Source organism: Nuphar pumila, chromosome 10, assembly GCF_984573655.1.
Source record: "Nuphar pumila chromosome 10, dmNupPumi1.hap1.1, whole genome shotgun sequence".
In the NCBI taxonomy this organism is placed as follows: domain Eukaryota; kingdom Viridiplantae; phylum Streptophyta; class Magnoliopsida; order Nymphaeales; family Nymphaeaceae; genus Nuphar; species Nuphar pumila.
In genome coordinates, this window is record NC_143258.1 from 100,872,504 (window position 1) to 100,936,806 (window position 64,303).

At 36.9% G+C, this 64,303-nt stretch overlaps 2 protein-coding genes across 2 annotated transcripts; both read right to left on the bottom strand.

The window, feature by feature from the left end:
* Window positions 1-718: 718 nt before the first annotated feature.
* LOC149827602 (uncharacterized) lies at window positions 719-29,451 on the bottom strand. Its single transcript, XM_090019525.1, has 11 exons — window positions 29,258-29,451; window positions 27,347-27,991; window positions 26,340-26,517; window positions 25,935-26,163; window positions 25,091-25,230; window positions 24,525-24,814; window positions 23,744-23,956; window positions 23,163-23,639; window positions 21,357-22,013; window positions 1,717-2,238; window positions 719-1,386 (listed from the first exon to the last, which is right to left on the bottom strand). Exons 2-11 carry the CDS (start codon window positions 27,611-27,613, stop codon window positions 1,144-1,146), a joined length of 3,216 nt encoding a protein of 1,071 aa, XP_089875651.1. The 5' UTR covers window positions 27,614-27,991; window positions 29,258-29,451; the 3' UTR covers window positions 719-1,143.
* Window positions 29,452-48,747: 19,296 nt separating this feature from the next.
* Window positions 48,748-55,348, bottom strand: LOC149827603 (binding partner of ACD11 1-like). The gene is made up of 7 exons (XM_090019521.1): window positions 55,256-55,348; window positions 54,405-54,508; window positions 53,892-53,967; window positions 51,702-51,767; window positions 51,211-51,584; window positions 50,328-50,451; window positions 48,748-49,087 (listed from the first exon to the last, which is right to left on the bottom strand). The coding sequence occupies exons 1-7, from the start codon at window positions 55,262-55,264 to the stop codon at window positions 49,067-49,069; spliced, it is 774 nt and encodes a 257-aa protein (XP_089875647.1). The 5' UTR covers window positions 55,265-55,348; the 3' UTR covers window positions 48,748-49,066.
* Between the last annotated feature and the right edge of the window lie 8,955 nt (window positions 55,349-64,303).

Genomic DNA, 64,303 nt, shown 5'->3' on the forward strand with positions numbered 1-64,303 from the left:
ACAAATTAGTAGCTCACATATTTTCCCTTCTGCAATAAATACAAATTGTTCAATTCCATGGCCAATATACAGTCAGTAACCAACTACAGAGACTTGAAAATAAAACCCTCCTTTGGATACAAGCATGTCTTTCATATTTTGTCACAAAACCATGCATGCCAATTGGATGAGAATGAGATGAGAACCTGGACACACACACAGAGACCACCACCACCATCATCATCAGTCATCACCATCCATTAAAATGACAAATTAGTAGCTCACATATTTTCCCTTCTGCAATAAATACAAATTGTTCAATTCCATGGCCAATATACAGTCAGTAACCAACTACAGAGACTTGAAAATAAAACCCTCCTTTGCATACAAGCATGTCTTTCATATTTTGTCACAAAACCATGCATGCCAATTGGATGAGAATGAGATGAGAACCTGGACACACACACAGAGACCACCACCACCATCATCATCATAGTCATCACCATCCATTAAAATGACAAATTAGTAGCTCACATATTTTCCCTTCTGCATTAAATACAAATTGTTCAATTCCATGGCCAATATACAGTCAGTAACCAACTACAGAGACTTGAAAATAAAACCCTCCTTTGCATACAAGCATGTCTTTCATATTTTGTCACAAAACCATGCATGCCAATTGGATGAGAATGAGATGAGAACCTGGACACACACACAGAGACCACCACCACCATCATCATCATAGTCATCACCATCCATTAAAATGACAAATTAGTAGCTCACATACTTTCCCTTCGGCAATAAATACAAATTGTTCAATTGCATGGCCAATATACAGTCAGTAACCAAGTTCAGAGACTTGAAAATAAAACCCTCCTTTGCATACAAGCATGTCCTTCATATTTTGTCACAAAACCATGCATGCCAATTGGATGAGTGCATCTTGGGGGAGGGGGGGAATCAAGAGCATTGTTATTATCTCACAAATCAGATTAGACAACTGATGTGAGAATCAAGTTGATTATTCTAGACTGGATGGAAATAGGAAAACTAAACTGCATCAGAACAAAATGTGCTTTACAAGAGACTGTACAGGTGAATTTACATGAATTACATCATGTATGCTGGAAGTCAAAATAAATATATGGTTGTTGTAGCCCATCACTACTCAGGCTGTTGCTTCACAAGCTTGACACTACTGTAGTACCGTTTGAGGTCTTTGATAGCTGCCTCTTCAATCTGGATTGCACGGATGGAGGAAGGAGCGCCAGTCTCTGGTTTATACCAGCGGTTAGGGGTAGTTTCCTTTGGCGTGTGACAGAGCCCAGTTTCCGAAGGGGAGCCAACCAAAAATCCTTGGCTCTGCATTTTTGGGCTGTGAGACGTAAACTGCAACTGATGTTTCCCCTGCGCCAGAGACCAGGACCGCTCATGTCAACAAATGTTAACATCTATGGGACATCCATGACATGATGTATCATGAAACAAGCTATGTATGCAAAGATCCATGGATTGTATGAGTGTGTGCATGTGCATGTATGTGCACATGGAATTATTTATGCAGAGATCCATGACATGTTCAAGCATGTGCGTGTTTTCCAAACAGCCTCTACGCTACAGATTCCAACTTCTTAAGGCAATTCCTATGAAAATGTCCAATGCTTTTTCTAGAATAGCCATTTCTAACCAATACTAGATATCCTCATTAAAATTACTAGATGAAAGAAGATAGTTTACCTGTTGCAACTGGATGTCTCTGAGAGATGGCCTACAAAAAACTGGCGAAGTACCCGTCACAGCCCAAGGTGGTGTGCTCTTCTCATACTCTGATGCAGCAGGCGAAGGGGCAGATACGACAGCTATTGGACTTGAAGGTGACCCAGGAAAGAATGAACTTAGTTTAATTGGTCCACTGCCACCTCTTTCAGCAGAAGATCCCTTGCCAACATCCTTCACCTTAACACCTGGAGGGCTCAATGATATTTTCTGTTCCTCCTGAATATCACGGAGCGAAGCTAATTCCTTGCCCAACTTGACGCCACCCCATGCTGGGCCCTCCACCTTTGGTGTTGGAGGGGTAGCAACTTCTTGTGGGGTGTCGTCCAGGGCCCCACTCAAAAACATAGAGAGTGCTCCTTTCTTTCTCATCTTTCTAGTTGAGGCAGGCTTCATAGTAGTAGGCTGCTTATCTCCATTCAGAGGACAAGAAAGCTCTTCATAGGCTAAGTTGTTGCCAGTTTCCTTGTATTCCACATCAACCTGTAAAAACTATCTGTAGCTGATCAGGACAAAAAACAGTCCCTGAAATTTTAAAAGCAAGCATAATAGTATCAAGCCAGAAAATATTCACATTAAAATAACATTTAACTCGTACATGATGACATAAATCATGTTTTTTTTTTAAATAATGAAGGAAACCACCCCCGTGCAGGGCGGTTGGAGATGGATTCATGGCATCAACCGTCCCTTCACCAATTGCCCCTCATAGATGTAAAACCTCCAGGTATCCTCCCACATCCACCCACCCAATCCCAACCACAACACCCCCCCCCCCCCACACACACACACCACCCCAATGGAAAAACAATGGAATGCCCTTAAAAATCCAAAACAAGACACATGAACTTCAAGTTCAAAACATGAAGACGCGGAGCTTAGCAGGAAAAAAGGAGAAGGAAGGAAAATAGATTACATTTTGGAAATTAACCAACTTAGGCAGCAAATTTTGATAACAAAGATGCTAAAAGGAATAAATTTTACAAGAGGAGCATCTTTTCTAGATCGACATCTCATTAATAAGAGAAAGATTGACTGTCAATACTGTTAACGTACTTTGTTGTTATATATATATGAAATACTCTTCAGGGGTATTTTGGTCATTTCCTGTTTTGTAATAGGGACTGACTAGTATGGGCAGACTTGTAATTCTATTTTTTATATTAAGTAACTGTGGGGACAGCCAAACTAGCCATTGGGGCTAGTGCAATGGTTAGTTGGACTAGCCCCTCTGTCCTCATCTTTGGTCTTGTCTTTTTGTCTATATAAGGGGATCTTCCCCATTGTACTAGTTATGCTTTACTAAGCATATTTGTGATAATACAAGCATATATTTTATACTTTGTTGCTTTCCAAGTGTTTGTGTTTGTGCATCTCCTTTGTGATATCTTATTAGGCCCATAAGTGACCTTTTGTTTGTGCTTGTATATCTCCTTTGAGAGATTGTATTTGGCCCATAAGTGGTCATTTTGTATTTGTGCATTCTTGTAGCCCTTAAGGCAATCTATGTATTCTTTTTGTTTCATTACATGGTATCAAAGCTTGGGCTCTTAAAACTTGTAGACCCAAGATCTAGCTTGTGATTGAAGATTCAAGAACTCGTGTTGAAGCCTCTTGGTGGAATCTCCATCAACCTCTCTCTTCTATTCTTCTCTTTCTCTCTTTCTCTCCAATGGCCGACAAAGAGATTTTCACATTTGTTCCCATCAAATTTAATGGAAGCAACTATAACATGTGGGTCACAGCAGTTAAAAGGATCTTAATGGGCAAGGAATCGTAGCAATATGCTGATAGTCCGAAACCTCAACCTATTCTCAAAAAACTACAATAGGAGAAGTTGCAAAAGAAGAAACTTTAAAAGGAAATGAGAGAGAAAAGGCATTGATAGAAGGTGGGCCATGCATAGGTCCTCTCCCTTTTTATGGGTAGCATACATGATGAACCGCGCTCCAACATTCTTGAATTTGGAAAGGCGGATAAAGCATGGGAGTTTGTCAAACAAACTTGTACCTAAAAAGACGTTGCTTATAAATGGGATCTAAGAGATCGTATTCATAATTGCAAACAAGATGACAAGACGGTTAGAGAGTAATATAGTGCTCTCAAAAGGCTTTGGGATCAAATGGTCAAACTAGAGCTAAAATAGGAGACTCCTAATGATGCCCTCCAAAAAAAAGAAGCAAATTCTTGAGAAGCAACTTTTCTAATTTACGAGTCCTTAGACCCAAATTCGAACAAGTTCGGGTAAATATCATTCATAGGAAAAAATCTTGTCCCCTGCATGAGGCGTTTAAATAAAGGAGACAAGGTTAAAATCCATGTCTGAATCCAAAGAACCTAAAGATAATGTTTTGGCTGTATCTAGACCCATGACCAACACTTATACTTACAAACCACCACATTTTTTTATTATGAAAAACTTCGCAATGATGATGAGAGAAAAAAGATCATATCACAATTGTGAAGAACCGGGGCATATTAGACCCTATAGACTTAAATTCAAAGGAAGATAAGAAAAGAAGGTGACATCTGTAGGAGCTTCTCAAGATGACAAGCATGGAACCGATAGAGACCCCAAATCTGTCGAAACTATAATCTTGACTCAACTCGTGGAGGCTCTACAACTACTCAAAAACACCTCTTCATCTATTTTGGGAGCCGCGGCGTCTACTTCATCTACTCATGGTAAGGTTACTTGGCTTTTGAATTTCGGAGCTTCCTTCCATGTGACCCTAAATAAATCTTTACTTTCTCATTATGACACTAGTTCTACAATGAATCAAATGAGATTGTACACCAAAGATCCTCTGCCTACACATCCCAACAAAATAGTTTGGCCAAAAAAAAACATAGGTACATTATCAAAACCACTAGGACACTCCTAATTTCAAAACATGTTCTAAAAGAGTTTTGGGTCGAAGCTTCGTTAATTATTGTATATCTTATCAATTGAATTCCTTCCACTAAACTTCAAATATTTCTCCTCTTGAAAAACTCTTTGAAACTCCTCCCAATTATTCTAGACTAAGGAGTTTTGGATGTAAATGTTTTGTCCTTACCAACAAAAATGACAAACTTTATCCAAAAGTCATACTTTGCGTATTTCTTGGGTACGGAGAAAACCAAAAAAGCTTTAGATGTTATGATTTTGAAAGAAACAAACTCTATGTTTATAGAAATATTTAATTTTTAAAAAAGTAAAGTTTTTTTAACTGTGTATAACTGTTTAGTTATACACTGCCGGTCCCAAGCCCGGATAAAGGAGGAGGGTTGCGGTAGGCCGTGACAACCAGCATAAAAACTTAGTCATACCCTATGAATATGAACCAATTTGAGAATTTCGTTGGGGTGTTCCCTACTGAGCGACGCGTTGTACTCTATAGGCCCGAAGGCAGTGATAAATGGGCAAGGGTTGCTAAGTCGTCGCCCAGAAGCGACGCGTCACACCGGCGCCCGAGTGTGGTGTCAAATAGGCAAGGGTTCCCTCACTTTGTTGGATGGGTGGGGGTAAAGAAGTTAGTCCAAGACCATAAAATTAGGTTAGCCACTTGGAACATAGGGTCTTTAACTGGTAAGTTGGTAGAGTTAGTAAATGTTATGTGTAGGAGAAAGATGGATATTTTATGTCTACAAGAGACCAAATGGGTAAGTGAGAAAGCAAAAGTGATAAAACCTTGGCGATATAAGATTTGGTATACAGGAATAAATAGGAATAGGAATGGAGTAGGGATTGTTATGAGTCGTGAGTTTATAGATAATGTAGTTGAGGTCCGTAGGAAGGGTGATAGGATTTTACTTATTAAATTAGTATTAGTTACGGATATTATTAATATTATTAGTGTTTATGCATCTCAAGTAGGTTTAGATGATTCCATTAAGTGTCAATTTTGGGAAGATTTAGATGGAGTAGTACAAGGGATATCTTATGGAGAAAAGTTTTTCATCGGTGATGACCTTAATGGACATGTAGGCATTAGTAGGGATGGATTTGAGAATATCCATGGAGGCAATGGTATAGGAGAAAGAAATGAAAGTGGAGAAAGGATTTTAGATTTTGGTTTGTCCTATGATATGATCTTAGCAAACACTTGGTTTAGGAAGAGGGAGTCTCACCTAGTAGCATTTAAAAGTGGGGTTAATACGAGTCAGATAGATTTTTTCCTACTTAGAAAGAGAGATAGGAGTTGTTGCATCGATTGTAAGGTTATACTTAGAGAAAGTGTAGCTACACAACATAGAGTCTTAATTTTAGATCTTAGAATTAGACAATGCCGCAAAAAGGATAGACATAGAATAGATCCTATAATTAAGTGGTGGGCACTGAAAGGAGCTAAACAAGGAATGTTTGTAGAGCAGGTAGTTAAGGAAGTTGATTGGTGTCTCGAGGAGGATTCAGAATCAATGTGGAATAAGATAGCGGGTGGCATGAGAAATGTAGCTAAGAAGGTATTGGGTGAGTCTAAAGGCGGTGCACCGCTAGGTAAGGATACATCATAGTGGAACGAGGATGTCACATTAGCTATTAAGGTTAAAAGAGAGTATTATAGAAATCTAAGTAAGAGTCGTGATAATGAGAATTTGGAGAAGCATATGATAGCAAAGAAAGAAGCTAAAAAAAGTAGTTTGAAACGCGAGGGATAAGGTATATAAGGAGGTTTATGACAAGTTGGATACCAAAGAGGGCGAGAAGGATATTTATAGGCTTGCAAAGATGAGAGATAGGAAATCGAGGAATCTGGGTATGGTTAGATGTATCAAAGATTAAACGAAAAGGGTTTTAGTCAAAGATGAGGAGATTAAGGAGAGATGGAAAGATTATTTTGATAAGCTATTTAATGGAAGTCATGCTCAGGATCTTGAGACTTCTCCATTCCTTTTCATGAGATGAATCGTGACTTCATGCGCAAGATTCAAAAGAAAGAAATTGCAGAGGTTTTGAAGAAAATGAAATCAAGAAGGGCAGTTGGCCCAGATGGTATACCTATCGAGGCTTGGAAATGCTTGGGAGAGAAAGGTTTAGAATGGTTGACAAATCTTTTTAACAAGATTTGGCGGACAAATAAGATGCCTAATGACTGGAGGAAGAGTACTTTGGTGCCTCTATATAAGAATAAGGGTGATATACAAGATTGCACAAACTATCGTGGTATAAAACTTATGAGTCATACTATGAAACTTTGGGAGAGGGTGATTGAGTCTAGGTTGAGGAAGATTGTCATGATATCGGAGAATCAATTTGGTTTTATGCCTGGAAGATCAACTATGGAAGCTATACATCTTCTTAGACAACTTATTGAGAGATATAGAGAGAGGAACAAAGATTTGCATATGGTTTTTATTGATTTGGAGAAGGCATATGATAGAGTACCTAGGGACGTTCTCTGGTGGACAATGAAGAAGAAAGGTGTTTCTCTCAAGTACATTAGTATAATTAAAGATATATATGAAGGAGTAGTAACCAATGTCCGCACTTGTGGAGGGGTGACAACCAATTTTCCTATAACGGTTGGGTTACATCAAGGATCCGCTTTAAGCCCTTTCCTATTTGCTATAGTGATGGATGAGCTTACGAGATCAATTCAAGAAAATGTGTTGTGGTGTATGTTGTTTGTTGATGATATTGTTTTGATTGATGAGTCTAGAGCTGGGGTTAATGCTAAGTTAGAATTATGGAGACAGACATTGGAAGCAAGAGATTTTAAGTTGAGTAAGAATAAGACAGAATATATGGAATGTCGGTTTAGTAAGCAACGAAGTAGTGATGAGAGTGTAGTGAAGCTTGGTGAGCAAGAAATACCGGTGGATGATTGTTTCAAATATTTGGGATCTATCATTCAAAAGTATGGAGAAATTGATGGAGATGTAAATCATAGGATAAAGGTTGGGTGGATGAAATAGAAAAGTGCAACTGGAGTATTGTGCGATCGTAGGATGCCATTGCAGTTGAAGGGAAAGTTTTATAAGATGACTATTAGGCTCGCTTTACTATATGGTACAGAATGTTGGGCTGCCAAGAGGCATCATATTCAAGAAATGAGTGTAGCTGAGATGCGTATGCTTAGATGGATGTGTGGAAATACAATAAAAGATAAGATTCGGAACGAGGAGATACGTAAGAAGGTAGGTGTGGCACCCATTGAAAATAAGATGAGAGAGAATCGTTTACGGTTGTTTGGACATATTCAGCGAAGGCCTAATGATGCTCCAGTTAAAAGGATGGAGAAATGGAAAAATATATTAGTTAAAAGAGGTTGGGGTAGGCCTAGGAAGACATGGATGGAGATGATAGGAAAGGATATGAATGCTTTGAACCTCACCGAAGACATGGCATTGGATAGAAATGATTGGAGGAGAAGGATTCATGTGGAAGACCCAAAATGATTTTCTTTTTTGGTTCATATCGCCGACCCCAATTGTTTTGGAATGAAGGCGTAGTTGTTGTTGTTGTTGTTGTTGTAAAGTTTTGTTATCAAGGTGTGCCTAAGAAAAATACTGAATATTCATTTTTACTTAAACTATTGCCTAAGAGCAATAAGGATCGCATGATTAATGATGTTATTAATGAAGAAGCCCCACTAAATATCCAGGATGGTGAAAACCTTGACCAAACTGAGCCTTTAGTAATTCAATATAGTAGACATGGCAACGAGAGACAACCTAGTGCCTTAAAAAATTATTCTAACTTAGAAGGACAACAATTAGGTGAACGTATAAGATCTAAGAGTCTCAAGACCTCCTGATATATTTGTTTCTCTCCTCTCTATAGAGCCTGTCTAGTCAAAATCATGGACAGGAGCCATGAACGATAGATTAGAAGCACTTGGAAAATCCAAAACCTAGGAAATAAAATATTTACCTAAAAGAAAGAAAACCATAGGTTGTAGGTGGGTTTACAAAGTTAAAACCAAGAGTGATAGACTTTAGAAAGATACAAAACCAGGTTAATATAAAAAGGATATTCTCAATAATGCGGTACAAATTAAGATGAAACTTTTGCACATGTAGATAGGATTACCTCTGTTAGAACTCTTATAGTTGTGGTTGTCATAAAGGGTTGTTCTATATATCAAATGGATGTAAGAAATGCATTTTTAAATGAAGAATTAAAAGAAGAAGTTTATATGGATTCACCTCCTAGATATGAGATCCCTTCTAAAAAGGTACTTCATTTAAAGAAAGCTTTATATGGTTTAAAACAAACACTGAAGGCCTGATATGATAGATTTAGCTTTGTTATGCTTGCACTTGGATTTAAACCTTGTTATACTGACGCTGCTATGTTCATTAAGAAAACTCATGCATGAATAATCATTCTACTTCTTTATGTCGATGATATAATCATCCAAGGTGGAGAAAAATATGGAGTTAATTATATTAAATTTATTCTCAAGAAACATTTTGAAATAAATGATCTTAGATTTCTTAAATTTTTTCTAGGAATTAAAGTAGCTTATTCTCCTAAAGGATATTTGTTTATTCAAACCAAGTTTGCTAATGATATTATTGACAGGTCTGATATTAATGATGAGAAAATGGTGAATACTCTTAAAGTTATCAATGCCAAGACGAAGAAGGATGATGAGTCACCTTTGGAAGATATCGCGCTTTGACTTAACTATTATCCCACCTAAAATTGCGCATGTAGCTCATAATGCAAGCTAGTTCCAACATTCTCCCACCACAATTCACATGGGTGATGTGATAAGTATCATTCGATATTTATAGAATTCTACTTCTAAAGGTCTTTTAGTGTCTTACTCTTCCTCTCTTGAGTTAATTGCTTATTATGACTCTGATTGGGAGGAGATTCAAATGATAGACGCTCAATTACTAGTTTTTTTGTGTTTTTAGGTAATTCTCTAGTGTCTTGGAAATGTAAGAAGCAACATAAAGTATTGTTATCATCTACTGAAGCTCAGTATCGTGCAATGACTACCACAACATTAGAGATTGTTTAGCTATGAAGATTACTTGAAGATTTGGGAGTTCATTTGCAGACACCCTCCAGATTATGTTGTGACAATAAGAGTGTCATATGCATAACTGACAATCATACATTTCATGAAAAGACTAAACATATTGAAATGGACGGCCACTATGTACGTAAAGAATTTTTAAATAAGACTATTATCTTGCCCTACATCACCTCTGAATATCAACTAAACTGACTTCTTTACCAAGGTGCTTTCGTCACCTAAATTTCCCTTTCTCCTTGACAAACTTTCTTTGTTTACATCGTAAGTTTGAGGAGTGTTAACATACTTTGTTGTTATATATATATATATATATATGAAATACCCATCAGGGGTATTTCGATCATTTCTGATTTTTTATATTTTTATTTTATATTAAGTAGCCATTGATCTAGTCCCCCCAATGGCTAGTTGGACTAACCCCTTTGTCCTCTTCTTTCGTCTTCTTTTTCTTTAAACTTCTCTTTTTGTCTATGTAAGGAGACCTTCCCCATTGCAATAGTTATGTTTTACTAAGCATATTTGAAGCATATATTTTTTACTTTGTTGCTCTCCAAGTGTTTGTGTTTGCACATCTCCTTTGTATTAGGCTCATAAGTGGCCCTTTGTTTGTGCTTGTGTATCTCCTTTGAAAGATTGTATTTGTGCATTCTTGTAGCCCTTGGAGGCTGTAATAAAATGGTGGTCTTCAACAAATGCACAAATAACTCACAAACAAGTGTCTATTGGAGACACTACAAGCATGACCCTTGAAAGGGTATAAAGGGAAGAACACTTGAAAAATAAATAATACTTTATTCATGAACAAAATGCTTAAGAAGCATAGTTCTTTACATTGAAGGGGTTCACCCCTATATATACAAAAAAATGGGAGAGAGAGGAGAGCTCATTTTGAGCTCATTTTGAGCTCTCCAAAAAGAGACGTTGGATTTCAACGTCTCTTAATATAACTGTTGGACTACAGTCCAACAGCATTTATTATTATAGCTGTTGGACTATAGTCCAACAGCATTTATTATAGCTGTTGGACTACAGTCCAACAGCTACTTGCACAGTCAAGTTCCAACAGGAACTTGACTGGATCAAAATATCTAGTTTCTATTGAACTAGATGCTAAAAAAGAAAATAAAAAATAGAAAAATAAAATAATAAAAGAAAATATAATAATATTAAATAATATATATATATTGCAGTTTACATTTTAACACTCCCCTTCAAACTTACGGTACAATGAGCGAAAGTTTGTCTAAGAGGAAGTGAAATCTGGGAGCAGCGAGAGGCTTGGTGAAGAAGTCTGCTAATTGATATTCTGATGTAACATATGGCAGATCAATGGTTCCATGTAAGTATTCCTCTCTGACATAGTGACAGTCCATCTCAATGTGTTTAGTGCGCTCATGGAATGTCCGGTTGCTTGCAATGTAGATCGCACTTTTGTTGTCACAACACATCTTTGAAGCTTGCGTTGCTTTAGCTCCCATATCCGCTAGCAATCGTCTGAGCCAAACAACCTCCATAGTGGTGGTTGTCATGGCTCTGTATTCAGCTTCGGTGGAGGAAAGAGAGACTTTCTGTTGCTTCTTGCACCTCCACGAAATTAAGGTTTCACCTAGGAACACACAAAAACCAGTAGTTGAGTGTCTATTATTGGGATCACCTCCCTAGTCAGCATCAGTATATGCAATTAAATTTAATGAAGATGAAGCAGACAAGAAGAGTCCTCGTGAAAGAGAGAATTTTAAGTATCTAATAATACGCAAAATCGCTCCCATGTGCACGGAGGTGGGAGCATGCTGAAACTGACTGACTGTATGAACCGCATGAGTTATATCTGGCCTAGTAATGGAAAGATAAGAAAGAGCTCCAACAAGTTGTCTATAAGGAGTAGGATCATCAAGAAGTTCTCCATCATCAATTTTCATTTTAACATTGACAACTTCTGGAGTGTCTACTTTCTTATCATCTGTAATTCCAGACCTGGAAATGATATCAAGAGCAAATTTAGATTGAGATATCAAATACCCCCGAGGGGAATAAGCAACTTCAATGCCTAAAAAATATCTTAATAAACCTAAGTCAGTCATTTCAAAGTGAGTTTTAAGAAGAGATTTGATATTTGCAACTCCCTGTTTGTCGCCTCCGGTGATGATCATATCGTCTACATAGAGAAGAAGAATAATGATGCCTGCATCAGATTTCTTAACAAACAAAGCAGTGTCAGTTAAACAAGGTTGAAAACCAATATCAAGCATAACATGACTAAATCGGTCATACCAGGCTTTTGGAGCCTGTTTAAGACCATAAAGAGCTTTTTCTAGACGAAGAGCTTTACCCTTAGGGATACTAATATCAGGTGGGGCTTCCATGTATACTTCTTCAACGAGATTCCCATTCAGGAAAGCATTTTTGACATCTAATTGAAAGATAGGCCATGTTCTAATGGAGGCCAAGGCTATTAAAGTTCTAACAGTGGTCATACGGGCCACAGGAGCAAATGTTTCTTCATAATCGATGCCATACTCTTGGGCATATCCTTTTGCTACTAAACGGGCCTTATATCTTTTCAGGGTCCCATCACTTTTGGTTTTGACTTTGTATACCCACCTACAACCTATAGGTTTCTTACACGGAGGAATATCTTGTATTGTCCAAGTATTGGCCTTTTCTAGTGCATCCAATTCTATTTTCATGGCTTCTATCCATTCTATATGATTTTTTGCTTGAGAATAGGATGATGGTTCAACATATGATTGTATTAATGTAATGGCGGCCCTATACGTGGGTGAAAAAGATTCATAAGACAAATTTTTCTGGAGGTTTAGAGATTCTAGACGTTCTTCTAGGTGAGACTTTAGAGTATTTTTGTAATGCACATGGAAGATTTTGCTCTCTACGTCTTGAATATTGTAGACTAACATCCCTATGGATTTGCTCTTCATTATCATCATTTTCAACAACAATAGGACTTTGATCATTGTCAAGGTCACATCCAACATCACATTCATTGGATTTTGAAGTTGGATCAATTAAAAACGAGTATTCAGTGACATCCTTGGATTTTTCAAATTCAAAGAAGCTGTCTTTTTCCAAAAAAGATACATTTTTTGACACATATAATTTGTCATTTTGAAAATCGAAACACCTGTAGCCTTTTTTATTATCAGCATATCCTAAAAAGGCACATGGGATTGCACGAGGAGAGAGTTTATCATTTCTGTTGGTGAAAACAAAACATTTGCATCCAAAGACTCTTAATCTAGAATAATCTGGAGTTAAATTAACAAGCTTTTCTATTGGAGTTGTATTCTTTAATGAGGAAGATGGCATCCTATTAATGAGGTAGGTGGCAGTTAGGACCGCTTCAGCCCAAAAACTTTTTGGAACTTGATTTGCAATTAGCAATGTCCTAGTAGTTTCCATAATGTGCCGATGTTTGCGTTCGGCTAGGCCATTCTGTTGTGGATGAAATGAAATGGGGATCTTCGAAACACGAGCTTTGATTAACAAGAGCAAGTGTCAAGAATGACACTAAAGCATAACCCTTAAAAAGGGTATAACTGGAAACAAAATAAAAATAAAAATGTATTCTTTATTGATATGAAAAACCAATTGCTTAAAAAGCATTGGAGTGAAATACAAGAGGGGCTGCACCCCTTTATATACACAGCTGAAAGAGGACTCAATAGAGCTGTTGGGCACAGTCCAACAGCTCTATTTAGAGCTGTTGGAATGTGTCAGTCCAACAGCTCTATTAAGAGCTGTTGGACTGTGTCAGTCCAACAGCTCTATTGCTAGTCAAGTCTGGACAGGACTTGACTAGCAACAGTCATTCTAGTTCAAACTGAACTAGATGACATAAAGACAAAAAATAAAAATAAAGGAAAAAAATACATAAAAGAAAGAAATTAAAAATGTATTTATATATATATATAATAATATAATATTATTATATATACATATATGTACAGTTTTACATTTTAACACTCCCCCTCAAACTTACGGTACAATGAGCGAAAGTTTGTCTAAGAGAAAGTGAAATCGGGGAGCAGCGAGAGGCTTTGTAAAGAGGTCTGCTAACTGATATTCTGAAGTGACATATGGCAGATCAATTATCCCGTGTAGATATTCCTCTCTGACGTAGTGACAATCCATTTCGATGTGTTTGGTGCGTTCGTGGAATGTTCTGTTACTGGCAATGTAGATCGCACTTTTGTTGTCACAACACATTTGTGAAGCCTTTGTTGCTTCAACTCCCATGTCAGCAAGCAGTCGTCGGAGCCAAACTACTTCCATGGTCGTGGTTGCCATGGCTCTGTATTCAGCTTCGGTGGATGAGAGAGATACCTTCTGCTGCTTTTTACACCTCCACGAGATTAATGATTCCCCTAAAAAGACACAAAAGCCAGTGGTTGAGTGTCTGTTATTGGGATCACCTCCCTAATCAGCATTAGTATATGCAATTAAATCAAGAGAAGAGGAGGAAGATAAGAAAAGTCCTCGTGAAAGAGAGGACTTGATGTATCTGATAATACGCATGACTGCTCCCATATGAACAGAAGTAGGAGCATGTTGAAATTGACTTGCTGTATGAACAGCATGTGCTATATCTGGTCTGGTAATGGATAGATAGGAAAGTGCCCCGACAAGCTGTCTGTAAGGAGTAGGGTCTGCAAGAAGTTCTCCATCATCAATCTTCATTTTAACATTAACAACTTCTGGAGTGTCAACTTTCTTATCATCAGTAATACCAGACCTGAAAACAATATCAAAAGCAAATTTAGTCTGAGATAATAAATATCCTCTAGAAGAATAAGCAACTTCAATGCCTAAAAAATATCTCAACAAGCCCAAATCAGTCATTTCAAAATGAGATTTAAGAAGTGTTTTGATTGTTTCAACTCCCTGTTTATCGCTTCCGGTGATGATCATATCATCCACATAGAGAAGAAGCACAATGATCCCTGCATCAGAATTCTTAATAAACAAAGCAGTGTCAGTTAAACAGAATTGAAAACCAATATCAATCATAACACGACTAAACCTATCATACCAAGCTTTTGGTGCTTGTTTAAGTCCATAAAGAGCTTTTTCTAAGCGAAGGACTTTACCCTTAGGAATACTTAGACCAGGAGGGGGTTCCATATATACTTCTTCAACTAGCTTTCCATTTAAAAAAGCATTTTTGACATCCATTTGAAAAATAGACCATTTTTTGATAGAAGCTAAGGCAATTAAGGTTCGGACAGTAGTCATACGAGCCACCGGAGCAAAGGTTTCTTCATAATCAATCCCATATTCTTGGGCATAACCTTTGGCTACTAAACGGGCTTTATATCTTTCAAGAGTACCATCACTCTTGGTTTTAATTTTATAAACCCATCGACATCCTATAGTTTTCTTCCCTGGAGGAAGATCTTGAATATTCCATGTAGAAGCCTTTTCAAGTGCATCTAATTCAACTTTCATGGCTTCTATCCATTTGATATCATTTTTTGCTTGAAAATATGTGGATGGTTCTTCATATGAGTGAATTAATGCAATAACTGCCCTATATGTGGGTGAGAAAGACTCGTATGATACAAACTTTTCTGGAGGCCTCGAGATTCGGGATGATTGTCTAGTTGGAATGTTAGAATATTTCTCAAGTGCACATGGAGTATTAGACTCTTGTCGCCTGGAATATTGAATACTAGTATCTCTATGAACTTCTTCATTTTCAACATTAAGATCAATAATTCTTGGATCATCATCAAAGTTATAATCAAGGTCATATTCATCAGATGTTGATGTTAGATCTAGCAAAAAGAAGTACTCAGTGACGTCTTTTAATTTTCTAAAATCAAAGAAGCTCTCCTTTTCAAGAAAGGAAACATTTCTAGACACATATAGTTTATTATTTTTGAAGTCAAAACATCTATAACCTTTCTGGTTTTCAGCATATCCTAAAAAGGCACAGGGAATCGCACGAGGGGAAAGTTTATCATTTTTGTCAGTAAATATGAAACATTTGCACCCAAATATTCTTAATCCAGAGTAGTCTGGAGAAATGTTCATAAGTTTTTCAATGGGAGTGATATTTTGTAACGAAGAAGATGGCATCCTATTAATGAGATAGGTGGCAGTTAAGGCAGCTTCTGCCCAAAAGTCTTTAGGGACTTGATTTGCTATTAATAAAGTTCTAGTGGTTTCTATAATATGGCGATGTTTTCGTTCTGCCAGTCCATTTTGTTGAGGTGTATAAGGACAAGATCTTTGATGTGTGATGCCATGCAATTTAAGATAATTTTGAAAATCTGTGGATAAAAACTCTCCCCCTGAATCTGTGCGAAAAATAGTAATATCATTTTGAAATTTGTTTTTAACCATATTATGAAAAGTTTGAAAGTATGAAAATACTTCAGACTTATGTTTGAGAAAGTACATCCACGTATGTCGGGAGAAATCATCGACAAAAATAACATAGTAAACAAATCCTCCTTTAGAAATTACTGGTGCAGGACCCCAAACATCCGAGTGTATTAATTCAAGTGGTCTTGAAGAGAAAAAGGTTCTGTTCTGAAATGGTAATCTTTTCATTTTGCCGAGAATACAATCCTTACAATCAAATGATTCAGAGTTACAAAATTTCCCTATATTTGGAAAATGTTGGATTTTGGCTATATGTGGGTGACCAAGTCTCTTATGCCACAGTTCCAACTCTATTTTTTGAATATTATAACAAAAAACTTTCTTCGGCATTTCCAAAAAATCCATGTAATAGAGTCCTCCTTCTCTATGGCCTTCCCCAATCAGCTTGCCTGACTGGCGATCCTGTACCCAACAACCATGAGAAGAAAAAGAAATATTACACCCATAATCAGAAATTTGAGATACAGATAAAAGATTTAAATTTAATTTGGGAACATGTCTAATTTCTGGAATAAAAAAATTATTTGTTTTATAAATTTTTTCAAAATCTCCTATTCCTTCTATTTCAAGAGAAGTCCCATCAGCACTAAAGACCTTTGACACACTTGTTTTATTTTTAACACATTTGGATAGACTTTGATTATTTGGGGTCATATGAAAAGATGCACCAGAGTCAAGAAGCCAAGAAATTTTACCTAAATCAGAAAAAGATGAGGCTGCTGCGCCGGTTGAAGCTTCAGATGAGGAAGAGGCACCTTTGATGAGAGGCTGAAGGATCTCCATTAGTTGAGCCAGGGAAACTGGTGCATCCTGATCTTTAGGCTCTGATCCAGCAATTGCAGCTCTTTTTTCTCTCAGCTCCTTAAGTTTGGGACATTGTGGCCTGTAGTGTCCCGGTTCATGACAGTGATGACAAATAACTTTCTTCTTATCATAGTCACCATTTTGTCCGTTAAAGTGAGGAGGCCTATATGATCGAACATGATTCCCTGGTCTAGACACGGCTAAAACAGAATCATCTTCAATTTTTAAAGAACCTTTTCGGAGACGATTTTCTTCCATTGTTAACTCTTCAATAGTTTCAACAATAGAAGGAATTTTTCCCCGGTGAAGTAGGGTCGATTTAGTGGTTTCAAATTCCGGCCTTAATCCAGTGATAAACTGGTAAAAATGTTCAACATCGAGTTGTTTCTGACGAAGCTCGATGTCTTCGGCACAATGCCACTTTGGTTCTAAAAGGGAAAGTTCTTCCCAAAGTTCGGACAACCCATTGTAATATTCACGAATAGTTTTGTCTCCTTGTGTCATCATTCGAACTTTTTCTTGGAGGTTGCACACGTGTGCAATATCTTTAAGGGAATACATATTCTTAAGGTATTCCCATGCCTTATCGGCATGATCAAATTTGGCAAGACTTGAGCATTTTTTAATGTCAACGCTATTGATAAGCCATGACATTATCTTCGCATGAGATATTCTCCATTCTTTCCATTTCTTCTCGTATGAGGCAGTAGCCTTGATTTTCTCTTCTTCCGATAGAGGGACGTCTTTATCTCCCTCCTTTTTAGTAAGAGATAGCTTAGGTTCCGAATCGGAACCATCCACAATCCCCTATAAGCCTTTTCCCCATATATGGTGCTTCATGATTGAAGCCCATGTTACATAGTTCGTATCGCTTAGTTTCATAGGCATGATGGTGACTTTATCATTGTCATCCATCGATTACAAGGAGAGAAAGAATAGGGATAGAAGAGAAACAAGAAGGAAAATGAGAAAGAAAGAAAGAAAAAAAAAAACAATACAACAAGATGTGAAATCTTCTCCAATGAAGTGATAAAACACTTCTCTTCAAGTGGCGAACACTTTTGCAAACGGGCACGGAAACCGAGGCAGCTTTTCCTCAAGATTTAGTACTTCCGCGGCTCTGATACCATGAAATGAAATGGGGATCTTCGAAACACGAGCTTTGATTAACAAGAGCAAGTGTCAAGAATGACACTAAAGCATAACCCTTAAAAAGGGTATAACTGGAAACAAAATAAAAATAAAAATGTATTCTTTATTGATATGAAAAACCAATTGCTTAAGAAGCATTGGAGTGAAATACAAGAGGGGCTGCACCCCTTTATATACACAGCTGAAAGAGGACTCAATAGAGTTGTTGGGCACAGTCCAACAGCTCTATTTAGAGCTGTTGGAATGTGTCAGTCCAACAGCTCTATTGCTAGTCAAGTCTGGACAGGACTTGACTAGCAACAGTCATTCTAGTTCAAACTGAACTAGATGACATAAAGACAAAAAATAAAAATAAAGGAAAAAAAATACAGAAAAGAAAGAAATTAAAAATGTATTTATATATATATATAATAATATAATATTATTATATATACATATATGTACAGTTTTACATTTTAACAGTGGAGTGTGTGGACATGATCTTTGATGTGTAATACCATGTAAATTGAGATAGTCTTTGAATTCGTTGGACATAAATTCTCTGCGAAAAACAGAAATATCATTTTGAAACTTATTTTTAACCATTTTATGAAATATTTGGAAGTTAGCAAAGACATCAGATTTATGTTTAAGAAAATAAATCCAAGTATGTCTAGAAAAGTCATCAACAAAAATGACATAATATGTATAACCACCTTTGGAAATAACTGGTGCGGGGCCCCAAACATCCGAATGTATTAACTCAAGTGGTCGTGAGGAAACAAAAGTTCTACTAAGAAATTGTAACCTTTTCATTTTGCCAAGAATGCAGTCTTTACAAGAAAAATTTTCAGAATTACAAAATTTTTTCAAACTTGGAAAATATTGAATTTTAGACATATGAGGATGGCCAAGCCTTTTGTGCCATAAATCCAATTCTAATTTCTGAATATTATAACAAAATGCATTCTTGGGTAATTCCAAAAAGTCCATGTAATAAAGTCCTCCTTCTCTATGGCCTTCCCCAATCAGCTTCCCTGACTGGCGATCCTGTACCCAACAACCATGAGAAGAGAAGGAGATATTACATCCATAATCAGATATTTGCGAGACAGATAAGAGATTCAAATTAAGTTTAGGGATATATCTAACTTCTGGGATAAAAAATCTTTTGGATTTTTGAAGATTTTCAAAACATCCTATTCCTTTTACTTCGAGAGATGTGCCATCGGCTGTAAAAACCTTTGACACACTTGAGTTATTTTTAAGACATTCGGATAGACTATTAACATTTGGGGTCATATGAAAAGAAGCACCAGAATCTAAAAGCCAATGAAAGTTACCTGGACCGGAGAAAGATGCAACTGCCGCTCCAGTTGAGGCTTCGGTTGAGGAGGATACCCCATTGAGAAGAGGTTGAAGGATTTCCATCAGTTGAGCCATAGACACAGGTGCATCTTGATCTTTTGACTCAGATTCAACAGATGCAACTCTTTTTTCTTCTCTTCTTTTTAACTTTGGACATTGAGGCCTATAGTGCCCCGGTTCATGACAATGATGACAAATAACTTTTCTTTTATCAAAGTCGCCGTTTTGCCTTCCAAAATGAGGCGGCTTGTAAGTACGAGTATGATTCCCCGGTCTAGATACAGCTAAAACGGAGTCATCATCAACTTTTGGAGTACTTTTTCTAAGTCTATTTTCCTCCATAGTGAGCTCTTCTATAGTATCAACAATAGAAGGAATTTTTCCACGATGTAAAAGGGCTGATTTGGTGGATTCAAACTCCGGCCTTAGACCATTCACAAATTGATAGAAATGTTCCATATCGAGTTGCTTTTGGCGAAGCTCGATGTCTTCGGCACAATGCCATTTGGGCTCAAGAAGAGCCAACTCTTCCCAAAGTTCGGACAACTCATTATAATATTCTCGAATAGTTTTATCTTTTTGAGTCATTGTTCGAACTTTATCTTGTAAATTGCATACATGTGCAATATCTTTAAGGGAATACATGTTTTTGAGGTATTCCCAAGCCTTATCGGCATGCTCAAACTTAGCTAGACTAGAGCATTTTTTAATGTCAATGCTATTGATGAGCCATGACATAATTTTTGCATGCCCTATCCTCCATTCTTTCCATTTCTTTTCATAAGTGGCTAACGCCTTACTCTTCTCTTCTTCCGTTAGAGGAACCTCTTTATCACCCTCTTTCTTGGTAAGAGATAGTTTAGGTTTCAAATCGGAACCATCCACTATACCCCATAAACCTTTTCCCCAAATGTGGTGCTTCATAATCGAAGCCCACATTACATAGTTAGTATCATTTAGCTTCATAGGAATGATGGTGATCTTATCATTGTCATCCATCTTTTACAAGGGTAAGAGAGGAATAAATAGGAGGAGAGAGAGAGAAAAATAAAAAGAAAAGAAAAAGAGTAGACAAAGGAATAAGAGAGGATACAAAACCAAATTTTTTTGTAGCACAAGTTCGCCTTTCTTCAAACAAATCTTCTTGAGCCAAGAACAAGGTGATGAAACACCTTTTGTAAATGTGGCACGGAAATCGAGGCGGAAGCGCTTCAAGATCTAAGGATTTCGTAGCTCTGATACCATGTAATAAAATGGTGGTCTTCAACAAATGCACAAATAACTCACAAACAAGTGTCTATTGGAGACACTACAAGCATGACCCTTGAAAGGGTATAAAGGGAAGAACACTTGAAAAATAAATAATACTTTATTCATGAACAAAATGCTTAAGAAGCATAGTTCTTTACATTGAAGGGGTTCACCCCTATATATACCAAAAAATGGGAGAGAGAGGAGAGCTCATTTTGAGCTCTCCAAAAAGAGACGCTGGATTCCAACGTCTCTTAATATAGCTGTTGGACTATAGTCCAACAGCATTTATTATAGCTGTTGGACTACAGTCCAACAACTACTTGCACAGTCAAGTTCCAACAGGAACTTGACTGGATCAAAATATCTAGTTTCTATTGAACTAGATGCTAAAAAAGAAAATAAAAAATAGAAAAATAAAATAATAAAAGAAAATATAATAATATTAAATAATATATATATATTGCAGTTTACATTTTAACAGAGGCAATCTCTGTATTTTTTTGTTTCATTACAAATATTACAGTAAATGGTGAATTCGAGGATCATCATCCAATGAAACATATTAACTTTCAGATTGAAAACAACGATAAAAATGAAATTCAGAGTTTCATACTCAACACAATGAAATTAAATCAAGGATCAGATGAAGCTCTGTAATCTAACCTTTCCTTCATAAACAAGATTATCGTTATCAGGGATCCCTTTGATTGAGTTTGATTCAGTAGCAGATTCATGATCCTCACAAGGTCCCACAAAGTTGGGCATCTGCTTATTGTTTCGTCGATGTTTCTTGAATGACCCTCCTTTTCTGTTCCCCTTTCCATCTGCCACAAGACATGATGGAGTTTTTGCTGCCTCTGCTTCAAGAGGCACACCTAGCTCAGCAAGTGCATCCTCAAGGGACTGACGAGTTTGAAGTTTTGCTATTTGCTGTTCATCAAGGGTTTGCCCATTTGCCTGCTTGGCCTCAAGCATTTCTATCTGTTGCAACTTTTTTCTTATGGCTCTAATTTGTTTAGAGATGGCCTGATCTGCAGCACTTTTTGGTTGCAAAAAGCCAACCCCTGCTCTCAGAACTCTATTCTTCATCGCAAAAGCCTGGTGGTTACGCAACCTTGGAGAACCACCGTCACTCTCCTCTTCACTGTTAAGAACAGCTGGAAATGTAGCTGTTGGTGTTGGAAGCCGACGGTAACTCCAAGGCTCAGAGGACCTCACATCCAAAGACTTCTCTAGTTTTGCAAGAATTTCAGGTGATGTATTTGCAATCGTTGGTGCCAAGAGGGAAAAAATGAAGTTAAGGTTGTGGAGTGCAATATCCTGCATAACAGACCATCATTACTTCAAATGAACAGAACAAAATGTAACATATCAACATGCTATTTCTTTTCATAGTACTGCTGTAAAATTGTACGAGTTGTAGTTGTATGACTTGCAAATGCTATGGGTGATTTTTTTTAGTAAGTTCCATCTGAACTGTAACCAGTAACCACCAAAATGAATTGAAAGTAAGGTTTTCTCAAAAAAAAAAGTGTAATACTGCAGTTTCAATAGCTTGGAGAAAATGTACAGATTTGATCAACTTAAATTCGCAGCTTTTAAGCGAAGAGTCAAAAGTTCAAATAGAATCCAGATAGATAAAAATATGACCTATATACGAGACAAGGTACAACATTGCTTCTAGATATAGCAACATACAAAACCCCCAGTTAGTCAATGCTGCATCTATTTGTTGACATTAACAAAATCAACCACATAGGAAGATGTATATCATTAGATTCTGGTAGGGCTCATAATGGGCCAGCCTCATGCCAGAGGTCATGCTTTCATAGCTTACAATGTTAGGGCCAGCTGATAAGATTTGTGTAAGCACTAATCCAAGTAAAATTGGTTAAATTTGAAATATCATTCATCTTTTTTTTCTTAGGATATAAAAAGATCACATTCTGTTTAGCTAAATTAAAATCTGTATAAATCTAAGAACCACGGGCATGAACAAGGCACAAAGCCCAAAAGTATCTTATAATGGACCAGTCAACTTTGATCAGAACCCATATTGCAGTTTTTCTGTTGGTTGAGTGTCACAGACGCATGAACACAAATTATGAGGCACAACAAGGACACCTTGTATGGATGGAAGTTTTTTTTATAGGAAAGCTCGGCATAGCTCCCATGGTATTTGAACCCAAGACCTTTTACCATCCAGCTATCTCATTAGACATTGTGAAATGGAAGATACGCAAAACAAGAAAACAAGGACAGGGTTACACAAACACAGACATGTGTGCACATGCATGAACACACAATATCTGCAACCTAAAGCACGAAACAGTTGTCTTAAAAGTGGCACAAATTCATGGATAACAATTCAAAGACTATTTAAAAATCAAACATATAATATGCAGTATAATTTCAGGTTAGTTTACCAACAACTTATATGAAAAGACAAAAAACAGTCACCAATACTACCTCACAGCGCTTCCACAACTCATCAGCTTCCACAGCATCTGCAATCTCAAGCAGCTGCATAGCATTCCTGGGTTCTACAAGGAACTCACATGCTGCCTTTTGGCATAATAATTTCAAACTTGGAACTGATCTATTGAAATTATCCTTTTCTATAGGCAAAATGGAGCACATTTGAGAACTATTGAACATAAAGTCTTCATCAAACTCTTCCACTGCTTTATCAGCATTTGTTTGCTCAGCAACATCAGTTGATTTTGGAGCATAAGGAGGATGATATAGAGCAGAAATAACCAGTAAGTGTGTTTCACCAACAGAAACTGATGTAGCATGCTTGATTCCATGCAAACGAGATGCTATAGGAGCTTCATCCTTTTTCTTCCCGTCCCATGTGTAAACATCCCCAGTGTTTGTCACAGCAGCGGTCCAGTACTTTCCAGCTGAAATACTGACAAAATGTCTGCCACACATTGAGTAGAGCTGTAGAAAAGATAACAAAGAACATTAAGAGATGCATTCCCTGATTTTAAGGCATTAAGGAACATGCAAGTAAACCAAAAGATGAACCATGAAGCACCCCTGACCTGCTGGCATCTTAGATCTGGATCAGACGAGACCCAGAAAAATAAAGCACCATCACTTGTAAGTGCTGTGCTATGAATCATTCCTGCTGCAACTGCTACCACATGAAGCCGCTCTGCTTGGTGGAATTTAAGAGGAGTAGAGCCCTTCTTCTTTGTACTTCTTGAGATCATTATACGTCTTGGAGTTACCAGGCGGTTGCCCCAAGTGTAAACCTATAATTAGGATTGTAAACAAAGTTGGTGTAACCACTAAATATCAAATGTGATACAAGGAAAGACCAAATGTCTGAAAGCAGAAATGCAACAAAGATTAAATAACTTAACTTAAGAACCATATATATATAGATATATAGATAGATAGATAGATAGATAGATATAATTCTGCTGGATTTAGCCATAGTAGGATTAGTACCACACAGAAGCAACGGTTATAAATGTGACAACTCAGGCCAACATGGCTCCGACACAAATAGGACAACAACTGGAGCACCTCAGGAAGGAATCAAATAATAATCAGGTAACACAATCCAGGTTGCTTGCATTTATGTGCTTCCCAGCCCTAGAATGACTTGGGAAGTTGGGAAAAAATATGGGAACTGGAGAATTCCTAGCAGAGAAAAATTACTTAATCCTATTTGAAGCTCATTTAGATTTGCCTACTACATTTCATGGCAACTAAAGGTGGATAAAGTTCCAGCTCAGATCGTATTCCTCTGAACAAAAAAAGACAATGCTTGCCATGCAATTGCTTAGCAAAAAACCATGCAAGTCATAATTTTACCTCTCCATCAGGGCCTAACACAATTGTGTGATACTTTGCTGCAGATATTGCAACAAACTTTTTGTCTTTTAAATACTCAACCACACGGGGCACATAGTTTGAAGCTGAATTTGAGGTGCCATACCCAAGTTGGCCCTCCTTGTTGCATCCCCATGTGAATATTTCTCCAGACTCAGATACGACAGCAGTATGCTTGTTTGCAGCTGCAACCGCAATTATTTTGTTCCTTAGAGAACTAACACGGCGGGGTGTTGGTTGGGTATCCACTGAGGTATAGCCGAGCTGACCCTCTGCATGTGAATTTGAAATAAAAATAACTAAAGCGGCACAATTGAGATAAAGAAGAGATGGAGAAAATAAGAATAGTAAGAACCCAACTCCCACAGCTGGATGGGTATGCAGCAGAAAAACAAACTGCAACTGCTGCATGGACTTGAATATTCACCATGAGCAACCAGAATTTAAAAATATTCACACTTCAATATAAATGTAAGTGTGTCATTACTGGTGGCTAAAAGCACATATTGTAAACCAGATAGACATCTATTTTTTATAGCTCATAATACCTCGGTTGGATCCCCATGTATACACTTCCCCTCCTTCTGTTGCAACGACAGTATGGTGTTTAGCTGCTGCCACAGCTTTAACACGACGAGAACCTAACCCACCAATTAATTGCCGCGGAGTGATAACTGCAGCTTGGCCACTATAAATCATACAAAAGGATATAGTTAGAAAATTCTAAGCAGTTAAAAGCAGCATATAGTTTTAATACACTAAGTGCTACTGTTATGCAGGACTCCATCAGGTATTCTCCAACAATATATAAGATCTCACCCCATACGATAGGGAGTTCCAAGCCAAGGGCACACATTTCTGATATGAAGCTCCTAGGAGCGCAATCAGATTTTTAGAAATGAAATACATAAGGATTTGCTTAGGATTACGCAGAAATGTGTGGAAGCATGCACACATGGCCACAGAGCATACACATCTATTCATATGGATACAGTTTTTCTCTTTTCCCATGAAACTAACAGAAAAGGAATCTCATTAAAAAGAAGATGAAGAATATAAGAAAAGGGATAGCAAGTTGTCACCCTAACATTGCAACCAATCAGCAAAGAATAGCACAAAACGGATGTTAAGGGACATCCTGATGTTACACATGGATACATGCATAATGTCATATGCAGCTATTTTACAAAATTCTAGCAAGAATAGAATATGCATGGACATGATAAAGAAGAAAGTCAAAAATGAGAAACGAATATAGGCACATAAGCATGCAGGTGTGTGCACACATTTGGAGATGGACAGTGTAAATGACCAATTTCCATGACATTAAGTACATGATTCAGAGACTTTTTTCCTTGAAAAAATTATTCAAAGAAATTTGAAGCAATATACCTGTGAATATCAAAGTCAGGATGACCAAGGCGACCACCCCTTCCAAATCCCCAAGTATACAATTCTCCACTAGCACCAATAGCTACACTATGAAACTTTGCTGCAGCAACAATCTTGATACGAGTACCTTGTAGGGATTCGACTTTACAAGGTAGCTTTTGTATATCTGTGTTTCCAGTTCCAAGCTGATAATTTGCACCATTGCCCCAACTAAACACTTCTGTTACAGCTACAAGTGACAGAAGATGAAGAACATCACTAACAAACGATGGCATCTCAAAAAAAAAAAGACAAGCAAGGTAGCCCCAATAATGCTTAACATGTTACAGAATTTTATCAATGCTCATAAAATAAAAGCTGATAGAGCTCATCATATCTTCAAAGTGTCAATCAATAGCGATGTACCTGAACCATCTCGAGCTCCAACAGCCTGGTATACTGGCCCACAGAGAAGATCAACAGGGGCGCGAGACTTGGAGTCCTCCAATGTAAGGGATGCACCTGACTTAAGAAGAACTCCAGCCACAGCAAGATGGCCAAAGTGGAGAGCTCTGTGTAGGCTAGTCCATCCTGATTCTCCATCCTGCAAGGAAATCAAACAAATATTCCAGGCTGCTGAGTTATTGGTTATCAACAAATAATTAAGCAAATTGGTGGGGATAAAACTGCATAAAAGAATCACACGAACAATGTTTAACTTCAACCCTGAGCATGCCTAACTTAAAAAAGTACCATCCAGAGATTATGTTGTTTTTTAAATGAGTAAAGCAGTAACAAACAGGTAAAAATATAACTCAAAATACCATAATGAGATTATGCGGTTTAGAAATACAATAAATCAATAAGAAACAGCCTATATAATGACAAACAAGCATATATCATTAAATACTAACTAGCTCAGAGTATAAGAATACTAGGATCCTTGGCAGCCTGTCAACTCCAGCAAGGTGGACAGGACATCAATATTTTTTCTATGCTGAGTTCATGGATATGGTGGAAGATATGACTCTGCCCATCAAAACTATTCTTCATTCCCAAACTGATAGTCAGATCAAAATATTTGCAAACGAAATGTGTCAACCCTTTTTTTGGGAACAATTATTAACAATTTGGCATCATATGAAAACACACAAAACTTGATCCCATTGCAAGTGCTCAGGCAAAAAAGAAAAGATGATAGCAGCATTTCATTACACCTGAATTGATGAAAAGACAGGAAATTGAAAAAATAGATTTGATTGGAAAATCAAAAACACAGAAAAAAGTTTGCATTGCATACTAAGACATTTAAAATTTTGAAAAGACTTCTACATAAGTAATAACCATATGGACTGAAACTGAAACAATATTTGGCCAGCTATTTATATGACAAGGCCAACAGATATAACTTGAAAGCATGGGTAAGAACAGACCCTTGCATCGGGATCTGCACCAGCAGCAAGCAGCCTTTTCACAATAGGTACATGATTTCTCCAGGTTGCAATGTGAAGAGCAGTGAGGCCAAATATGTTCCTCGCATCAATATTTCCACCATTCCTTTTTAATTGTGTCAAAGCAAAATCAAGTTCTGATAAAGATCCTTCACGAGCAATAGTCCATATATCACTTCTGTCGTTACTTGTAGAAGTTTTCCGACCCTGTACTTGCTTTGTAACACTTGAACAGGACGAACCCTCCATTAACAGATTAAGCCAGAACAAAAAATCAACTATGAAATGCACAACCAATGGTTTTAAGAGCCAGAACTCAACACATGATGAGTATCATCCACACTGTCACTATAATTCACTCTGGCACTTGAATAATTATTCTATACTAAGCCATCTTCTCATTTTAATGCTCCATTTTTACCAACAAGCAAAGACTCACAAATACTTTATAACTCCCTGAAACCCAAGTACCAAATCGCCCATGATCATCCACATCTTGGGCGTGAAAACAAACCAATGCTAAAAGCCATTTCAAAACTCCAACATTATCAGAAAATGGCCTCATGATAGGATATACGATGCCTCCGGCATAGAAGAAAGTAGGCTTTGCAAGAAAATCTACAAAAACTACAGGAAAAATGTGTATCAATTGAATTGAAAACAACACCAAAAATATCATTAGTCTACGAAAAGCAAAAGCATGTATGCTAAATCTCAGATCCATGAAAGAGCAATCTAGAGGGTCATGCACAGAACAATGGATACACATACAAGCATGAATATGTGCACATATTCATGACACACAGAATTTCATTTGTGATAATTAATTTTCTTCGGAAGAAAGCATATAGCCAGCAAAGTGCTTACTTGTACCATTAAATTTATATGGTTAATTTAATTTAGTACAAATGGGAAATTAATAACAGCAAATTTGTCAAGAAACACTCTGATGTAACTACATGGAAAAAGAAAACTATGATACAAAACTAAGCAGATTGTCAGTACATAAAAGCGTTCAAAAATTTTCTTTTAAATCAAAAAAATATACAAGTGTTCATTGACATAAATTTTTCGTGTGGGGGCAACAGATCGGCAGTGTTCATCTGATCAAACCTCTGCTTTATTCAGATGGGTATGTCAGTCGAATAATGCATTTCAAAACAACTCGCCATTAGGCAATGAGAGTTTCCTTCGGTTCCGCATCCGCCAATCTTCTGATTGGTAGTATTACACTTTGCTAAAGGGATGGTGATATCCCATATACTTGCAATATTTGCACTCTAAATAATTGATGATCTCTGTATGCGTATAATGAATTTCTCCATTTGAAAGGATTTGGAGGAAAAAAATTTGCTTGTACCATGTAGGCCTAGGAACCAACCCAACAATCCAATTAAGCAAATCACTCGATTAGACATTAAAGAGCATATCACCTCCCTCAATCCTACTGAACACCAACAAACAAACTAGAAACATATCCATGATTCTGTTCGAAAAATCAGATCATGATAACTGCATACCACATGCAGAAACCAATAAAACTTAATTAAAAAAGCGCTACCCAATTCAGCAATTCGTCTAAAAACAACAACTCAAATAAATCTACTGCGAATCAATAAACCCCACATTTGTTACCAAAAAAAGAAGAATAATAACAAGAAAACAATTGAAAACAATTGTTTTCGGTACCCCCATCCAACTGACGCAAACACAACCGGAAAAGAAGAATCTTTCAAACCCCAATACTCTTCTCAAAAAACCAACGAAGAAAGACACCATAAGCAACGAATCGATGCGGAAAAAACTGATCAAAATATCCCAAGAAAAGCTGAAAACGGCAACAGAAGACAATTACAATCGATCCAATCTTTAAAATGAGAAAGAAAAACTCACCTTAGACGAAGATTTGAGTGCCAAATATCACAGAGATTCAGGAGGTGACGTTATTAAGGAGAAGAAAGAATGAGAAAGACAGAAAGGAAAGAGGAGGAGAAGAAGAAGAAATCGGGAAAAAAATGAGAAGTTGGTTGCCCGTTTTAAAAGGGTTGCTTGGGGAACGCATTTGGTGGTGGGTTTCTCCCTTCCATTTTACTACACAGAAAAATTGTGGAGGTAAGAGAGAATTGGTTCCGTGGAATATACCAATCGAGAGTACACGATTCTCTCTCTCTCTCTCTCTCGCTCTCTCTCTCTCTCTCTGGTAACTTCTGCAATTACCGCGGTCGGTTAAACAGTGAAAAAAGAAGAGCGGTATCACGAATCGGGTGTCTCTGCCCAGACACGCGAGTCGGTTTCTACGTTGCCTTCGGTGTTCAAAACAGTGACAAAAGTTTGAGACGGCAAAAAAACGGCAGCCAAATTGTCGTGATAAGTTGAAACTCTGTGTTTTTTGGGGTGTTTTGGATTTGGGTGTGTTTATTTCTTTTTTCATAACATTTTGGGTGTTTTATTTGCACAACAATAAATGCATTTTAAATTAAAAATAAAAATAAAATAAATCCTTCGTTGTCAAAACATAGTCCATATAAATGTAAATAATGCAATACCATGACATTTTCACAATTCATGATATTTTAATTGCTTAACAAGTGAGTAAAATTTCATATATATTTTTTTTTCACGGAGAACCCATGCCAGGCGCAGAGACCTAGCCACATTGGCTCACGTGACTCGTACTTACTGTCACTGTCCTATCAGTGTAAAACTCCCGAGGGCTTACCTTTCGATCGAGAGAATCGCCAAGCTTTAGCTTACGCAGGGGGGTGACGCCCATGAGATTTGAACCTAGGCTGCCCGTCAAGTATAAATTCTTGTGATTTTTTCAAAATGTTGCATGACTAAGGGTGAACAATAAGCCAAGTAGCTCGAGCTTAGCACGAGCTGAGTTCCTTTAAAGTTTGGTCGTTGGTTGTTTGATAACCAAGTTGAGCTTGAGTACTTGTTTAAAGCGTGTTTAATTAAACGAGCTTGTGCTTGAATTTATGCTTATTAAAACTTTATATTGGGATATTGTTTTTTTATAGGGGTGGCAATCGGGTCGGGTTGGCGTGTCAGCATACCTCAACCCGAACCCGACCCGTTTATTAAACGGGTCAGCTGTGGCAAACACAAACCCGACCCGTTTAATAAACGGGTAACCCGACACGACCCGCCAACCCATTTAATAAATGGGTTGGGTCGGGTAAACGGGTTTTCAGGTTCGCGGGTCAGGTTGGCGGGTTGACGGATCGGGTTGGCAGGTAGTCAGGTTGGCGGGTCGGGTTGACGGGTCGGGTTGGTGGGTTGGCGGGTTGACCCACCCGCCTAACCCGTTTATTAAACGGGTCAGCCGGGTTGGCGGGTTGGCATACCCCCAACCCGAACCCGACCTGTTTAATAAACGGGTTACGCGGGTCGACCCGTTTATTAAACAGGTTGGCTTAAGCCCAACCCGAACCCGCCTAAGAGGCGGGTTGGCGGGTCGTGTCAGAAATTGCCACCCCTATTTATATATATATATATATAGATAGATAGATAACTCATGTATGGTCTCTGATGTAAAAGAAACACAAATGTAAGTCTTTACTCTAATGGGCAGGATGTTGTTTGTGGTGGGTTCAAATCCTGCTTTGAAACCTTAATTTACCTTTAATAGCTAGCTCATGCCGAACCAAGGCCTATACTAGTGGTCGCCGAGTCCATTCGAGTTGAGCTCGATCATGGCTCACATAAAACAGGCCAAGCTTCAATGGCTCAAGCTCAGCTCGTGTGCAACCATAGGATTGCTTGACCTGATATTGTATCTTTCATAAATCACATTTAACTTCATATTCAGATTTGACTCAAATCTCGTGATGGGATTTTGGATCCGAATCTGATACGAGACTGTCATACTGAACTGACTGAAAAACAGGTGAAATTAGGGACTTTTACTTTAAAAAAAAAAGTAAAACGGGTCGGGTTAGACCAAATTCTGACACGGATCTGACTAGATCCAACCCTATAAGTTCCTAAACTGACCCAGATTCGGATATACTCAACAAATAGGTACATGGGGCAGGAAGACAATTATTAATTTCTTGTCCAAATCCATTTTTAGTGCAGTCAACGCCAATGCAAGTATTGGCTTGCAACCCACGACACCGAGCCCACTTAAAAGGATTTCTGCCCTAAAAGTCAAAACCACCAAAACTGTTAAAAAAAATAATGCCAACTGTATCCTAAGCATAGAGTGTAAATAGGTCACATCCGGATCAGATATCCAACCCGATTGAAGGCATTTCGGGCGGATACAGACATACGGTACGGTCCTAAAACAGGATCACACTCAGAACAAACAATCTCGCGTTTAGAAGGATTTGGATAAATAAATAAGATTAAAACCATGTCAGAACCGAGTCTGGCCCGAACCGTTTTATCTATTTCACATGAAAATCGATATACTTGACCGGTTTCTGTAGATCCAATGTGTATCAAGGAGTCAGATTATATCTGGGTCTTGAATTCTACCATGTGTTCTGAGTAGGATCTAGATCCAAACCAGACCCACTCAGTGAAAGTCAGATCCAGTGTCGGGTCAATCCTGACCCGTTTGCAACCCTACTTATGGACATAAACACGTTCATGGCCGTTGGATTCTCCAAAACCAAACATTTGAAAAAAAGAAATTAGTTATGTCTTACCTGGACAAAGTTGTAGTATCAGATATGATGGGGTCCGACCCAACCCTTGAACTCAGTCACTATGAGATTTGGATGTGCTATGTTGACATCGATGCCAAAAAGCAAAATGGACCCATAAAATGTGACTTCCTCCATGTCTGAGATAGCATAAAAGTTTGGATCCTGATTGCCCATATAACGGATGTAAGCGGGTCTGGTAAACTTGGTCCACAGGCCTGATGTTGATAGACACATGGTTTGGATCGTATCCGAAATGTAGACCCAATCGAGCTATTACCTGAAGCCAATTTGTACCCAAAACTCACCACCTTATGCTACCACTGGGGTTTGAACCTGAAACGTCCCACCGCAAGGAGACGTGCACTGACAGCTCCTACTAACCATGTGGAGCCCTAGTTGGTGAATACAGCCTTTCATGAATATATACACATATTCTTAATTTTGTGCAGTTAATCAATCAAAATCTATGACTAACATGTGGATCAGTTTGGGGCCAGGATTTTTCCGGATATCTGGCCCGATGGGTCTGACCCGAACAATCTCACATATATGTTTATGTAATAAAACTACATTATAAAACCCTTTTAAATTATGTCCACAGTTTGGGGTTCTATATATTTTCTCGACCGTAACATACTCTAAACCTGAAGCCAGACCCAAGTGCATATCATTTTGGGGGTTTGGGTCCACTCTGATGGATTACATCCCGATACGGATTTGAATGGGTCATATGTCCAACATCCAACCCGGATCTGGCTCCGATTAGTGGGATTTGGTAAACAAAACTGAATCTGGTTAATAATCGGATTCAGATTCAGATTTATAACAGAATCCAACAAATATCTGAATCCAATTATTTTGATATTAACCCTTTTCATCCAAATCTGAATCTGATTGAGAATTAGATTAGCAAATTGGGTTTGGTGAAGGTTGCATCCGGCCAAATTTGAACTGTTTGAACCCCTAGATCCTGACCCATTGAAAACCCTAAATCCAACACCAGGAGATTAAGGGCACGTTTGCTTTGCGGCCACAATTAGGGTGTGTTTGGATTCGTGGAATTGGAAGCCAATTCCACTTTCACTTATTTGGTTTAACTTCACACAAAGTGGAATAGGAATCCATTTCCTCCCAATTCCTTGGAATCTAAGCCAAGCATTTCTAATACTCAACCCCAAAACCTGCTTCATATCAGTTCGAGTTTGTTTGGGTCTAATTTTAAATGTGATGTGAAAAATGGGTCTCATTAAAACTTGATCCATTAAATATATCAAAATTATACTAAAGATGAGCCAAAACCCAACCTGTATTGGGCAGGTTTTTGTGTAGTTTTTTGTCCTAGTTTTAGGTATGGATCTGATGAGACCTGCCTGAGCCAACCTAGTTACACCCTTTATAAATAATGGAGTTGAACATAGGCTGGATATGGGTCAGGTCAGAACAGATCCCAATACTGGTTTCAACTTTTGAAGGGTGGATTAGGTTTCAGATCTGAATTCAACTTGAATTGTAAAATAATGCTCAGGATTCAGGTAAATAATGGGACCTTATATTACTGGATCCAAGAAAATGGATAAGCAAACTGATTTTTAAGGGAAAAGGATTCGTATTCCATTTCTCTCTCTCTCTCTCTCATATGTTTGTTTTCCCCGTCTTCCTCTTTCTTTTTCTCCTGCTTTTCTTGTTTAGTTTGAAAATTCAGATTCATTTGAACCTGTCACTGAGAAATTTTCTTCTATATTTTCCCACAAATAAAACTGCCGACTGCGACGTTTCCCATCAAGACACCAACAGCCACGGTGTCTCTGTAGATTTACTTAAGACCTCAGTTTTGGTTTCTCATCGTTTGGGGCCCTAAAATTCTTTCTTTCCCTTGAGAAAAACAATCAAAAACCCGCTTGGGTTTAGGAAAAATGGCATCTTTGCAAGTTTTATTCAACAATTATGTGACTCTAGATCATTTCAAGCTGTTTAAGATGGAGAAGTTTCCCCAGATTGAGAGTTCAACAGTTCGATCTTCGGGTTCACAAGGGGGGCCCTTGCAATTCCGATCCTGACAGTAAAAGAGTCGTTTTCTCACGCTCCATTTTTCTCACGTTTGCTTTCCCACGAGAGAATAATTCTCAAGGGAGTAATACAAACGTGCCCTGAGTGAGGGTAAAGGCAATTTCAAGTCCTGAAATAACTGAGTGGATTTCCAGGATATTCCTCATGGATTAATGAATATTCACACTTACCGTTAAAAATCTGATGACTTGTAGATGCGTTGGAAAGAAATTATGAAACTCTTAACAACTCGTGTCCTCGCAGGAAAGTTAAACCAAAAATCAAGAAGGTCAAAAGCCAAAGGGAGACCAAAATCATGTGATCTGTCAAGGCTGGCACCTGCACACCAAGCAAACACATTAAAAGCCAGAGGAGTAATACCCATAAATCCATGATCGGCAGACCCTTACTCTTGAACCTTTCGTATTTATTATAAAAAGACTCTCTCTCTCTCTCTCTCTCTCTCTCTCTCTCTCTCTCTCTCTCTCTATATATATATATATATATATATATATATATATATATATATATATATATATATATATATATATATATATATATATAAAGTGAGAGAGAGAGAGAGAGAGTAAAAAACGATACCGTTCAACCAAAAGATGGTAAAAACCATCCAAACCACTTTTGAAAATCGATATTAAAAGTGTTTTTTTGAAAAAAAAAAATCAATGTGTACCTAGGATTTTATAATGTGCTAAAAATCAACAGTTTAAAACTTTTAAAAGTTTTCTAGATCATAAAAATTCAATCTATGCATAAAACAAAATAACCAGTAAGTGTCATTTGTTAGGTTAGATCTGATAACATCCATGCTGTCATATTTGCCAAATTTTGCTTTTTAATATGATTTTTAAAAGTGATGTGAACAGTTTGTATCTTATTTTGGTTAGACAGTCTCCCTTTCATATATATATATATATATATATATATATATATATATATATATATATATATATATATATATATATATATATATATATATATATATTGCTACTAAATTTTTATGGATTTTTTTACTTTTTTCTTAAATTTCACCATAAAAATGTAATCTAGATGCTTTGTTTTATAGAAAGAGTCTCTTGGATCATCCAATTGTGATGAATAAGAAGTATCTTTTAAGGCATAAAAATCAATGATTAAATTTTTTTGTAAACATTCAAGCATTCAAAAATCACTTTTTTTATCGAAAATAATGATTCAATTGTCTATTCCTAGCAAATGGGTCACGCCAATGCATATGAAGGGTTGGATTTACAAAAAATTGTTGAAAAAGCCTAGTTCACACTTTGGTTTACATATTTTCACTTAACCCATTCTAGTAACCATATAAGATGCAATCATTTGTTTATACAAATGTCAATTTTTTTGTTGTCTTTCTTGAAACTAACCATAAAAATGTGATCTACATGTTTTTCTCAGTGGAAATTAACACTTCAGTTAACCTATTCTAGTAACCATATATGTATATAGGCTGCAATCATTTGTATATACAAAGTCACTTTATTTTCATTCTTTTGTTATCTTTCTTGAAACTAACCATAAAAATGTGATATGTCTTATTATGGCATGTAAGCGAAAAGTTATAAAGCTTGAAAAATTAATGGTGTACAATGTGCAATATTTTTTTACAATTAAATTCATTTTTTATTAAAAAAACACAGTCCAAATGTCAATTCCTAGCATTTAGATTATGTTGAATCCATTTATGAGGTCAGACCGAATAAGGAAAATGTATGCCATGGTGATCTTAAGGTCCGCATGCACATGTGTTTGTGTGTGTGTGAGGAGGGGGGGTAAGATTTGATCATGGGGATTTGACTGCTTCAATGATCTGAAAATCATATGTTCAAACCACGTTGACCTAATTTGGGCATCATTCATGGATGTCATTAGCGCGGTCTAAATGCTAAGGTTCCACTCTTGGTTTTTTGATGAAAAAACATGATTTTATGAGTCAATAAACTATCACACAATGTGAATTATAGATTTTTCAAACCTCATAAATTCATGCCTAGGTATCATAGATAATCCAAGAGTCAATTCCTACTAAGCAGACCATGTAAAAAATAAAAATAAATAAATAAAACTTATTAAGTTATCATATATATGAGTGACATGCTAAATGAGTTTTCAAGTTTTTTATTATAATTTTAAGTTAGGACCATACTGATGTGATATTTGTACTTGGTTTTATAGGGATCAGCTCTTAGAGCTTTTGCTTCGGACACATGGATGGTTTTTTATATGATCCAAAAAACTCATAGGTCCTAAATCTTTGCAAATTTTGTATGCTTCAAATATCATATTTTTCATTGAAAATACATATTTTAACTATCAATTCTTAGTAACTTGGCCATGAGGAACATATCTATGGGGTCAGACTATCGAAAAGAGCACTAAAAAAACCAAAAAACCCACTTAGCCTGTTTCATTTAGCAAACTATTATAACATTTGTTTCCGACACACGGAAGGTTTTTATAAAGTTGTAAACATCAACATCCAAAATATTTGTAATTTTTTTATGCTCTAAATATCATTTTTTTATTAAAAGCACGTGACGTGAGTATTAATTTTTAGTAAATTGGTCATGTTGAACACATCTTTATGGGTCAGAATCAGGAAAAGAGCATATGAAAATAATGAAAAACCCATTTGGCATGAGTATATATATATATATATATATATATATGTGTGTCACTAGAATATAAGAACTGATTAATGTGTAAACCATGATTTTCATAAATTCTTTGTTCTTTTCTCTTGAATCTAACTGTACAGATGTGATCTACATTGTTTGTTTTTTTTAGAACCTGTTCATCCAATTTTGATGTATAAACTAGAATTTTTAAGGATTTAAAATCAATGGCTCCTAATCTTCACAAATATTCAAGCATTGAAAAATCATATTTTTTTCATTGAAAATGCACGATCCAATGGTTGATTCCTAGCAAATTCACCATGCTAAACACGTGATTGGATTTGCAAAAAACATGTTGAAAATGCCCATATTTCTAATTCTCATATTTCAGTTCTCATATTCTGTTTTTTTTTTAAGAATATATATATATATATATATGACAGTTAAAGACTTGAATCTTAAAATTAAAAGAAAACCATTATAAGTACACACCGAGAGGATAAAGTAGATAAAAGTTCCAATTAAATGCAGGACATATTTTTTTGGCTAAACAAACCACAATTATAAAAAAATAACAGACTGAATGATACGTGGAACTATCACTTTCTACTCAAACAAAACAACAACAAAAAGAGGTAGCATGGCCGTGACGGCTACTTGTTCCTTTTTTTTTATTTACTTGGGGTGAACAATTATTAACTATTTTGATTGAAGAGCCTGGCCTATCCTTGTAGCCATGTTCAATCATTGCCAACGTGAGCTTACAAAGTATTTAAAATTTTACCTTTTGTTCATTTTTCATACTAAACAACGCACCAAAAAATTGTGGGGGTCCTTATTAATACCATCTTAATGCCTCACTCACATACGACACTTCGGGGGGAAGTGTTGATCCATTGCCCCCATAGTGTCCCACCAACCAAAACCTCGAAAGCCAAAAAAGCGGCAGGCTCATTAAGAGTTATTTATGTAATTTAATTATTAATTTTAATAATATTTAGTGATTGCATTTAACTTATTCTACGTGAACTATTTTTGAAATTATAAAAAGGCATTATCTCCAAGATAATGGTGGAGATAATTTCAGCTATCCTTGGTTGCTTATATATTGGATCATGGCTCCGGAGCAAGCAATGAACTGAAAAGGAAGGTTGAAAAAATCCCATGATTATGGGTTGGAGTAAATCAATTGGTACAGCATGTGTTTAATTTTATGAGGTTGGAGCTTCAATCCCTCCTTCTAATGCACATGCTCTTTTGATTGGATGATTCCAACTAAACGAGTTTAGAAACCCATTGGTTCCAACATTGGTATTATAGCCCGAAAGAAATCAAAATTGGTACACTATGTTGGCCTAAAGTTTGAACCGTTGAAATGCATGACATTTATCACCATCAGTTGGGAGAAGCAAGATTTGACTGAAGACATTTGGTCTTGATACTTGACATGGTGGCCTGAAGTGGGCCTTTGGAAATGGATGAATGCAAGAAGCAACATGATATGCAACACAACCACCATGTCTACTTCCAGGAAAGGAAAGCATATGCAGGAAGAGATAGGTTGTGTACAGTTGTATTGTTGTTTGCTTGATTATGATGTAAAAACTTGAAGATAAATTTTTTCACATAGTATTACACATTAAGGGTTATAATTAAATTTTTGACACAATGAAAACCTCATATAATTATGTGAAATGGGTGTACAAAAGGGTCATAATGGAAAAGTCAGATTAGTTTATGAATAACCTCATGATATCGGTATATCATAAAGGAAAATTTTAATTAATGTATGTAAAACCTCATGATATTATGGTTAAATTCATACCATATGTCAAAAAAAAATCACCGTTTATTGAATGATGAAAAGACCTATGTGAGAAATAACTTGTAACCTACCTTAACAAGACCACGTCAAACATGACCACTTCATATTTTTGTTGACTATTTTACTCTTTTATCGCTCCAAAAATTAGATGCCTTGGTTGAAGTGCTTGTCTAAGTTATGGGCTGAAAAAATCAGGCACCACCTTGTCAGTTGTCTCCTAAAAAGTTCAGAAGTCTACATTTTTTTAGAAGACAAAAGGCAAAAGTTCATGTAAACAATAAATTGATCATGTTTGTTATATTTTTTTAGCTTGCAGTTAGTAATGATATTTCTAATAAAACGACATAATTGTTCATTTTTTTTTCTTAATGTAATGATTCGGACATTTTATATAAACTGAAAGGTGTCACACTTACAGTAAACGGATCTCGGTGTCTACAGCGTAAAACTACATAGAATACAGTTTTTTCTTTTTTTTTCTCTTTTTTCTTTTAAGGCAAGCTGGGGTTAGGCAGACCCCACCAGATATTATTCAAGTACCACTGGGGTTTGAACCTGTAACGTCCCACCACAAGGAGACTTGCACTGAAATCTCCTACCATGCACTGAATACAGCTTTTTCTATTGCACATAGCTTCTCATTTGTCTTAAGCCTTGCGGCAAAAGATGTGCACCGTCCATATCAAACTCTCGACTAGGGATAGCAGTGGACCGGGGGACAACAGGGATCTGCCCCACCTCGCCCCATTTGGACAGGAGAATGAAGGGCATGAAACGGGAATGGAGGCAGGGATGAAGGTTAAAATCTATCCCCATGCGGGGATGGAGGCAGGGGTGGACTTATGCTTTTCCCCGCCCTACCTTGTTCCCGTCCCAATTCCCACCCCACCCCGCCCCCAATCTTTTAAGGGATGACTATAGACTAAGGGGAAACGGGGCCTGCCCCGCCTCACCCCCGTTTGGACCGATGATGGAAGACATGAAACAGGGATGGAGGCAAGGGTGGAGGTTAAAATTCATCCCCGTACTGGGATGAAGGTTCGGATTTTGAAACGGGGCGGGGGTGGAGACCTTGTCCTCCGTCCACTGCCATCCCTACTCTCGACCTCTTGCGAGACGTCCGATAAAACTCGTCCAGTTTTTAATGCTCGACATAAAATCTGGTGTTCAGCCCAAGTAAAAATTATTGTCTTCCCTTGTTAAAATCACCACCTTTTGTGTTTTTATCAAAAGAAATAAAAATTTAAAAAATAGTTATTTTGTCTGAGTAAAAAACCTTTAGTTGAGTTTCAGGCCGAAGAATAAATGGGCCAAGTTGAAGTATGAACCTCTAGTTTATGACTCAGTCCCACGCCACGCGCTCGGACACGTGGGCACAGGCACCGATATGTACGGGAAACATTTTAATATCTTAATATTTTTAATGTTTTGAAGTGTTATTTTAATAAAACTATATTGTATAATATTAAAAAAATCAAAATTACGTTTTTTATTGATTAAAATTTTGAAAAAAAAAATTGTATCCTCATGTCCTCTTTTCCAAAAAAAAAAAATCCCGACTTCTGGGTCGAACCTGCATCACGCCTTCTCGTGTCCATGTGTCTCACCGATTAAAGGCACCCACATACTTTGTGGAGTCGAACCTGGGGCCAAAGGGTCAGCCCTTTCTCCTCGTGCCTGATCTGCTGCCACCAAGGAGATAGATGATGACTTGAGGTCCTTATTTTGAATTAAGGGCAAAAGATTGGTCCGAAATGAATTTTTTTTAAACTGAGAAATTCACACTTCCCAAGTTGATGTACGGTGCCAACGGGTTGGGTTGGGTTCGGTTTGAACCTAGGTGGAACCAGACCTGGCCCCAATTTTCATGGGTATGGCATCGGGTCCAAACTGAGTCTAATCTGATCCATCATAAGAGAAATCATACCCGGACCCGTAAAAACTACACTAACCTAGATCTGGCCATACCAGGTAAAATACTATTTTTTATCATTTTTACATTAAAAATTTGCTGATCTTAACCTAAACTCGAGTCAGGACTGGGTCTGAAATAAAACTTCACAAACCATATATGAATTCATGTATTAATCAGACCTTCAGGTCCGGACCCAAGTCGAGTCCTCTTATTTATCACCATAGCTAGGGTTACCAGACCCATTGACACCCCCTACTTTAACCCACGTCTATATTTGACAGTTTGCAGGAATCCCATGAATATATCGGGAAATTCAGAAAACTGAGGCAGTTCTTGAACTTAAGGGTAAAAGTTTGACTTAAACAAAATTATGATTCCAAGAAAAGGACAAAACAAATAATAAATTATAATAGTCGTACTTGATTTTCCAAGAATATGATGCTGAAGTATAGAAATTATTGCGGACCAAAGTTATCTTAGTAATCGTGACTATGTTTCACGGAGACTTTTCATATGTTAAAGAGAGAGGAGACCTACTCTCTTTTTGAAGGTTGAGACCACCCTAGATCATGGCTTTATCCAGAATAATCCTCTCATTCTAGATCAACTCCAGGTAAAACAATATATTGTTGCTGGGGTAAACGGTTACCCAAAAGAAAGTAAACTCCTAAAAATCCCTTTTGAAGCAGGTCGTTTACATAAACCGATCTCAATCCTTTGTTCGCTCCTTCATAACGATTCTTTAGTGGTATCAGAGTCAACTTCGGTGGTGTGCGCAAGACCAACTCCGAATCACCATCATTGGGACAATCAGATCGAAATAAAAAGATCACTACTATCATTTTATTTCAATATCGGGCAAATCTCTCAAGGAGACATCTGTGTTATTTCTGCAAAGTATAAAAAAAACAGATCCCCTCCAAGATTTGCATCTGTTTTTTTAGGGTCTCAGTCGACCTCAATTGGAAGGAATCATCAAGAAGCTTTTGTTGTTTTCAAATAAAATAATAATATAAAATATAAAAAAATAGATCTCATCTGGGATCTGCATCAATCGTTTTAACCAACTAGAAGTTTAATCGAGAAGCTTATGCCATTTTTCGAAAAAAAAGGGGGGTCGCTTTTTTTGAAAGGTCGCCTGTAGCAAGCGATCTCAACGAAAAAAAAAACTGAAGAGATCGTTGACATCGGGCGACCCCAGAAAATTAAAAAAAAATCAACAACAAAACGGGAAGAAATTTTTTTTCCATTAGAGGGTCGCCAGCGACCTTTGTTTCATTTAAAAGGTCACTGGCATCGGGCGATCTGAAAAAAAAAAAACAGATTATCATTTTTTTCAGAGATCTACCAGTGGGTTTTCTTTCTGTCAAAAAAACAAAAAAACACAAAACAGAGGAACGGGGATTACCTTTTTTTTCCTTCGCTGCTACACCGGTGACCCCTCTCTGGCGTCCTTGGGATGCTACAACGTCTGGGTACCTTCATCGATTTTGTTTTCGATGAACGAGCCAAAGGCGATCAATGTCTTCTCACCGACTGTCACAACATCAAAACACACACACACACACAACATGGGATAAAACACACTGATCTGCCCTTTTTTTCTGGCGTATGATTGGAGGTTTTCTCTTCGTCCAACGCTACTGCCTGTTTCCAGAGAAAGACCGACACCGGTTCGGATTTTTTTTCTCTCACCGCTACAACAACGGCAAGGCTGCTCCAACGAACTCTGGGTAGCTCCGATCCCATCGCCGGTTTCTCTCTCTCTCTCTCTCCGACGAACAAATGGACAGGGAACTCATCGGCTGAAAGAAAAAACACAGAAGCTTCATCAAGAAGCTTTTGCTATTTTCGAAAAAAGGTTGGTTTATATACTGGTTCTCTGATTAAAATACATTTTTGCCCCTGATATTTTTTGAAAATTCTGATTGTATCCATGTCAGTTGATTTACATTAATACCACTGCTTTTAGTTTAATTTACTTGCATATCCCTCTACTGTAAATTATGTTTAGCCTTTTACCTTTTCTGATTGTTACCTCTGTGTTCCTCAATTACTTCAACAATCCTCTTTTTACTGATAATTCTAAAAAATGACTCCGTTTCGGAAAAAAAATCGAAACAGGGTTAGTTTTTCTATTTTTTTGCAGAAAACCCTATGTTTCTTTTAGTTCTTATTTTGGGAGGGATTATTCCTGCAAATCTTTCCTCAGATTTTTTGAAATTACAGAAAAATGGTCAGAGTGTGCAAATTAACTCAATTTTAATTAAAATCAAAGAGCTTGATTGCCATAAGTTTTTTTGTTGCATGAAATCGAGATATTGATCATCAATTTTCTTTCGATTATGAACATGTTTTTTGTGCATTCATGACTGATATTCTCGTGTTATTTTACTTGTTGATTGTTGGACTTAAACTTATTATGTTATGCCATATTTAAAAAACCAATAATAGAAAAATGACTACTAGAGTTTGTGCTACTAAATTAGCAAAAATTGATAAACTCAATGACACAAATTTTTACATTTGAAAGAGAAAGATTCCTCTTGTTCTAACTCTGAAGTGCATCGAAAATGCTCTTACTACTGAGATGAGTGACTCTGGTCCTATTGCTTCTACAACAACAACTACGCCTTCATCCCAAAACAATTGGGGTCGGCGATATGAACGAACAAAGAAAATCATTTTGTGTCTTCCACATGAATCATTCTCCTCCAATCATTTCTATCCAATGCCATGTCCTTGGTGAGGCTCAAAGCATTCATATCCTTTCCTATAATCTCCATCCAAGTCTTCCTAGGCCTACCCCGACCTCTTTTACCTAATATATTTTCCCATTTCTCCATCTAACTGGAGCATCATTAGGCCTTCGCCGAATATAACCACTGTAAACGATTCTTTCTCATCTTATTTTCAATGGGTGCAACGCCTACCTTCTTACGTATCTCCTCGTTCTGAATCTTATCTTTTATTGTATTTCCACACATCCATCTAAGCATACGCATCTCAGCTACACTCATTTTTTGAATATGAAATCTCTTGGCAGCCCAACATTCCATACCATATAGTAAAGCGGGCCTAATAGTCGTCCTATAAAACTTTCCCTTCAACCGCAATGGCATTCTACGATCGCACAACACTCTAGTTGCACTTTTCCATTTCATCCACCCAACCTTTATCCTATGATTTACATCTCCAACAATTTCTCCATACTTTTGAATGATAGATCCCAAATATTTGAAACAGTCATCCACCGATATTTCTTGCTCACCAAGCTTTACTACACTCCCATCACTACTTTGTTGCGTACTAAACCGACATTCCATATATTTTGTCTTACTCTTACTCAACTTAAAACCTCTTGCTTTCAATGTTTGTCTCCATAATTCTAACTTAGCATTAACCCCAGCTTTATACTCATCAATCAAAACAATATCATCAGCAAACAACATACACCACAGCACATTTTCTTGAATTGATCTCGTAAGCTCCTTCATCACTATAGCAAATAGGAAATGGCTTAAAGCAGATCCTTGATGTAACCCAACCGTTATAGGAAAATTGGTTGTCACCCCTCCACAAGTGCGGACATTGGTTACTACTCCTTCATACATATCTTTAATTATACTAATGTACTTGAGAGAAACACCTTTCTTCATCATTGTTCACCAGAGAATGTCCCTAGGTATTCTATCGTATGTCTTCTCCAAATCAATAAAAACCATATGCAAATCTTTGTTCCTCTCTCTATTTCTCTCAATAAGTTATCTAAGAAGATGTATAGCTTTCATAGTTGATCTTCCAGGCATAAAACCAAATTGATTCTCCGATATCATGACAACCCTCCTCAACCTAGACTCAATCACCCTCTCCCAAAGTTTCATAGTATAACTCATGAGTTTTATACCACGATAGTCTGTGCAATCTTGTATATCACTCTTATTCTGACGAGATTAAAACCTCATACACCAAATACAAAAAGGACAACATGTTGGCCAGAATCATTATGTTAACATATATGGACGATGATCTCATTAGGGTTTTTAAGGATTACCCTACAGCAAAATCTATGTTTGACGTTATATCCAAGAAATATGATACAACCTCAGGAACTTACATTCAACTTCTCTTGGAACAATACAGCTCATGATGTATGCTAGAGAATGACAATGTTGTTGACTATGTCGACAAAATGCTGGTTATGGTCAAGGACCTGACAATTGTTGAGAATGTAATTCCAAACCGGATGCAGATATTCATAATTCTGCATAGTTTATCATTCTCTTGGAAGATGGTACAAACGGATCTTAGGTTGAATTCAAAAAACCTAACTTTGTAAGAACTTCCTGCTCAATTAAAAATTGAGCAACACATGCAACAAGACCGAAAGAACGAATTACACTTCGCTAAAGATGGACCTTCTCATGGCTATAACCCTTCGAGAAGCCCATAATTCAAAAAAAATTACTTTAAAGAAAATGGCAAATCTGATAAGAAAAATGGTCTAACATTCTGCAAGTCGCAGTTAGCCGTCTCACAGGTGAAGTGCTTCAAGTATGAAAAACCTGAACACTTCAAGAGAGATTGCAGAAGCCGGACAAATAATCACATTAGCAAAAACAATGAAAGCAATCAACAAAAGGAGAGGCGAGATACTATCTGCGTGATATTGAAATACTCTTATGCGGACCAAGCTCTTTCCGGATGGTGGGTGGACTCTGGGGCAACATGACATATTGCTATGACAAAAGAAGGGATGGTGGACATGATCGATTATAAACCTATTGAACATCGAGTGTACATGGGCAACAACACCTATTCTGATGTTATGGGTGTTGTGACACCGGATTGAAAGTGCAAAAAATAATGTTTTATTGTCCAATGTCATGTTCGTACTGTCAATGAGACGTAATATAGTCTTTGTCCCAGCCTTGGTTGCTAAGGGTTTTGAAGTTCATTTTTTACCAGAGAAGGTCACTATAGAAAAACATGGTTGAGACCTGTTTGATGCGGTCTTTGATCAGAACCAGAGATTGTTCAAAATTTATGATTCAGACATGAATAAAATTACTTTGACTTCTGCTTATATTGATATTGTCTTTATTGTAAATGTAAATGTATGACACCAAAGACTTGGTCATATTAACTTAAAAAATATGAAAAAACTTGTTGAATTATAATTAATATCAGACTTTGATGAATCATCATTTCATAGATGTGAACTTTGTATTTATGAAAAAATGACAAGAAAACCATTCTCACAAAATGTCACTAGAGCATCTGAATTATTAGAAATCATACACACAGGCATATGTAGTCCCTTCAGGACTCCAATGCATAAAGGAATGCAATATTTTATATCATTTATTGACGACTTTTCTAAATACAATTGTGTTTATCTTATAATTTATAAATCTGAAGCATTAGATAAATTTAAAGAATATCGCCAAAAAGTCGAAAATCAACTTGGTAGGAGGATTAGAGTTTTACGATCTGATCAGAGAGGAGAATATACCTTAAATGAATTTGTTAAATATTGCAAACTCAACGGGATCAGACCGCAAACTACTACTCCAGACACACCTCAACAAAATGGTGTGGCTGAAAGATTTAATAAGACTCTTCTTGATATGGTTATATGTATGTTATCTAACGCTTCTTACCTAAAATATTTTTGAGAGAAGCCTTACATACAGCAACATATGTCCTAAATAGAGTTTCATGTAAAGTTATTGTCGCAACCCCTTATGAGTCTTGGACAAGAAGAAAACCTAGTCTAAGTCATCTTCGAAGATAGGATTTTGTAGCTTATATAAAAGTTATAGAACGTTCAAGGGATAAATTGGATATCAGATCACTAAGGTGTATTTTATCGGATATCTCAAATGATCTAAAGGCTATAGATTATATCACTCAGATAAGGATTCAATCAAAAGTAGAGATGTTATCTTTTTGAAAGATCAAAATATGAAAGAAGTTATTCCAGAAATAAATAAAGACGACCCTCTTGATCTACAATATGATTCAGATGACATACAATAATCTATAAGTAACGGCGAACCTTCTAAAATCACTTTTTCTTCTTCTTTGCATCAGTCTCAGGTTGGACACAAAAGGTCTAGAGCTCCTCCGTCTTACTTGGATAACTATTATGTTTTATCTATTGAAGGAACTATGTTATGATTTAGACATAGATGACATGGTAGGTAACCTGTCATATGGTGAGGCAATAAACTCACGTGAGTCAACAGATTAGGTAAAAGTCATGACGAGAAAATTGAGTCCATTAAGAAAAATCAGGTCTGAGAATTAGCTGATTTACCTGAGAAAAGAAAAGTCATTAGTTGTAAATGAGTATTAAAGATGAAATTCAAATCTGATGACATCATTGACAAATTTAAAACAAGATTAGTTGTTAAGGGTTTTTCTCAGAAAGCATGATTAGATTATGTTGATATATACTCGCATGTTGCAAAATTTACCTCGATAAGGATAATTCTTGCAATAGTAGCTCACTACGAACTAGATCTACATCAAATGGATGTTAAAATCATTTTTCTTAATGGTAAGCTTATGAAAACTATTTTTATGGAGCAACCTGAAGGCTATACAATAAAAGGCAAAGAAGATAATATATAGGTTGAAAAAATCCCTATATGAATTTAAGCAATCATCACGTCAGTGGTACTTAAAGTTTCATAAAGCTAGTACGTCATTAGGATTTGTGACAAATAAGTTTGACTACTGTATTTATGTCTGAAAAAGTGAAAGTAAATTTGTTATTCTCTCACTATATATGGATGACATTCTTCTGACTGGAAATGATAATGATATGATTGTCAACACTATGTCATGGTTAAATTTACAATTCGAAATGAAAGACATGAAAAAAACATCATATGTTCTTAAAATTAAAATCACTCGAGATAGAAGCTCTAAACTTTTAAGCTTGAATCGAGAAAGATATTTAAATTATATACTCAAGAAATTTAAAATGAGTGATTGTAAGCTAGTTAGAACACCTGTGGTAAAAGGTGTTAAGTTGAGTAAAAATGATAATTCAGGTGATGGACATGAAAGACTAAATGTCCTTTATGCTCCAGTTGTCGAAAGCTTGATGTATGTTATGCTTTGCACTTGGCCGGATATCAGCTTTTTTGTTGGCCTCGTTAATCGCTACCAGAGTAATCCTGGTTGGCCACAGTGGCAAGCAGTAAAAAGAATATTTTGATATTTGAAATGAACTATAAACTTGAAATTATGTTTTCAAGGTGATTCTTTAGAATTAACTGGATACTCTGATGTTGACTTTGCAGGCAGCAAGGATGCTAGTAAATTCACATCTGGATATGTTTTTCTCCTGAAAGAAGGTGCAGTTTCCTAATCTTGTAAAAAACAAGGGTGCATAGCACAACATACTCAAAAAGCTGAATATATTGCATGCAATGCAACTGTCACATTTGTCGTTTGGATAAGCTGCTTCATTAATGATTTGAAGCAGAAAATAACTAACGGACCAGTCCAAATTTATTGTGATAATCAGGTTATCATCTCTCTTATGAAGAGTTAATAATTCAAAAAGTAAACATATAATGATAAAATATCATTATATTTATGATATAATTGAAAGAAATGAAATCAAAGTCAGTTACTTGCCTACATCTAATATGATTGTTGATCCTTTAACAAAAGGTATATCAGAGAAAATATTTTTAAAACATGTATCATGTATGAATATGTCTACTATAGACATATATTTGAATAAAAAACTCATATATATAACTCATTCAAGAATATTGATGCAAAAAAAACACTCTAGTAGTGGGAGACCAAAACCTGCATCTAGTTTTGTTTCACATGACCAAGTAGAAGATGCTAGTAACCGTGGTCATATTTCACGAAGACTTTTCACCTGTTAAAGAGAGAGGAGGGCCCACTCTCCCTTTGATGGTTGAGACTGCTCTGGATCAAGGCTTTATCTAGAATGATCCTCTCATTCTGAATAAACTTCTTGCAGAAGTAAACATAAACGACTACCCAAAGAGAGGTAAACTTTCAGCAACCCTTTTCTATATATAAGAGAAGGGATTACTCTATCTGATAATATTTATTTTTGAAGCGTGAGTGGAAACCCCTTTTGAAGTAGGTCCTTTGCATAAATGGATCACAATCCCCTATTCTTCCTAACGATTCTTCAAGATACACGTGAGGGAAACATGAACCTTATTGATCTCAAGCAAGACTCTGTGCGTCAAACAGGCATCCAGAAATCTGCAAAAAAATTTGTTGTTGAAGTCCGGTATTGCTTTAATCACTTTCTTCCTTGAAATACAAGTAGCAAATAACAGCTCAATAAAACAAAAAAATGACCACGCTAATAATGAATTAAAATCAGAAAAACAAAAGGACATACTGCACACACTCATCCAAACACGAGCATCCCAAGGAGAGAGAGAGAGACTTCATTCACTTTGCGGGATACAGCTAGCTACACTTGTGAAAAGCAGGCGACACTTTTTCTTGGAACCACCTTGATCCAAATGGGATGGACCCCACACCAACAACAGCTTGTCTGACTAGGGGCATTGCTGGTTGTCATCGTCATGCACTTATTGTCGACTCCTGTTTCAAAACCAAAAAAAGAAAAGCCAGAATAAATTTAAAACGGCATGGCAGCTGCAAACCAACTGTAAGGCCCTGTTTGGAATCTGGTAGCTGGGATGCGCGTTTATGCATCATGATATAAAATCTTGGTCAAACTACCTTGGTGGTCCCGTTTGGAATCTGCTAGTTGGGATGAGCGTTTATGCATTTGGGATGGGAACCTATTTCTATTTACACTAAAGAATGGATTTGACAGCTGCCACTTCTTCAAATGCATAATCTCCATAAACGCCCATCCCAGCTACAGATTCCAAATAGGGCCTAAGAGGTCTCTGTTCCACCAAACATGTAGACCAGCAACCAAGGGACCATTCACAAACCCATCAGGAATCAATAGTTCGTCAAACAAAATTGGCGTGAATGCTCAATCATGGTTGGTGGCTAAGAGAGAGAGAGAGAGAACAATTTGAAAACTACGGTATTGGTGCTTGTTGCTACGATCAATGGTCAGAAACGGTTTCAGGACCAGATCATTTTTTTCAAAACGACTTAGAAGATGACTTTTAAATTTTCAAAAAATCATAAATAACTGAAAAACAAAATAATCATGAAAATTTATCTAAAAAAAGGAAATTACAGAGCCGAAGTAAATGATAACTTAGCTAAAACACACATTGAATATTTGAAAAAATATAATAGCAAACAAATATCATAATTATCTCATTATATTAAAAAAGATAAAAAGAAAAAAAACTATTCAAACCGATTTTCGATCAACCGATCGATTTCAACAACATTGACCACAATTGTGAAGTAACATCACATTCTTGGAAAAAACAACAGCCGCCACCTACTTTTCATTCAATTTATTTTTTTTTTATTTCCACAAATTCATCCATGACATGTGCGTTATGGTAGCTATTTTTTCCTAAACACATGCAAAAACAAAAGATACGAAAGACCAAAGGGATGTGGTGGTCGGTCACTGTCGTCCATGAGAGAGAAAGAGATGCCTTGCATGCATCATCAAGTACGGGTTGGCCATAATTTGTGTTTATTGTGTGCTTGCATGTGAGGGTGTCAACGGGTTGGACCTGAATGGGTTCGGAAGTAAACAGGATCAGCCACCAACTTTTTCTTCATTTTTGACCTAATTTTCCTCGGATTCTTGTATGTACGTTTTACCAACCACTTTTTCCTTAGTAAGTGCAAAGCAAATTTAGGAAGACTGAAAATATTTTAAGGGTACGGAACGCACCTTAGTAGTTAAGTTGGAAACAGCTAGCTGAAACTTCTCTCTTGTTTTCACACTGGCAACTTGGCCAGCCTTTGCAACCTTGCTGAAAGCACCGTTCAGCCAAGACGCCCCAACGGTTACATATCTGAAAGTCATTAAATCGGTAGCAAATCATTCCCACAAAGATTAACATAAAACGAGTACAGATTGAAAAGCTCCAATCAATTTGTGGTTAATAGTTCACTCCCACAAAGTTTAACATAAAATGAAAACACATTGAAAAGCTCCATTCAATTTCCAGTTTAACAGCATTCTCACACATATGCATAATTGGTGTCACAAATACTGAAACCTTTAACTCCCTAAAAACTAACTTCTCAACTTCCCATAAGCAAGCAATTCAAACTTACAGAGTTAAGATGTCTAAAAGACAATAAAGCATTTTTCCTAAAAAATGTTTCCTTTGGATTGACTTAATTTATGTAGATAATGTGCACTGAATAATAGTATGGCTAGAACTCTGCATATGCATGAATACATCTCTTTTTATCTGTTTACATGCATTCACATATTGCTGTTTTATCTTATGTATGACGTTTGTCTTGGACACTTATTCAGGATTAGAGTCGTGAGTTTGAATACTCTAATAGACTTGCATGGGTTGGGCAGATTTGATAACATTAACTGGTGACTAGAAGGAGTAGATCTTCTATTGAGTAGTTCAACGTAGGCCAGCGACGATGAGCCAAATCTATTAGCCAAGTTCCAATAGTGATTGTGTATTGTTATGGACAACTGCGCCAGACAAATTGATGCATCTTTTAGATCATTTTGACAACAGAGAATATTTTGAGCTGTCTCAAAATCATAAATGGCAGAAACAATGTAAATATTTGAAACTTACCTATTAGTTTTAACAGCTGAGCCTGTGTCATTCAACTTCCTTTCTGCTACCATTAGAACTGCCATTGTTTTGTCTGATACATGCAGCCTTTGATCCACTGACTTCACTTTTTCATTAACAACTGAGATTCCAACATTTAGTTTCTCTGTTAAACCAACCCGCTGATCAAACGCAGTGACCTTAGCAGATGCATTGGCTGTCAGACGATGTTTCTCATCGAAGGCTTTAGCCTTGTTGACAGCATCTTGCCGTATAGCAGATCCTCTAGCTAACATGGTTTTTGCAACATCTTGTGCCTTGCTAACATATACCCGAGCATTGTTGGCAGGAGGAGATGCAGGGGCTGGGGCAGGAGCAGGTGCAAGGCTTCTATTCTGCAAGAAAGGGAAGCATATGAGAATGTTGAATAAAAACATCAGATGAACTTTTTATGTATAATCTTTGTAGGCATACATGAAAAATATAAGCAAAAGTTTGGAATTTCCTCTGACCTCAATATTAGGTACATAGTTCTCAACAGGCATTATTCTCACAATCTGGTCTATTATCGTTGCACCCTGCAACATTTGTGAAAGGAAAACATTTACAAGTGCCATGATAGATAAAGCTATCGTCAGAAAACAATCTGATAGAAACATAACTGAGAACCAGCACATCCTTGAGCTATAAAATAAAATGTCCAATTCCCAGCCCTGAACCCAATACTTTGGCAATGAACCATGCAATTGGTCATAGACAACCAATTCTCACCACAAATTGCAAGAAAGAAAATCTCCATATTCAGCACACGGGAGAAGAGAAGATCATTGCATCACAGTAACAGTATTTTACGGTGTTCATTTTGGTAGCAAGAACATAAATAAGATGATATCATCATGGCCACATGTATAGAAGTCTACCAGTTGCAACCAACTGACTGCGTATGTGAAGGCCAAACAAGAACATGCCCCCTTTCATTAGAAGAGTAACGTACATGAGCTAAAAAGTAGCCCACTGCCTGAAAAAGTTTTCAAGAGAACATAACACTTAGCACAACATTAATTGTTCGATTTTTATCTCAGAGCCAACCTGTAACAATATCAATTATTTGATTTTTAACTGAGAGACAACACCATACATGAAAACCCTTCTGCTCTCAGACTTTTGTTTTATGCAAATGGAGGATATCTAGAACCAGAGATATACTCAATCATATTTGAGAGCAACCAGCCACTTAGCATCATTTCTCTAACAGGGGATATGCCAGATCCCTGGCAAAAGTTTTATGTCAGCATCAATAGCAGTTCTGTGTTCCCAATGTAACATCAATTATCCCTATTTAGGGAACACATATTTCATAATTTGTCACCATAAACCCATGACCAGCATGAAACACTTAGATGACTAGTTATCAAGTACAAGAACCATCATTATAGATTCTTCTATTGAAAAACTAATTTTATGGTTGCATTCTGACCAATCTGCAACCCTACATACAAATTTATGTGTTAAAAGTCAAAGTCGCTCATTCCAAAATAGCCAACATCAATTTGTGCATGTTCCATTACCGTGTTGGACATAATGATCATGAAAGACTAAATATGTCAAAACCATCGTATCCTATCTTCACAAGGCTATCTCACGGGATATTATAGGTTTATCTATAAATCTCAGGCAAATCTCTAAAAATAAAACTTTTAGAAAAACAGGAAAACCATGTGTACTATTTACATTAGATGTATCACAAACATAAAGAAATACGTAGTAAAATAAAAATACATTGACAGATTGGAATTCTTTTTAAAAGAAGAATATCTTCCCAAAATAGTCCCGGTACTTTCCAAGATTTTCTGTTTTACTTTTGTGTTAAAAAAGGAACACCAAGAACACAATATTTTCAAAAAAATCCACTATATTGGTGACTTGCTTAGGAGAAAAAAAGCAAATCAGATGAGCATGCAGACCATGAGAAAGACAATTTTATTTAACAGGCTACCCCAAGGCCATAGAATTTCACATTATGAAATAGATGATTTGAAAATATTAATAAGCCATATACCTCATCATACTAAACCTTACATAGAAATAGATGGTTTTGAGATAATAAGAAGTCAGTTACCTTATTCATATGCAGAACACCAACCTTTCATCCAAAAATGGATAAAGGTTTCTGTCTCATTTTTAATTCTTTAACTATCTAAAATTTTATTAAACTCTACATTTCCAGTACCCACATTTATTTTTCCCTTTTCCCACTAATTTTCCAATTGTTTTATTTTCTCAACTTCCTACTTCTCTCATCACCTTCTCTCCTTTTTCTACCCCTATAAAGGCTGGCAAACAAGGTTTTCACCATGAAGACTTACCGAAGTGCAAATGAAGTTTAAAAAAGAAAATAATAATAATTTCACCACAGTATTGAGTTCTTGCTGTCTTCTGAGGTAACACCATGACATCTAAATGAGATAACCAATGTTCAAAAGGTTCAAGGAAGCGGTTTCTAACATGAAGCAAGGGAGTGAACCCCAAGAGATCCTATGTTCAAAAAATGGAGGGAACTAACACATTCATGATAAAATGATAAAAGAAAACTAAATAAAATGCAATGTGAATACTAATTTTTAATGTACGAGATAACTCCCAATCTTATATTTTACTTTTTTTATAATAACAAGCATAATAAAAGGAAAAAGGACACATACAGATAATTGTAATGCGATCTCAAGGGCCTTTGGATCTTTAAATGTAACAAATGCAACTTTTGTTTCGCCTACATCTCTGCAAAAAAAAAACAAGAAAAAGGAAAAACAACTTAGAACTCTTTCAGGGGAAATGATGCTAGTACATTGTATAATTTCAGCTGTTAAAGAATTCAGAAGGGGGAAAAAGCAACAAAACAACTATAAATTAACAAATGACCCAAAAAGGCCAAAAAGTTTAAATAAGGAGAAGCTTTACAATCAGACTTTTAAATTCTAAAGAAAATCAAATTATAGAAATAATATCAACCATAGAAAGCCCAAATGTTCCAAAAAATATGAAGTATAATAATTTAAATAGTAAAAAATAGCTGCCTACAATAACGAGGACACGAGATCATTAGATGGTTACGCTAGAAAATTATAAGTCAACAAAAAAATTATTATAAGGCAATAGAAAATTTATGGAAAAATGGATTTTTTTAGTGGAAAAAGAAAAATGAAATTTTCACTCACCTATGAAGCTCGACGTGTTCTATCTCTCCCGAAAATGAGAAGAACTCGTGAACCTCTCGTTCTCCCGCTAGGGCAGAAAGGTTTGCCACCCGTACCGTCCTCGTCTGCCATCTCCAGAAAATCAACAAAAACTCAGTAAAATAAATCAGAAAAAACGAGTTTCCACCAGAATAACTAACGAAAACTAGTTAAAAAACAAGACACAAAGTGATGACACAAGTAGCTTAGTAGATCCGAATTTTTCTTACTAGTAATAACAGCAAGAAACGAATATCATAAACCAAGACTAAACTAATCCCATGAAACATAGGGCTCATAAGACGAGAAAAATCTTTTTTTTTTTGAAGAGTAGGTCGGAAAACCTATCTTTTTCCCCTCCAGAAAGAGGCAGAAGAGGGGAGAGAGGATTTCAGAGAGCTTATAGATCCGAAAATTCTCCTTTTATCTTCACAAAGAAGATAGAGAGATCCAAAAATTTCGCCTTTTTATCTTGACACACGAAAGAAGGACGGGGAAGATTACAGAGCTCATTATATCCGAAAATCTCATTTTTCCCTCTGAGAGAGAGAGATATATATCACATATTCGAAAATTTCTCCTTTTTCTCTTGACGCACATGCGACGCACACACACAAGAAAGAGGGAGAAGATTACAGAGCTCATAGATCCAAAAATCTCCTTTTTCTCTTCACAAACAGATACAACGAGAGAGAGAGTACTACAGAGCTCAATGATCCGAAATTTTCTCCTTTTTCTCTTCACAGAGAGAGAGAGTTCATGGATTCCGCAAATTTCTCTTTTTTCTCTTCACAGAGAGAGAGAGAGAGAGAGAGAGAGAGAGTTGCGCTTACCTCCTCCATGCGGCAGGAACGTGTCCAAGAAGGAATGTCTCTCTGTGGAGTCCCCAGATCTGACGCTCTCTTGCTACCCGGAACACCCAGATGGCTTTTATACACTCTTAATCCCCATGGCCGATTATTTAGCTGCTCCGGATGCCTGGCTGTGGCTGCTTTGCTCCCCTATAGTTAAATTACCAAAATACCCATTCTTACGTGGTACGGTGCTACCAGCAAAAGCAAAGCGCCGATTTTTCGACTATCGACGAATCGGATATGTTTCCTTGTCGGTGTCTTTGAGTGAGTTAGCCTTCACAAAGCTCGCTGAGTCGAATCGCTGTGCCCGATCAAATGAACCGGGTGACGAGGAAGTATCGGACTGGGACACTCTGTAATTGGAGTGGACACTCTGGGGAAGAGCTCGGGGGTGACTGGTGAGGCCAGGAGTGTCAATCCTTACGGGTTTCAGTCATATATCCAATGGATCCAAATGAACCATGGTTGGCCGATCCAAATGAACCATGGTTGGCCGATTCGTTGGGTTAACTCGAGACTCGACACCAAAGTGCAAAAAGCAAGGTTGATTTGGTTTTTCAAAGGTAACCTAGAGCTTATACAGTGACTCGTTTGACTCGGCCCGACTCTTGTCAAAATACGCAATGCATAATTTGCTTCAGTTTTGACAAAGTCAAAGCGACTTTTTTTTTGCTCGAGTTTTGACCAAGTCAGATGTCGACTTTTCTTTTCTTGATAATCAAAAACCATAGTTACATAAGCTTCTTGAAGCGCGCTTCCCAGGTAGGAAACTCCCTGCTTCCGCGAAAGGATGGTAAGCTTTGGGAAATCTGCTTTCAAAATATGAGAAACTCGAATTCCACTAGAAAATCTGCTTTCAAAACATGAGAAACTCAAATTTGCTTGGCGGAAAGATAGTTTCTTTTTAATTTCCTAAATCGATTCTCTTTAGCTTCTTGTCACTTCATGCTCGCTTCTCCTTCTGCTTTTTTTCATATTAAAATTGTATTTTTTTTTATAATAAGGTTGGTTTTATATAATTTTATATTTATGTTCAAATCATTTTCTATTTGCATCAGCCGGCACTTCATATTGCTTTATATATATATATCCTATTGAATCCTTTTTTATGGACGTGTTCTGCCTTGCAAGATCTTAATGTGAATTTGAAATTTAAGCAGAAAGTCTGAATTTGATTGGTCCAAACTGAATCCACCCATTGACATGCCCAAATGGCTATGCTCTGACGTGGCGTTTACTCTGGTTGACACATGCGTGCCTTAGTTAACAAGAAAATGGATCCTTGCCAGTATGACTAGACGCCATTTCCCAATAAATGAAAGGCCATCAACTAGGACATTACAGAGAGTCTGCACATGGGTGTGACATTATGAGAAAGTGTGTCTCTCTCTCTCTCTCACTATATATATGAGATAAATATTGACTACAAATAAAGGTAAGGAATTAATGAGTAGAATTGTTTTTTTCTTTAAAAAAAAATAATTTTTTTTAGATAAAAATGTGATCTACATAGTTTGTTTAATTAAAATATTGTTTTTAATTGAGTAATTATAACAAATAATTAGGTTTTTTAAGAAAATAAAAAATCATCAGCCCACAATGTGCCAAAAAATTTGTAACTCAAAAAATTACATTTTTACATTAGAAGAGCGTGATCCAAAGTTTGATCATTAGCAAACAAACCAAACACATCTCTGTCTTGATTTTTAGCTCATTAGTTTCTTACCTTCATTAGTAACAAATATTTGTTCATATATATCTACATATGAGAAAAATATATAGTGGCTCTATACCATGATACCATAAGGTGGTACTCCCTCTTGTTTTCATACATAGAGTCACCAAATGGTAAATATGATTATACATACGTGCTTAGCATGGTTGACTTTCTATATTAGAAGGTTTTATCATGTTTAATACACGATAAGATTCTATTTTCATATAGTAAAAATTAACGGCTCACAATTCATGAAAATAAGGTGGTTTACAAATAGCATAAAACATCATATTTGAGTTAACTTTAACACATAAAAATAATAAATAAAATATGCTAAGCATGAATATCCAATGGTTAGATTTTGCTATTGGACCTTAGATCCATGTAAATCAAGTGTGTACCACCACCAAGCTATGGTGGTACAGTACTACCATAGAAGCACCCATATGTGCAAGCCAACATTGCTTGCCCATACTCAAAGCCAACTGATAATCTTAGGTGAAATTATCCCTGATGGTTGTAATTCATTAAGCCACTGTCTATGCTAACTTACCCGTATAGTTATTTTGGTTATAATATGTACATAAATTCTCATCTAGACCCGCTTTCAGATTAAGGCCTGCAAGTTGAAGGATGTCGCAAGTTCGAGTGTGTATTCCTTACTGCAAGGTCAAAACCAACGAGAAACTCTCTGGTGGCCGGAGGGAGCATTCGTGAGGTTTTACCTCTTTATTTTGACAGAGAAAGCTGGGGTTAGGCCGGTCGCGCTGTCTCAGCCTGTCATACCTATGTTCGTCATGCTGGCTGCGTAAAACTCCGAGGCTAGGACCTCTATTGGGATTCTAATTTGCAACCATAACAGTGGTTTTTCCTCATTGACAAAAAAAAAATAGTGTCCTTACCAGATGACAACGATGTAACTGTTGTTGACGACCAATAATTCAAGCAAGTGATGAGAAATTACAGTGCCAAATCAAGCACAGGAAGGAAGGATATGTGGTTGGGAAGTAAGTCAAGCCACCAATGTCTCTATCACAATACATTCTGTCTGCCATTAGCTTTTCAATTTGGACTGTTCATTCTGTCACCATGTTATCTCTTCTCTAAGGAACAAATTTTAGGGTTGATTAAAAATAAATTTTCTTGTGAATGAAGGACCTCCAACGATTCAAATCTGGCTCATGCTTAATGCCACCTGAACTCAACTAACATAATCCACAAAAAGCCTGGTTTAAATCTAAAAAATTGTGCAACCTGTCATGTTGTATGAAAACACAGTAGGTAATCATGTGAAATGCGACAAGTTCATAAACAAGACTTCTCTTGTCAAGGATCATATCAAACGTGACCAAGTTTATAATTTTTAGTGATGTTTTCTATCAGTGGTATAAACATTAGATTTCATGAACTTGGTCCAACTCTATGTGATACCAAACGCACCACAAGGGTGGTATAAACATTAGATTTCATGAACTTGGTCCAACTCTATGTGATACCAAACGCACCACAAGGGTGGTATAAACATTAGATTTCATGAACTTGGTCCAACTCTATGTGATACCAAACGCACCACAAGGGTGATCCTGATGAAGGATAACCCAATTTATCACATTTATTGGGATGATCAATGGAAATTTCTTTAGTGATTTTAAATTCAGATACTGTGCATGACGTGAAATTTTGAGAGTTCATCCATTAAGTTCTTGTGTTGGGTTTATCATTAGTTAAATGAAGCTAATTGGAGGTTTCCATCTTAAATATGATGGCCCCAAGCTTTGCTAATCTAGGCAACCGACGGTCAAAACTCAACCACCTGATCTGATGGAGACTTGACTCAGGCCTCCTGTCAGGCTAGGTCAGGTTAGTATAAACAAACGGATTCAATATGGGATGGATCATGGCTGAACAAAAACTAAATCTTAAGCAATAGTTCCAAATCCAAATCCATATGGGGACAAAATCTGACAAGGTACAGTTGAGCACAGGTTCAATGTTTAAATGGTAATAATGGATAAAGTGAAAAATGGTTGGAAGCAAGCATTTTGTGTGTAAAAAAAAAAAAAAAGTGTGGTTCGGCTTTATTACAGATCTAAACAGTAGTCCAACAGAGAATATTGATCTGGATCTGAATCTGAGTCACAAAAGAGTCCAACCACATAAATCAAATACCAACAGTTTACGCTTTCGAATCTTATTATAAGATCCATATCTGAGAAAAAAAAAAGGCAGATCCAGAACGGATGTCCAACCGAATCCAATCCGGTTGCACCCCTTTCTGTCATTCCCAGATTCTCTGCAAGTTTCAGTAATAGATTCTGTCAGGCTTCAACACTAACCCACAAAATTTATCCAGTTGACTCAAGACACCAAGAACCAAGTTAAAACATTTCAAGCCTTGCATATACTTGTGCGAGTGTACTTGAGTCGTCCCCTCAGTCCAAGAACTACCCAAATCATGGATCACCCGGATGGAATTCCCCATTAGCGTTCGGGACACAGAGGTCCATGTGACTCCATGGTAGGTTTTTTTTTTTAAGACAATGAAAGCTGGGGATAGGCAGACCCCCCTACCAGTTTATTAGAAAACAGTAAATGAAATTTACGTAATTACAAAAAGAGGGAACATGGACCCGGGTATAGTTCCGATTAAGACCCACAATTTTTCAATGTAAAAATGATAAAAAAAATATGGTTTTACCGGGTATGATCCAGGTCTGGTTCATGTATTTTTATTGGGTCCGGGTATGGTTTTTCTTATAGTGAACCCGATTAAACCTAGATTTGGACCCAATACCATACCCAAAAACCAGGTCCAAGTCTAGTACCACCTGGGTTCGAACCAAACCCGACCCGTTGACACCCCTAGGAAAAAGAGGTCATTTGATCCGACCCTGCTGCCATGCCACTTGGGTGGAGAAAGAACTGGATGATCCCATAGTAATTGTATCACTCTTGTCCAAGTTAGGATACAATGAAGTAAGATGAATCCCTGTTTCTAAAAAAAAAACTTGTTGAATGTTAGTGGGGACATCTCTACCAATATCCTGATTTGCAGACAACATATCAGAAATGGGGGCCAAAAACCTGCATAATGCTTTGGAAATGGGTATGTGTAAAAGATAAATGAGAGGTTCCATCCAGAAAGAAAACCGGTCGCCCTTTCCTAATTGATATTTGAGCCCCTCTTGGATGAATAGAATTCCTTGAATAATACTCTTCCATACATATGCGATTTCTTATGAAAACCTCGAAGAACCTGAACTGAATTATCCCTTATGCACAAGCGCAGCCCAAGGATTAAATGTATTCTGAACCAGATTCCATCTCATAGGAGATAAACAGGCGGCATTGTGTTGCTTCAATTTGTTTAGGCCTAGGCCTCCTTCCTTAGAAGGCATACACTTTATCCCAAGAAATGAGGTATGTGATGCCTTGAAGTTAGGGGTGGCAAAATCTGACACCACCCGCCAACCTGCTTCTTGGGTTAGGGTTTGGCTTAAATGGGTTCGTGTCGTAAATGGGTCGACCCGCCTAACCCATTTATTAAACGGGTCGTGTTCGTGTTAGGGGTATGCCAACCCGCTAACCCGTTTGACCCATTTAATAAACAGGTTAGGCAGTCGGGTCAACCCGTTTACACGAACCCATCAACCCGCAACCCATTTATATAAAGGCCTTAAACATTAATGTGTCGGGTCAACCCGTCAACCCCCACTTATTACACAAACCCGTCAACCCGCAACCCGTATCGTGTAATCGGGTCGACCCGACCCGTTTATTTAACAGGTTAACCGTGTCGCGTCGGGTTACCCGTTTAATAAACGGGTCGTGTTCGTGTTGAGGTATTCTGACCCGCCAACCCTATTGCCACCCCTACTTGAAGTAGAGTCACAGGATAGAGCGCATGATGTGCTTCATTTGAGCTATGACTGAACTGAGAATCGAAAAACAAGTCATACAGTAAATAGGCAAAGAAGCTGACACTGATTTTATAAGAATAATGAGACCTGCCATGGAGAGAACCTGACAACTCCAACTTTCAAGACGTTTACTAAACTTCACCACCAAAGATTAGCAATAAGATTTTTTTCAAATGCCATTCAAATAAAGGAAGGCCCAGGTATCTGATGGGGAAAGTGCTCATTTGCCACCCACTCAAATTAGCAATAAAATGGGCTATGGAGAGAGAGACAAATTAAATGGAATGAAGATCGATTTAGCAGGACTAACCATCAACCCAGATTTGTCTTCAAACTCTCGAATGATATACACAAAGTTATGAATGGACTGGATTTTATCTTTTAAGAAAAGTAAGAAATCATCTGCAAACAGAGAATGACTCCAACTGAAATTATTCACTGCAACTAGAAAAATGACTCTCTCACTTTTTGCCTGCTTAATTCGACGGCTCAATCTCTCCATGACAATGAGAAACAAAAATGAAGATAAGGGGTCGCCTTGACGGATACCCCTACTGTTGTTGAATTTAAGACGAGGCTCACCATTGATCACTACCGCAAACGTTGGATCGTAGATATGCATTGAATCCAAAAATCTGCAAAAGCAAACCAACAAATGGAATCTTCAAAAAAATGCTAATCAACCCTGTCATACGCTTTAGCAAGGTCAGTTTCGAATAAAACATACGGAGACTTGTTGTGGGCCATGGAGTCAACTAATTCTTGGGCCAAAAGGATACTCTCTTGAATGGAACGTCCTAATAGTAAGGCACTTTTATTATGAGAGATAATACGTTGCTAGATAGGGGACATACGATTGACCTTAATCTTGATAATCACTTTGAAAAACTTTGTTTTTTTTTACAAAATGAGTAATTCAATAAATGTTTCCGTGAGTACATATTTGGCCTTTAATGAATAAAAACATTGAATCTTGGATATTCATCAACAAATGACATAAAACTTAAATTGTTGAAAAGAATATATGGGTGTCGGTCCTCACAAATCACAATAAACCTTATCAAACGATTGATAACAATGTTCATCAACTTGAAGGAACAGTAACCTATACATTTTGCCTATCTGACAACTCGGGCATACTGAAGGAAATTTATTTTGTGCGGTTACCTCAATAAAATTATTTTTAAATAGAAAATCAATCAACTGCATATTGAGATGGTTGAGTCTCGTATGCCAGACATCCTTGCTAAAAGATCATAATCATGCAGAATAATAGACTTGCTTATTCTCCAGCATGACTCTATACAGGCCACCGATTTTATTGCTTATCACCACCACCTTGTTGTTGGCTTGATCCTTTACCAAAAAATTGTTAGACGAGAACTCAAAGGAATAAGGCATGCCAGATGTTAACTGACTAATAGAAATCAAATTCTTCTTAATCTCATGATTGAATCGATGCCAACAATTGATAGCGCTATGATTTGGCTTAAAGCAAATTTGACAAGTCACTCCTTTTTCCTTATTTTTTGATTGAATTTGATTTCCTGCTTGACCATTGAATGACTTCTTTTGGGCTGAATTATTTTCACGATTTATGATTTGACCTGCTTGATTTAACTCATGACCTTTGAAAAATTTTATTATTTTTTGTTGAAATATCAATATTTTTTATTTCCAGTTCTTCGGCTAAAAACGTTAAGTGGTTGTTCACTCCTTCATAAAGATTGCATCTTGTTTGATGGCTTTGCAACAACCCGTCGTCTTATTCATATGGTGGGGTTGGTGGCTTTATCATGGTTGTAACAAATGATTTGTAACCAGATTCAAGCTCATTCAATAACCAAAACACCATGGCTGAAAGCTCATCACATATATTTTTGAAATTATTTATATAATCGACTATAAGCATTTCATTCTTTCGATGCAATTGCAATTTTTGCACAAGCAAGAACTCACGTTCTTTAGATACATGAGCAAAGAAGGTTAATAGAACATTTCATACATCTCGAGAGCTTTGAAGTCCAACAACAATTCCAATGACTTCTTCTGCAAGAGTACCAGTGATCCATCCTCACAATAAATGGTATGATTTCCTCTTTGCCTTGTATTCAAGATTCATAGCAGCACTAATTGGAGTTTGCATATACTGAGGCAGCATGAGATATTCTCCAACAAGAAAGTCTGGCATGTCTTGACTTTCCACAAAACTAAGAAACTGAATTTGTAATAGCAGAAAGTTGTTATGGTTGAGTTTAATTGTCACAAAATTAATGACATTAAGGTTAAACAGGTATGGGTATTTTACCAAATAATGCAACTCATTTGATATAGCAGCCATAAATAATGAGAAAAGCAACATGAATGCAAAAAAATATCATCACCAAGTAATGAGCTCGATACCATGAAAACAAAAAGAACAAATTAAAATAGCAACTTAGTACACACGATTTACGTGGTTCGGTTTTATGATCACCTACGTCCACGGGCCAAATACTCTACTTAACTCAACGACTTGGGTAGGTTTCATTATTGAGTCTTTATATAGTTTTCACAATGAGATATTTCAAGCATATTCGATCACTCTCTCTCTTCTCTATTATCGTGAACTATTTTCAAGATGTTTCATTTGATTAACCTTATCGATAACCTCCATTTGCCTTAGCCTCTGGTGAACAAGTATTCATTTATCATGAACCGCCTTATCGGTAGTCACCTCATCCTGATCCTCCTTATCATATATGCCAGTCGGTTATGCTTCTTAGCATGAACAACACGAACCTCGTTATCATCCTTATCTTGATCATTATCAGTAATCTCACTTGATGCCATCCATCCGAAGAGGAAAAATAGAAGACTTCTCATTAAGGGAAAAGCTCTGATTGGATCTGGTACTCTGCGAGTGATTGGTTGATCTGCAATGAGGACAGAAGCGGATTCGTTGCTCATATAATTTCTTGGTAGAAATTTCAACGATTGAGAATGGCTATTTTTTATTTTCAATTTGGGTACAAAATCCAATGGAAGAGAAACGCAGATACGTGCAATTTTTTAATAGCGTTCGATCACACCTGCGTAAATCAATTTCTAACAAGGATCCTTGAAGGTACTCAGCAATTCCTGAAAAAACATCTTTCGTCCAGCATTCAGTCGAAAGACTCGGAAGACATATCCAGAGAGGAAGTCTATTGGCAGCCTTCAACTTCAATTTCATGACGGGCAGCCATTGATTCACCACCAGAGTTTTACCGGCATGGTATTGAAACGGATTAGAAACAGCCCTTGGTTTAGTGAAGAAAACTTCATAGGTGATGCCCACTTCCACATGGCTCTTAGTTGTGATTTACAATCGCATTACATCATCGTACTGCACCAACGATGCTTTTTGTG

Coding starts and splice junctions, on each gene's coding strand:
- LOC149827602 (XM_090019525.1), bottom strand. CDS start 27,613: ATGGAGGGTTCGTCCTGTTCAAGTGTTACAAAGCAAGTACAGGGTCGG. Junction 24,815..25,090: donor TACATGGGGATCCAACCGAG/GTATTATGAGCT, acceptor ATTCACATGCAG/AGGGTCAGCTCGGCTATACC. Junction 22,014..23,162: donor AGTTGTGGAAGCGCTGTGAG/GTAGTATTGGTG, acceptor TCTGTTATGCAG/GATATTGCACTCCACAACCT.
- LOC149827603 (XM_090019521.1), bottom strand. Junction 51,585..51,701: donor ACTATGTACCTAATATTGAG/GTCAGAGGAAAT, acceptor CCTTTCTTGCAG/AATAGAAGCCTTGCACCTGC. Junction 50,452..51,210: donor TCAGCTGTTAAAACTAATAG/GTAAGTTTCAAA, acceptor AATGACTTTCAG/ATATGTAACCGTTGGGGCGT.